Source organism: Sinohyriopsis cumingii, unplaced genomic scaffold (genome assembly GCF_028554795.1).
Source record: "Sinohyriopsis cumingii isolate HCF-2022 unplaced genomic scaffold, ASM2855479v2 utg002059l, whole genome shotgun sequence".
NCBI lineage: Eukaryota > Metazoa > Mollusca > Bivalvia > Unionida > Unionidae > Sinohyriopsis > Sinohyriopsis cumingii.
In genome coordinates, this window is record NW_028316118.1 from 42,237 (window position 1) to 114,325 (window position 72,089).

Here is a 72,089-nt window from a genome sequence, read left to right on the forward strand (position 1 = left end):
TGACAGAAGATGACAATCCTCACAATGTGGGATTTAACGACCGTCGTAAGAAAATTCTGCAAGGGCGAAGTTTAGAACTGATGGATCGTTTGCATTTGGACATGTGGTGACAAGAAAAGTATTTGCTCAACGGGGTGGATATCCGTCTGAGACTGAATCGTAGCAGTGCCGCTTTCCATTTGATGGCCCATGCCAATGAATACAAAACTATCATTCAAGAAGCCCGACTTTACGTGCGTCGTGTGGAAGTGTTACCTAAAGTGGGAAACGACGTCAGTCAGACGTTGAGCAGAACGACCGCCAAGTATCCGATACGACGCGTAGAAGTGAAAACGTTCACCATTCCCGCTGGACAGCGATCTATGATCGAAGATCATCTGTTCCAAGGACAGTTACCCAAGCGTTTGATTGTTGGTATCGTCAGGAATTCAGTCTTCAACGGAACACACGATCAAAATCCTTTTGAGTTTCAACATTACAATGTGTCCAAGATCGAAGTCAGTCGCGACGGCAAGACCTTGTGTACCCGACCCTTTGAGCCAAACTTGGGTGTCGCGAAGAATTATTTGAGATCGTACTTGTCCCTGTACGAAGCCACGGGACAGTTAGGAACCAACACCAGTCACGGTATTTCGTATGACGATTATGCAGGAGGCTATGCTTTGTGGGGTTTTGATTTCACTCCAGACCAAGGCAGCGACGAGGGACATTTCCACCCTATAAAATCGGGTCAGATTCGTGTGGAACTTCAGGTTACAAATTCACCTCCAGATCACACAGTGAACGTCCTCCTGTATGCAGAATTTGACAATACCATAGAAATCATCAGTTTGAAAGACGTCATTCTAGACTATTAGAAACCATGGAAGACTGTTATCCCTCTTTACAAAGTGGAGAAACTTTAGAGGTGGAATGTGAGGAGACCGTGGAAGAAGAAGTTATCATGATGAAGTCGAGATGTCCAGAACAAGAAGTCCATTTAGTCTCCTGTTTTGCCAGACACTTGGTCGAAAAAATGACGGAATTGATCAAGAAAGATTTCAATGGATGTCAAAACGATCATCCCAGTCAAATTCAACACGGTAAATGCCTGATGCTGAGTCAAGAAGAAAAATTGGACGAGTATCTGGACGAAGCTTCGAGTCTCATCTCGGACGAAGTCGTGTTACATCAGTGGTATAAAGACTTGCGTGAACATTCTTGTCCACCATTAACCACCCAAGAGATTCATCGTATCGAAGCTGTCCTGAATCAGAGTGGTGAGACGAAGCTAAACGCCTTTTACTTGTCAGACATTTTCAAGCAAAAAGTCAGGATCGAATTGATCACTTATTATTACCTGTGAAGAAGAAGAAGAAGCAAAAAACCCACACAAATCAATGGATACCTGGGAACGTTATTACCTTTTGAACCACAGCTCGTACACGGCTTCTTGGAATCCTGTCGTCTGTGCAAAAGATGAACTCCCTCATCGTAAACCTCAAGACCATCAAGCTTATGTGATCAACACGGACGACAGTCATCTCCCAGGAACCCACTGGGTAGCCGTCTACTTTCCTCAAGAAGGATGTGTGGAATATTTCGATTCGTATGGATTGCCTCCTTTGGAAGACGATATCATTGACTTTATGAGACGAAATGCTCAGACCACCCGATTCAATAATGTGAAATTACAAGGCACCGATTCCTTGGTGTGTGGACAATATTGTGTGTATTTTTCTGCATCATCGCAGTCTGGACTATTCTTTAGAACATTTAGTGACTCATTTTGATCCTCGTTCGTCTTCTAGAAACGATGTGAAAGTAATTCAATGGTTTTGTGACCATTATGCTTATCTTTTGTCTCAAGCTAGGAAACGTAGTGTCCATCAATGGTCTGATGACTTCCAAAGTGGAAATCACAATTTCATTCCCAACGTTGTCAGCCCTGTCCAAAATAATGTGTTAGTTGAGAAAAAATGTTTGTGATTTGAAAAAAAATTGTTTGATGTTATATTGTTGGATTATTGTTAAAAATGTTAGAGTTGTTGTTTAGTGTTAAGTGATTTTTGAATAAAAAATGTTGTGTTTTGAAAAAAATGCCTTTGTGGTTTGTTTAGCAATAAGAATGTTTGATTGATGCTCTTTCATTTCTTACTATCCCTCTCATGAACGTTGCGGCTCGAAAACCGTGTGGGGGATGTTTTCTTTCACGTCCGCGCTTTGACTTTAAGAACCGGGGTTGTTTCCAGTCTAACCATCCATTGTCGACTCATCCTCCTACGAAGATGTGCTCCAAACTAGCTAAACTCAACGAAGCCTACGTGAATTTGCATAGGGTCAGACACAGTCTGATACCGAAGCCAGAAGAAATAGAGAATGTGAGAATGCTAAAAGTCACTGAAGACCTGATAGAAGAGCTCTTCAGAGAAGAAGTGAACAGGGAGAAAGAAGAATGGACAGAGAAGTACAGACTTCAGAGACAGCAGCAACAGCAGCAACAACAACAGCAGCAGCAGCAGCAACCTGAACCTGACAGAGGCTTTGTCGATTGTCGTATCGACACCAAAGAGTTCTTCTTCTCTTTCCGAAGAAGCAGACCTATCGTCAGAAAGTCTATCGTCAGAGGACGTCGCATTCTTAAAAACTAAAAGATTGCCATAGCAAACAAAAAACAGCCCTTTTCAGGGCTACCCCAAATCTCTAGAAAAGAAATAAGAATCGATTTGCTAATGTGTGGATGTAGAGTAGTGTGAATATAAACACTCACTCTTTTCTGGTGTGATTGTATATGTTTATGTGTGTGGGTGATTGTAAGCGCTCAAGTACGTTTGTGTGAATAGTAGATTATGATCATGTTTTTTTTTTTGCTGTTTGACGTGCCTGGAGAGTAGATTTGGGGTTTGATTTGACTGCTTTGTGTATGTGGATAGTATATTATTGGTTAAATGATTTATTTAGAATAGTGATGGGTAGTATGAAAAAGTCAGTGAGTGTTTCTTTTAAGTCCGCGCGTTGTTTGGTCTTGATCTAGGTAATATAAATTTTATTTTAGGGGATGTTTTCCTTCACGTCCGCGCTTTTAGTATAAATTGAAAATCGCTCGTTAGTCTAGCTACCCTTGTTGATTGATCAAGAGAATGAACACCAGACTAGCAAAACTGCTTGAACTTCATGTACACCTGGAATATGCCAGGCGTATAGTGAATGAGCTGGCTGCAGAGGCCATAGTAGAAGAGGCAAGGATAAAGAAAGAAGAGGAGGAGAGAAGACAGAGGGAAGAGGAGGAAAAGAAAATAGGAGAGAGGATGACTTACAAGATACCAGAGACATAGGATTGGGGTGATGAAGCCAATCATCCCGCCTCTGCACTCCCAAGAAAAAAAGTAAAAGGAGACTGGGGAAGAAGATGTGTATGTGGTGCCAGGCCTGGAAGGTGCCATCATTAACCAGGTGTCACTGGAGTTCAAAAACAAACAGCCCTTTTCAGGGCTACCCAAACATTTAGAAAAGAAATAGTAATCGATTTGCCAATGTGTGTATGTAGAGTAGTGTGAATATAAACACTCACTCTTTTTCTGGTGTGATTGCATATGTTTATGTGTGTGGGTGATTGTAAGCGCTCAAGTACGTTTGTGTGAATAGTAGATTATGATCATGTTTTTTTTGCTGTTTGATGTGCCTGGAGAGTAGATTTGGGGTTTGATTTGACTGCTTTGCGTATGTGGATAGTATATTATTGGTTTAATGAAATTTATTTAGAATAGTGATGGGTAGTATGAAAAAGTCAGTGAGTGTTTCTTTTAAGTCCGCGCGTTGTTTGGTCTTGATCTAGGTAATACAAATTTTGTTTTAGGGGGATGTTTTCCTTCACGTCCGCACTTTAACTATAAGAACCCACAAAGTTCGTCGTTCGCACCATTCTAAGGAATAAAAAACGAAGATGGAAGTGTCCCAACTGTTTAATGATTTAAGGCATGTTTATTTTTGGATGGTGGATGGTGAATATGGAGTTGAAAGGATGGAAGGAGATTGGAGGTTAAGAACAAGTCTGCAGTACGTGAGCGAACTAAAATTAGCCAGGGAGATGATAGAGGGATTAATTGAAGAAGAAGTGAAGCGATTGAGAGGGCTGATAAGTCCCCCTTATGTCAGAGTGGGGACAATAAAAGAGGCCATGGAGAAGGTAAAAGAAGTAAGAAGGTTCTTGGAAGAGATAGAAAAAGGTCAGAGTGGCCCTTTGTCAAAAGGAGTGTTGAACAAATGAAAAAAGGGGAAGAAAAGATGAGAAAGGTGATAGATGAAGAAGTGGAGAAAATAAAGGACAGGTGGGCAAAAGATAGAAAAGAAGAAGAAAAAAGAAAGAAAAAGGAAGAACTAGAGAAACTAAACGCTAACTGGATGAAAATCCAACAGAAGTTCCGAGCCATGGGTCACCCGGACTGGATACCGAAAACAGAAAAGAAGAAGAAGAAAGGAATGATGGAAAAAATAAGGGGATGGATAAAGAAGTTAAGGAGTTAGAAGAAGAAGAAGAAACCCAAAGGCCCTTTTCAGGGCCACTCCAATCTCTCGAAAAGAGATAGACTTTCAATTGCCTACCCCTGTTCCATTTCCATAGACCCATCAGGTCGGGACCTTATTAAAATAGGGTCCCGACCCTGTTCCATTTGACGCTCAACAGTTCCCAAATTCCCATGTTAAATTTACATAGACCCTATATTGACCCAGGGTTTTTCTCCATGTTAAATTTACATAGATCCTATACAGACCCAGGGAAGTCTGTAATGCTAATTCCTCATAGACCCTATATTGACCCAGGGTTTTTCTCCATGTTAAATTTACATAGACCCTATATTGACCCAGGGGTGTTTTTAATGCTAATTCCCATAGACCTTATGTGCCCCACTTCACCACTTATAATGTCAAAGGGCCAAATCGTATACCAATCCCAAACTGATACACTGACGCATCATTTTTAACGGAATAGCGGATGGCTACAGCCGACTGGTTACATGTATTTATGTAGCTACAGACAACACGGCACAAACTGCATTTAATAATTTTGAGAAGGCAGTGAATATGTATGGTCTACCGTATCGCGTGAGAGGCGGCGGGGGAGAAAACATAGAAATTGCTAGATTTATGATAATGATACGTGGAGGCAACATAATAAGCTTTATTGCTGGTCGCATTGTTCACAATCAGGGTGTAGAAAGAATGTGGCGAGAACTTAACAAAGTCGTCTCTAGGTTTTACAGTGATCTGTTCAAATTCATAGAAGAGCAAGACGTGTAAGACTCAGATAACGAGAAACATATTTTTTGCGTTACAACTATGTCATTTTACCCCGAATTTGCACATCAGTTTGCGAGTTTATTGAATAGTGGAACCACTATGGATTAAGAACGGCAGGAAATTGTGGCACAATGGATATTTGCAAGACACCAACGATATTTATGACCTTGGTAACTACGGCCTAGACTTCGAGCACATACAAGAGACCTTATCAAATGGTTCTGATGAATTAGGACGAGGTCTGTTTTCTTAATGAACAGCAACTTCTGATAATTCAGACTCAGGTTGATCCCGTAGCGGACGACAATAATTTTGGCATCAACAGTTTTTGCAGGACACTGGACTATGTCATATCAAATTCTACTTACTAGAACTATCTTCTTTAGAATATTGCGAAAGCTTGTATGTGTATGTGTGAGTGTTTACATTTTTAACGCAGTTTTAACAAATTTAGTCATATCGTTACGATGTCTGCAGTGTGACAGTTTATATTGATGTCTAGCTCTGGAACATCATGCCGCATACATGTAACATCAATGTCCCACCCAATCATATTATCCTGACATAAGGCCGACCAGTCCCAACACTAGCCTCTTAATGCTGAGTGCCAAACGAGGCAGCTGCTTCAACCATTTTTATATGTCTTTGGATGTATGTATGTATGTATGTATGTATGTATGTCATTGATCATTGGGAGGAAGTGTATGTATGTGTGTATGTGTGTGCGTGCGTGTGTGATTGTGTGTGTGTGTGTGTGTGTGTGTGTGTGTGTGTCATTGGGAGGAAGGCTATAGTTATTCACTTTAAAACAAGCGAATCCAAGGAGTTCGCTGGTTTTCTTAGACTGTTTCGAAAATTTACATCTACGTTTGGTCTACTTAAATCATAATACAAGGTACATGTATGGTTACCATCAGAACATTAAAGTCCTAATATAACACCCTTTATCAAATGAAATTTAAGTTCATTTTTTTAAATAAGGTAATGTATGCAGTAAAACTGCATAAATTTTGAGTCAAACACCGAGGCTGTAACGTACTAAGTCAACTATGACGAACCATCCTTAAAATTAAACCAATCCTAGTCATGTTAATTTTTAAAATGTACACCAAAATGTCCTAAATTCAACAGTGTCTTTTATGGAGACAAATTGGGAACATTGATCAGAATCCATAATTTCGCCTAACACTGACAGAACGCTGAAAGTCGAACGCACTTTCTAGCTCACCAATATTCATCTGCACGCCAAACTTAGATAAAATCTAGTACGAATAAATAATTATTGCGTGGAAACATCAGACAACCATTAGTTTAATAATGCCTCAAAATGATGATGCAAATTGTTTAAATTTGATCTTATGTGCGACCTCATCCAAGTAAAAGTGCAGTAGAAAACTGGTGATAATAATAAATATCGTTATCATGCAGAAATGAAATTGATTTATTGGAATTATCACAGGATACATTCCCACCAAAAAATGCAAAATAAATCAACTTCTTCCAAATTCTTTAAATTCACAGCTGCGCACTGTTTTTGAAAATCCAGTTTTAATTAAGGAGAGTGTTTGTACAGAAGCGAAAGTGAGACAAACGCATGGACAGAATGATGGATGATCGCACGGAATATGGAAAAGGGAAGGAGGGAATAAAAGTCTCAATTTATTATATTCCGCCCCCCCCCCCCCCGCATGAAATAAAAAGGCATGACATTGCCATTTTCAATGGAGCCATCAAAGCAGCTTTTTAATTTTGTAAAGGAATATACCGCTGAATTGACTGTGTAGTCAAAGAAAATCATGTTAATATTATATATGTTACATTTCCTACATCAAGTACTTGCCTTACAAACTTTAGCATTAATTATAATTATTTTTCGTTGTTTTTGAACTTGGAATTAAAGTCTGCCATTGTTTAAAAAAAAAAAAACCCACAACAACAACAACACCTCCCTCATAAGAATACCCCCTGAAAGGCAAAACAATACAAGTAAACAACAGCATGAACCATTTCATTTGTATTAACAATAATACATATAAGGTAAAGTTCTTATATTTCAAAGTGATTGATTCAGTTCACCTTATGATCTCTCCAGTTCACCCTACGATTGCTCCAGCTCACCCTACGATTACTTCAGTTCACCCAACGAGCTCTCCATGCTCACCCTACGATTGCTCCATCTCACCCTACGATTGCTCCAGCTCACCCTACGATTACTTCAGTTCACACAACGATCTCTCCAAGCTCACCCTACGATTGCTCCAGCTCACCCTACGATTACTTCACTTCACCCAACGATCTCTCCATGCTCACCCTACGATTGCTCCAGATCACCCAACGATCTCTCCAAGTTCACCCTACCATTACTCCAGCTCATCCATTTTGAACGAATTGGCGTGCCATGTGTTTTGGCTTCATCTAAACGGAGGGGAGTGTAGTAAAATGTGCGTCAGGAGGCGGGCATGGTAACAGATGATGGGGTTATTCACACTTCTAAACGAGGAAAAGAAATGAGGATCGAGTATATTAAATTTTATTGTATGAAATACGAATGTACACTACAATAATTCAGAAGAAGCAGAAGCGAACGTTTCATTATGATATTGTAAATGAACCAGAAGAATAAAAATCGGTTTCTATCATTTAATGCACAATGTCATATTCTCCCTAAAGATAAAATTTGTTTGAGCGAGTAATAATTTTTCATGGGTAAAGAAAAGCACGAGTTCAGTTGGTAAAACACGTTTACCGGCACTACAGAAACTATAAACTAAAAATGTCGAAGTCGATAAAACATCAAAACTGTTGAAACATTTGAAAAATTTATATGAGGACATCAAAATCTAATAAAGTAATATATGTGTGTAGTCAATCATGCATACCAAATTTCATTTGTATATATCCCTTGGTGGTTTTGCTGAATTATAACAAGTTTTGTCCAAAAAGAAAGCTGTGCAAAATGTGCATAAAAATACAAAATAGTTGTTATGGCATGACAATGTTACAATCTCATCTAAAATAAATAGGAAGAGATATATCAACTGTATTTACCTAACTTAGGTGGGTATTGCTTGATTGTGTAAAAAGGTTTTTATCTAAAGGTTTTTAAACAAATTAGCTTGTGACCGTGATAAAGTGTGTGAAATTTAGTCTTTCAAATTGGCTAGTAACTTGCACTTGACTTTGCCTTTCAACGTTGCATATGGACTAGTCACACGTCAGCATCATATCGTGTAATCTTTCTACCATGAATATAGATTACACCATCTGATACTAACTTATGAATATCTTAAAGAAGTTATGTATTGAGAGTGTGGGGCCACTTAAAAATGTAAAATTTCATATACAAACACTAGAGCATTTCTAGAAGTCTTATATTAAAAGTAAAATAGTCTCGTAATTTCTTGATTGCGCATTGAACAGAGAACGAAAGACCAAACAACACGGTCGACCAGAAAGAAAATAAAAACATTCTGGAAATGTATGCTGTGTTCCAGGAGTCAGACTAAAATTAGTAAAGGATGTTTTAGAGTAGCAATGTTTACTTCCTTAATTATTGTCAGCATGTGTTTGTTTGGTAATTTCATGGTGTTCATTTTTGTAATCTTGTCGTTTTTATATGTTATCTAATATTGTAAATCTTTTAAAGTGTATGCACTGTGCTAAATCCACATTATTCTTATTCTTATTCTTATTCTTATTCTTATTATTATTATTATTAGCAGTAGTAGTAGCAGTAGTAACATGTTGCACTCTGGGAACGTACGGTAGGTTTGCATTGATGTGGCACTAAGGTGACGTATTTGAAATCATGTGATAAAATTATCCTTTGGTTTAAGATGGGGGTACATTGTAACATTGTTAGAAGTGGCTTACCTCAGATGGGGCTACCTGGTTACATTCGTAGAATTGACCTCAATATGAGTCATTTTGGGTATTACGGGAAGTCCCATGTTACCATTATTGATAAGTTTACTTGGAAATGACACTCTGAAGACGTACGAGAAATCCTATTTCAAAATGTAGTTTTATTCCGTTTCCATGCTGAAAAATTTCTGGGGACGTACGTAAAAATGTAACGTTAGCATTTTTTGATTACCATACAAACAAACACCCTACTATCCAGCACACGTTGTTTTTTATATAAATTACAAAATAGCACTCTATATATACTATCCAGCAACTGCTATTTGATTACAATCCAAAAAAAAACACCCTACTATCCAGCACACACGTTTTTTAAAATGACACTCAGTTTTGAAGAAAGCGAAAATACGTGTAAACTATCAAAAGAACATGTTTGTGATTTGATAAAACTTGTGCTCGAAAATATTTTTTTTTAATTTGGTAATACAAACTATCCCCAAAAGTTTGGAGCAGCAATGTGTAGTTCTGTGGCACCTTCTTTATAGGGAAATTAGAAAATGACTTTCTAAATAAATGCCTCTTAAAACCAGATGTTTGCTTAAGACTTTTAGACGATATCTTTATGGTTTGGAGTTATTCACTAGAAGACCTTTATTATTTTATAGACTGTTTAAACAAATACATCCAACAATAAAATTTACATTCTATGTGTCTAAAAATAAAGTATCATTTTTTGACGTAGAAGTTGTGAAAAATGAAAATAATGACATAGCTACCATGGTTCATGTTAAAAACACGAATATTCATCAATATGTTGAATATTCTTCATGAGTAGTGAATGGGGTCACTTTAGCGACAACGGGAATTAGCATTAAAAACCACCCTGGGTCACTTTGGCGACAATGGGAAATTTAACATTACGAAAACCCCTGGGTCACTTTAGCGACAATGGGAAATTAACATGGGAATATATTTTGGGTCTGTTGAGCGACAAAGTAAATTAACACGGGGAATAAATCGTGGGTCTGTTTAGCGAGAAGGGAAATTTAACATAGGCAAAAATAAAAAAATAAAAAAGGGTAGGCAATTGAAAGTCTATCTCTTTTCGAGAGATGTGGGTGGCCCTGAAAAGGGCCTTTGGGTTTCTTCTTATAACTCTTCCACTTCTTCAACCATCTTCTAACTTTTGCCACTATTCCTGTCTTCTTCATCTTTATTTCTGACTCAGGCATCCAGTCAGGATGACCTATCGCTCGCAATTTCTCCTGTATTCTTGTCCAGTTATTGTTGAGTTTCTCAAAGCTTTCTTTTCTCTTTCTATTTTCTTCTTCTTTTCTTTCCTTAAACCACTTTTCTTTCATGTTCTTTACCTCTTCCGTTAGCACTTTCCTCATTACTTCTTCCGTTTTTGTCAACTGGTCGAAACACCATTTTACGTATCGCCACTCCATCCAATACAATACTTTTTCTAGGAAGCACCTGACTTGGATGACATGGTCCAGTACTTCCTTCAAACTTCCCACTCTGACATAAGGTGGGTCAGTAAATCCTCTTGACTTGTTGACTTCTTCTTCTATCATCCCTGCGATGAGATCTCTGTCTACCTTTAGTCCTTTGACTTGAATAGTTAACAAGTCTTGCCTATTTCCATCACTCCATTCCTTTTCTATTCTTCCTACATTATATTCAGCATCCATTATCCAGAAATAGATATCTCTTAATAGATTGAATAATTTTGTCACCTCCATCTTCTTTGTTTATTCCGTGGAATGGTCTGAACGACGAATACTGTGGGTTCTTATAGTTAAAGCGCGGACGTGAAGGAAAACATCCCCCAAGACTCAAATCTTATATTACCTAGATCATCACTTAAAACGCGCGGATGTGAAGGAAAACATCCCCTACTTTTCTCATCTCTTATTATCTACTATTCACATACGTGAATCAGCAATAAACAAACCCAAAATCTACCATTCACACACGCAAAGCATTAAAATCAAACCCAAATCTACTATCTACACAAACCAACTTAAGCTCTTACAAAACCCAATAATCTACTATCCACACAAACGTACGTGAGCGCTTACAAACACAAACACATACACTCACACATGGAAAAAAAGAGTCAGTGTTTATATTCACACTACTCTACATACACACATTGGCAAATAGATTACTATATCTTTTCTAAAGGTTTGGGTAGCCCTGAAAAGGGCTGTTTTTTTTTAAGAACTCCAGGGCACCTGGTTAATGATGGCACCTTCCAGACCTCGCACCACACATACATCTCCGACTCCAATCTCCTTTCACTCTTCTTTTGACTGGGAGCGCAGAGGGAGGATGATTGGCGTCAGCACCCCAATCCTCTGTCTCTGGAATATTGTACGACATCCTCTCTCCTATTTTCTTTTCCTCCTCTTCCCTCTGTCTTCTCTCCTCCTCTTCCTTCTTTATTCTTCCCTCTTCTACTATGGCCTCCGCTGCCAGTTCATTTAACAGGCGCCTGGCGTATTCCAGATGCATATGGAGTTCAAGAAGTTTGCTTATTCTGGTATTCATTGTCTTGTTAATGAATGAACAGGGTAGATAGACTGCCAAGCGATTTTCAATTTATACTAAAAGCGCGGACGTGATGGAAAACATCCCCCTAAAACAAAAGTTATATTACCTAGATCATGACCAAACAACGCGCGGACCTAAAAGAAACACTCACTAATTTTTTTATACTATCCATCACTATTCCCAAAAAAAATTCATTTTAAAAAATAATATACTATCCACATACGCGGAGCAGCAATAAACAAACCCCAAAACTACTATTCCCACACGTCAAACATCAAAAAACATTATCATTATCTACTATCCACACAAACGTACGTGAGTGCTTACAAACACAAACACATACAATCACACCAGAAAAGAGTTAGTTTTTATATTCACACTACTCTACAGACATACATTGGCAAATCGATTGTCATTTTCTTTTCTAGAGATTGGGGTAGCCCTGAAAAGGCGATCTTTTATATTCAAAGAATGCGACGTCCTCTGACGATAGACTTTCTGACGATAGGTTTGCTTCTTCGGAAAGAGAAGAAGAACTCTTTGGTGTCGATACGACAATCGACAAAGCTTCTGTCAGGTTCAGGTTCCTGCTGCTGCTGTTGTTGTTGCTGTTGCTGCTCTCTCTGTTGTTTCTGAAGTCTGTACTTCTCTGTCCATTCTTCTTTCTCCCTGTTCATTTCTTCTCTGAAGAGCTCTTCTATCAGGTCTTCAGTGACTTTTAACATTCTCACATTCTCTATCTCTTCAGCCTTCGGTATCAGACTGTGTCTGACCCTATGCAAATTCACGTAGGCCTCGTTTAGCTTAACTAGTCTGGAGCACATCTTCGTAGGAGGATGAGTCGACAATGGATGGTTAGACTGGAGGCTACCGCGGCTTTAAAGTCAAAGCGAGGACGTGAAGGAAAACATCCCTCCACGGTTTTCGAGCCGCAACGTTCAATGAGTGTAATGAGAGGGATAGTAAGAAGTCAAAGAGCATGAATCAAGATTCCTATAGCCAAACAAACCACAAAGGCATTTTTTTTCAAAACACAACATTTTTTATTCAAAAATCACTTAACACTGACAAACAACTCTAACATTTTTTAACAAAAACCCAACAATATAACATCAAACATTTTTTTCAAATCACAAACATTTTTTCTCAACTAACACATTATTTTGCACAAGGCTGACAACGTTGTGAATGAAATTGTGATTTCCACTTTGGAAGTCATTAGGCCATTGATGGACACCACGTTTCCTAGCTTGAGACAAAAGATAAGCATAATGGTCACAAAACCATTTATCTACTTTCACATCGTTTCTAGAAGAATGAACGAGGATCAAAATGAGTCACTAAATGTTCTAAGGAATAGCCCAGGCTGCGATGATGCAGAAAATACACACAATACTGTCCACACACCAAGGAATCTGTGCCTTGTAATTTCACATTATTGAATCGGGTGGTCTGAGCATTTCGTCTCATAAAGTCAATGATATCGTCTTCCAAAGGAGGCAATCCATACGAATCGAAATATTCCACACATCCTTCTTGAGGAAAGTGGACGGCTTTCCAGTGGATTCCTGGGAGATGACTGTCGTCCGTGTTGATCACATAAGCTTGATGGTCTTGAGGTTTGCGATGAGGGAGTTCATCTTTAGCACAGACGACAGGATTCCAAGAAGCCGTATACGAACTGTGGTTCAAAAGGTAATAAAGTTCCCAGGTATCGATGTTTTTTCTTCTTCACAGGTAATAATAAGTGATCAATTCGATCCTGACTTTTTGCTTGAAAATGTCTGACAAATAACCGTTTCTTCGCTTCGTCTCCCCACTCTGATTCAGGACAGCTTCGATACGATGGATCTCTTGTGTGGTTAATGATGGACAAGAATGTTCACGCAAGTCTTTATACCACTGATGCAACACGACTTCATCCTAGATGAGACTCCAAGCTTCGTCCAGATACTTGTCCAATTTTTCTTCTTGACTCAGCATCAGGCATTTATCGTGTTGAATTTGACTGGGATGATCGTTTTGACATCCATAGGAATCTTTCTTGATCAATTCCGTAATTTTTTCGACCAAATGTTTGGCAAAACAGGAGACTAAATGCGCTTCTTGTTCTGGCCATCTCGACTTCATCATAACTTCGTCGCCTTTGTCTTGAGATTCTTCTCCCACGGTCTCCTCACATTCCATGTCCAAAGTTTCTTCACTAGGTAAAGAGGGATAACAGTCTTCCATGTCTTCTAATAATCTAGAATGACTTCTCTCAAACTGTTGATTTCTATGGTATTGTCGAATTCTGCATACAGGATGACGTTGACCGTTACATCAGGGTCTCGGTTTGTAAACTGAAGTTCCACACGAATCTGACCCGATTTTATAGGGTGGAAATGTCCCTCGTCGCTGCCTTGGTCTGGAGTGAAATCAAAACCCCACAAAGCATAGCCTCCTGCATAATCGTCGTATGTAATGCCATGACTGGTGTTGGTTCCTAACTGTCCCGTGGCTTCGTACAGGGACAAGTACGATCTCAAATAATTCTTCGCGGCACCAAAGTTAGGCTCAAAGGGTCGGGTACACAAGGCCTTGCCGTCGCGACTGACTTCGATCTTGGACACGCCAAAGTGTCGAAACTCAAAAGGATTTTCGTCGTGAAGTCCATTGATAGCTGAATTCCTGACGATACCAACGATCAAACGTTAGGGTAACTGTCCTTGGAACAGATGATCTTCGATCATGGATCGCTGTTCAGCGGGAATGGTGAACGTTTTCACTTCCACGCGTCGTATAGGATACTTGGCGGTCGTTCTGTTCAACGTGTGACTGACGTCATTTCCCACTTTGGGTAACACTTCCACACGTCGTACGTACAGCCTGGCTTCTTGGATGACAGTTTTGTACTCGTTAGCATGAGCCATTAAATGGAAAGCAGCAGTGCAATGATTCAGTCTCAGGCGGATATTCACGCCGTTTAGCAAATATTTTTCTTGCAGCCACATGTCCAAATGCAAACGATCCGTCAGTTCTAAACTTCGCCCTTGCAGAATTTTATTTCTACGTGTGTTAAACCCCACATTGTGAGCATTGTCACCTTCTGTCAGGGCTGTGTCGCTAAACGTGGCTACACCCGCTGTGTCAGGTTTCCATACCACGCAAGCATCCAGATGAATATTCTTGGCTTCTTTTCCGTACGTCAAGAGATTTTCCAGGTAGGCACGATATGGGTAAGTATCCATGCTGCTGCTGACCAGTTTGTTATTCAAGTACAAGTCCAATTCACTGAACAACAATGCATGAAATTGTTGACGGGAGCTACTCTATCATTGGCTCCAGGATTGGTGTTGTCCGCCGCTTTGATCACTTTGACTTTCAAGTACAGGTAACTGCTATTCAGATCAATGTAATCTTCGGGCTGACCTTTGATATCAAACTCGATGGGAGCTGAATCCGTCAAAGAGGAGACGGGATGAAATTCCACCCATTGGGATTCTTGCATCGTCATCATGGTGGGTGGCATGGCAAACAGATTCAGTTCCGACTTGGAACAAGCGCAAGACTCTCGGTGCATTATGTTTTTTTCTCTTTCTCAATAATCGAAAACGTCTAAGTCTCGAACGGTTCTTCTTTTCTTTGTCTTTCTAGCTTTAGACGTGTGAAATCTGGTGAAAGGGTGTTTTCTTCGTCGTCTCTTTCTGCCTTGTCCTTGCTGTGGCTACAAGGAAGTAGGAATGCCTGACTCGGTAGCGTGCAGGGCATTTATAGGTGTTTCTCGTCGGCCCAAAAGGTCTTTACCCGTTTGCAGCAAGACATTTTTGCCTGCCCTCAAGAAGGCTTCTCTGGGGTTTTGTTTGTCGATGATGATATTTTGGAGAAATTCTTTGCCTTGTGTCAGTGCGGCATCTTTCAAGGTGTGCAATCCTCGTGTCACCATCGGTTTCAACACCGGGGCCACCGAACGAAAGGCTGATTTTAACATATCTCCTAAACCGTGTCCTCGCTGTCGAGCAACCCCTCGGTACACTGGATACATGACTTACGACTCGCGAGAGAACCGTTTTCGAAAATGGAGTTTCACCGTGACTTTTCCTTTGGTGAATCGAATATTTTGTCCCAGATCTCCTTTTATAGCAATGTTGACCGTGTCCAAATACGACTTGCTGACAGGCAAATAGTGAGGATGTACAAATTCGAGGTGGACGTGATAAGTGTTTCCACCTTCCTCGTCAGCGTCCGTGGCAGAATCCACTTTGAAAGGAACGACACGTAGTAACGGTACGGAGGTGTGTCCCACCACGTTGTACTCCACCACATCGGTGTACACAAATATCAAATTCAGTCCTTGGTTCATTTCTACCGGGGAACGAAATAACTTGCTAAAAGACTCGTTGTCGTAAATGATTGGTAATTAATTTTTCTTGATCATGACCATTCTCATGTCCATGTCTCCGCCCAACATGTTAAACAATTCAGGACAAAATAAAATGGACATGATTTTACCCCCGTCAAATTTCATCAAGATGCGACGAGCTGCTTTGTGGTATCCCATGGTGACTCTTTTTTTGACACTTTCCAAAGCTTTGAGAAACACGACATTAAATCTGGGGGTAACGGTGCTGACCAAATGTTGACCACTAAAATAATAGCCTGGGGGAACGACAAGTGGTAGGACCACTTTTGAGTTTTGTCATCATAGCTTTTGTGTTCATATTTGACATGGGTATTCAAGTACTTTTGCAATGATTCGTCATGAACTTCCACCGTAAAAAAAATTTTGATTGGGAAGGACATTGAGGACTTGGGTCGGGTGAATGATTTCCACTAAAGCCACTTCCGAATGGGCTTCGTGATCTAATTGGATGGCCTGAAGTAATTTGGCCGTGTAACAGCACAACATGTTGTTGGGAAACACCTCCATGGACCTGTCACTGGGTAGGGTTAAGTAAAATTGGTTTGGAGACTCATAATTCCAGCGTTCTGTGGCTGTCCGAGGGGTTACTGGACGTCAGAGGCGTGTCTCCGCCTAAAATGGGGTTGTTGTTGTGGTTGTTATTGGAGTTGTTATTGACACTGGCACGGGACACAAGGTTCCCGTTGTTTCCGTTCGAGGAGGATTTCAGGGAGGGATTGGGAAGAAGGTAACCGATGCAACTGCTTAATAAAATGGTCCACAATTGTTTGTCTCCTTGTTGCAAACTCAAATTGGCAATGGCTGCCCCGATGACACAATACACCACGAAGATTTAACAGAAAAAGACGATTTGCGTTTTAGGCACACGTTCTCCACACCACACCCACAAAGGTTGTGTTTGTAAATCTTGCAAAGAAGAACTGGGTGAAGGAGTGGTAGCAGTAGTAGCTGCGTCTGTGTGAAAGGGCATGATGGTCACTTCTTTTTATAGTCGATGACTTGCGAAGCGTCGATCCAAGAATCAAAACTGGGTGGATATCCTTTCCAACGTACTTTGACTTCTTTGACACGTCGTTTTCCCACTTTACGGGTTCTGCGTTCGAGAATGCTTTCGATGTCGTACAATTCGTCTGCCTTTTTGGTGACACATTGTAACTCGGGCAAATAAAACGTTCCTTTGAGCACTTCTCCGTTCATGTCTTCCAATTTATAGACGGCAGGATGACGGCCATGCACTCGTCCAGTGACACGAAACAATTCGGTCGTCCAGTTAGGTAAGTAACCTTTGTCGAAAGTGCGTTTGGTTTTACCAATGTGTACCCAATCTCCTACGGCCAACACTCCACTTTTCTTGGGGACAGCCCTCGTCGGGGACGTACCAGACAGGCGCTCAAACACCAGCACTTCGTTCTCTGGAGTCACTTCTTGCGGGGCACGTCCGATGCTTCGATGGTAAGATTGGTTGTACGCTTGCACCAGGTGCGGTAAGATGTCGATGTACTTCAGAGTGTGATGATGAGTAAAATATTTCCACATGCGTTCTTTCAAAGTGCGTTGAAAACGCTCCACGATGCTCGCTTTGGTTTCGGGATTCTCGGTGGTAAAAAATGAATGTCACGTTTCTTTAATTCTTTTTGGAAAGCTTGGTTCAGAAATTCGGTACCTTTGTCCGTTTGCCATCGAAGAGGGTGACGACCGCTTTGTTTGAACACTCGTTGCAGGGCTCGCACCAATTCGCTGCTCGATTTGGAAGTCAAGGGTACGACCCAGGCAAATTTGGAAAAGACGTCGATGACACAAAACAAATATTTGTAGCCACGATTGTAGCTGGCCAAATGAGAGACATCGGTTAAATCGGCTTGCCATTGATGATCGATGCCTTCCACTCGGGTGCGACTTCTGGAAAAGTTGCGTCGAATGGGTTTGTGTAAAGTGTAGGTAGCTTGTTCTTGTAACCATCGTTGCACTTGAGGTTAACGGAGACTTTTCAGTCGAGTTTTGGCAGCACGATACAATTTTTGAACTCCTGCGTAACCTGCAGGATGGGACGGATCGTAGTCAATGCTGGCTAACACCTTCTCCATTGTTTTTGTTTCTTAATAAGGCACCCACTCTTCGAGGATGCTACTTTGGGTGGGACGAAAGGGTGGATTGGAAACGGATTTACGTGTCCGACGGGCTACGGGAGTAGAAGTCGAAGGTAGTAGTGGTGGAGGTTTCAATGGAATGGCTTTGGTCTTCTTTTATTTTTTCACTTCTGGTTTCCCTTCTTTCTTTTTCACTTCTGTCGAAGGAGGAGTGGACATCATCTTTGAAACCCAAGCTTTCATTTCTTCTCGTTGGGGTGTGGGGGACGGGGTCAACAAGGATGCTGAAATCTTACTAGACATGGGAGCTGCTGACGGTGTTTGAAACACTTGTCGCATCTCTTCTTCTTCAGGTCTTCGTGGGGTAGCATCTCTGGTGACCCCTGGGGATGGTAGTAGTGGTGGTGGTGGTAGTGATGATGGTGCTGGACTTTTCATCAATGTCTTAAAATCTTTCAGAGTGGGTAGAGCTGTTTCGTCTAAAGCTTTCTGGTGAAAGAGTTGCAGTCGTTACAAGAGTTGACCGTACTTTTGCAATTTTTCTGTTTCGGACAAGTCTTGGCAATCCATCAAGGACTGCAATTCGTGTTGTAACTGGGACGTCTCGCTCAAATTGGGATTGGATGTTAAATGCGGGGTGCGTTGTTCTTGCCAACGATGGTATTCCATCCATCGTTTGTAAGGTACTAAAGCTAGTTTTCGTCCTTCCATGGGATGTGAGGGGTTGATTCTGAGATCTTGGGACTCCAGAGTGCCTTTTTATCTTGCTCCCACCAGTCCTTCCAACATGGTTCCCAAGACTCCTTTCAGCAATGGGCCTAGCAAGAGGGGTAACATTCCTCCACGTTGGACCAACATCTTCTTGTTTTGACGAATGGGAATTTTCTTTTGAACCATTTGGCGAAGAACGTGACGATGTTTGCCTAAGCATTGTTTCTGGTGTTTGGACAAAGGGATCGTGCCTTTCAAGACGTTCAAACAACATTCGCACACGGTATCGATGACCTCTTTGGAAGCTGATTGAATGAGTTTTTTTATAGGGGTGGAGAAGCTTTGGACAGGACAGATAACATGTCCCCATGTTTGACTAAAGGAGGAGGCAGTCCTTTCCTTTTCTTTCCTTGGGGTTGTTTAGAAGAGGGATGTTTTATGGAGGGTGACATCTTTGAGTCTTCAGCACCAAAACCACTGATACCCCTACTCGGTCACAGGCCCTTTTTATACTGGAACGCGTCGCCACTGATTGTCTTTGCGTCGTATCAACTTGAGGACAGGCATGACACGTCGTGCAGGGGTACGTAACGGACTAAATCGAGCCAGTTCTTGCTTGGACAAATCCAGTAAACTTTGTAACATGCCCGATCTCTCTTGGACTTTGATTTTGGGAGAAGGTACTTTGTGAGCATCGGCCACTGCCGCTAAATTGAAGGGTCCTGCCACTGGGGAAGTTCTTGCGGCCATCAACGGAGAAGTTCTTGGTGTAATCAACGTCTCCAAGTACTTTTCAGTTCTTGGTGTCATCAACGGAAAAGTGAATGAACCTGAGGCTACCGGAGACGCGGTCACCGCCGATGCAGGTCGTGGTTTGCGAGTGTAAGGTTGCGTCCTGGCCGAAGTGCCTCTCTTGCGACTAGTTTTCTTCTGTGGACTTTTCTTTTTCTGGGGACTTTTTCTCTGTTTCTTTTTTTGGGGGCTTTTCTTTTTCCGGGGTGGTGACTGGTAAGAGGAGGGTCCCGCCACTGGAGAAGTTCTTGGAGACACGGGTCTCCTTGAGGACTTGGTCTTGACACAGTGGCTCTTTTTCTTCTTCTTGGAGCTTCGTTTGACTTTTTTCTGGGGGAGAACTTTGGGAGCATTAGGATCCCATCTTAAGAGAGAGGGAATGATGACCCCTCCTAGAGTACCGCTCCCTCCAGGTTTCAAAATGATTTGTTTTTTGGTTTGAGTGTCGATGCGGGGATCGGCCAGTTGGGTCAAAGCGACTTTGTTTCTATCAAAAAGGCGTTTGGTTTGATGAGGAATCTGAATGATCCCTTGTAGTAATTGACGTGCTGTCACCGTGAACCATCGTAAGACTTCTTTGAGACTAGCTTCTAAGACACGAGACGTATTTGTGGATTTTTTTTCTCGACTGATTCCATACAAGGCACGAATCAATTTGACGGGAAGATGCGACTGAAGGGACGTCATGTTCAAACTGTGTGAGACAGACGAAAAGTGTCTGAGATTTTTACAGATTCTTTTGTTGAGTGAAGTTAAGTCGAGGACGGAGACGTGTACAGGACAGGCCCTCCGTCTTGGCACCAGTGGTGAAACATGTGGGTACGGAATCGCAAATCATCGGGGGTCGTAGGTTGCAAATCGACGAATAAATAAGCGTGCGCCTGAGTCAGTCAAGGCGTTCCTAACTGTTTGGCTAAGACTTGCACTTGCGATTTATCTCGAGGGCTTTTAAACAAGACCACGTAATGCGCATTGAGACTGATGGTGCGATGGGCTTTACTTTGTTGAAACAAATTTTGGGTGATGTAAACGACACTGGCATTACGATGATGCCCTTTGCGCGTGAACCACAGTTTAATTTCTTCTTCGTCTTCTCCTAACATGTCGTCGAAAATTACCAAATGGGTTTGACGGGAGTCAGAGACGATGCCGTCGTCTTCTTTAGGAATGCCTTCCACAAACACGATGGAATCGCCTTGACTTTCTCGCAAGAGGCTGTGCGCCGATTGCCACTCTTTGTAACACCACACGATACGTTGAGGTGGTCGATCGATCAAATGATGTTTATGGTCGATCAAACGTTTGACGAATTCGGTTTTGCCTGAACCGCTAGGTCCAGCAATGAGCATGTTAAAGGGATGGCGAAGATACAAAGCCTCCAATCTGGCACGATCTAAGTGTTCGTCGATGACTTTGACAGTGGAGGAAGAGGGAGTAGAGACAGCAGAAGTAGTCATAGTGTTAGGAATGTCACTTGTGACACGAGAACAGACAAGACCAGAGTTTATATACTTTTTCAGGACACGTTTATTGAATGTTTTAAACATGAACACGAAAGACAAAAATACATAAAAGCCAAAGGCTTAAGTACAACGATAAAAGGCAGATGATAACCATCAACGTGGAATAAAAACAAGTGTCTGTACAACATGTTTTTGGTAATGTTCTGACCAGTTCTATATTGGGTAAGGTCACACAAGTGTCCATCCCGAAAGGGTCTTTCAGGCATGTCCACGACAGTCCTGTCCTGGGTGACGGGTTCTTCTTCTGGCACTGTCACTAACACAGGTTGAAAAGTAACATTTTCCCTTGAACAACTCTCATGCATACTGGGCCACTTCTTGTGTCCAAGCCTCAAAACCCCCATTTTTCCAGTCACGGACATCTGTCCAGTGGGGGTGTAAGTCACAAGCTACACACACACCGTCATACACGTCTTCGGTAACTAAAAGTTGACGAATCTTTTTTTCCCGTAGAGGTCGAGAAGTATCCAGATGAAAACGCAAGGCTTTGAGCAAAAGGAGTTTTTCGTGATCATTTAAGGACATTTGGGTGGTAAGTACTGTTCGTAAAGAGTCCACAAGGAATCGGCAGGTAAACGAAATCCCAGAAAACAAGTCACTAAGACACACACTATGCGTCGTCCCAAATTGAATGGATACAGTTCTTGTAATAATTGATGGTAATGATCCACGGTTTGAATATGGTCATTGAGTTCCTTCCACGGAATATGTTCAATTACATGTGATAAAAGTCGTGGCATGGATTCCTGTTTTTATACTCTCTTTGTTTCGGAAGCAATACACGTACTTTCTAGCCAGAGATCTTCGTTCTCCAGTGGGGAATCTAAATCTTGCATACTGTAACCTAAACTTCAGAGTTTGTTTAGAAGTTTCCTCCTCCGCTAAGTAGATTCCACGTAAAATATGTTGGTAATCCTTTAACTCGTCTTCCTCAATGCGTTGCACTAGGTGAATCTCGAAGTAACCAAAATGATGAACATTTCGTTCATTCACTAACTCAAAGTGTTGAACAAGGTCTGACCACTGAAACAATTTCTGACGAATCAGTTCTTTTATACCATTCAGGTACCAGTGGTTAAAGATCTGGTGACGTAACGGATGCAACTGTTCTTTACGTTTGACTTGTATTTTGACCAGCTCTAGGTAAATGCGTTCTCTCAACTCCACAGGCAAAGCACGAATGTTCTCTTGTAAAGTATCCATGAATAGGTCATACTAAATCCTCTTTCTGACACAAGAAATGTACCGTTTGCACAGACATGGTTTTACTTCAGTGTCGAATTTAAATCGTTTAATCACTAATTTACACATTACAATTCGTTCAGAAGTTTCCTCTTTCACTAAGTTGACATTGTGTAAAAGATGTTGGTAATTCGTTAACTCTTCCTCTGGAATTCGATGCAGTAAGTTTACAATGTAGTAGATAGAATCATCAATAGCAAACCAATCCTTTTTAAAACCAGGGGATTGTTGATCAATGTCTGTCCAATGGAACGCTTTCAACTGAATCAGTCCTTGTATAGCATTCAGGTACCAGTGGTTCAAACACCGGTGACGTAACGGATGCAATTGTTCTTTAAGTTTCACTTGTATTTTGACCAGTTCTCTGTAAATGCGTTCTCTCAACTCCACAGGCAAAGCAAGAATGTTCTCTCGCAAAGCATCCATGAATAGGTCAGTCCGTACAATTCACAATCTTCTCCTAGAGCAAAAGTAATCCATATAGTGAGTAATTTCTGACCACTGTCAGGGTAACGTTCAAGAATTTCATTGAACTCTTTTGATGTAAACGGTTTAGAGTAATATAGTAGGATGAATGCACCCCTGACCCAGAGAAATCTAACACACTGGTTGACTTTTTTCACTTTCCTCTTGTGAATTTCTCGGCATAAAAGGTCTACAGTCACCCATTGAGATTTCACTTTGGCAAGCCCCTGCCAAACTTCTTTGTAAATCTTCTCTTGCAGTTCTTTAGGTAATGATTCAATATCGCTTTTGAAATGAAGTTTAAATACTGGTCTCGGTGATGTCCAACATTTGACTCCTAACCAATCTGGTTTCTTCTTCTTCAACGACATGGTAAGTTACTTCAATGTCTCGTTCCCACTAAGGGTAAGTAATGACAATTCGGTGACCAACGAAAATGTTCTAGGTAGGCCGAATCTTGTGGTTCCCAGTGGTGAAGTGACACACCGCAACTGAAGCACTTGACTTTATCCCCTTCGCCCAAGTAGAAAAATCCTGCTCTGGCTAATTCTTCGGGGGTCGGTCCTCCCAGATACTTAGGCCATTTTCCTTTGAACGATTGAAGACGATTTTCAAAGTCGCAATATTCCGACAAACGCACAGGAAACGAATATTCGTCTTTCACAGGTTCGTTTCGATGAGGGTTGGGTGATATGGACAGGAGTTTGCTCAGGGCTGGATGACATCCGTAGGGAGGTAGACGTGAAGGTGGACATCCACATTTAAAACGAAACCCATTAAAGTGTCCAAGAGGACGAGAGGCATCGCTTTCGCATCCCTCAGGTTTGACACGCACATCATCACTTTCCATGATAGGGGTAGTGAGAGCAAAGTTCCCATGATGCTTTACGGCATCGCTAAGGTCACAACGTACAGCATCGTTCCCATCGCAAGGCTCACAATCGCATTCCACTTTAGAAGCCCCAAACTTGAATGGTGTCTGTCTGAACTTGTTTTGTGTTTCTCTGAAAGTATTCATCTTGTTCGCTTGGTCTTGGTAGTCACAATGAACTATCGATCTTGACCATAGCCCCTTTTTATACTAGTCGCAATGCAGTCTCAAGCTTGTACATCGTTCCTTTTTTATGTCTAGTGTTGGAAGGTACCGTCTCTAAGGTACCGTCATAATTGTACCGTAGTGTAATGGCTGGAAAGGCCATAGAAAGGTAAGGGCAGTGCGGAGACCATCGAGTATGTTCCAAAATAGCTGAATCTTTATAGATACATAGATCCATTCGTAACTTCATTTCGCAAGCTAAACACTGTACTTCATATCCCAATGCAGACTCAGGTCCCAAGTAGACAAATCCTGTTCTAGCTAAAACATTCGAAGAAGGTAATCCTTCCCTATTCGTAGGCCTTGCTTGAAACGTTTCCAATCGACGGGCACAATCACAATAGTCAGGTAAGAAGACCGGAAAATGGTAGGGTTTGAACTTGGAGTTCTCACTGGATTTCTCACTCGATTCTTGCTGTGGCGAAGTCATACTTCTGGTGGATGGCTATCCTCTTACAGCCAATATTTTATACCGACATGTCCATACGGCAAAGTAAAGTGACTGGGAAGCCGCACTCGCTTCTGGTACACAATTTGATAGACTTTTTCCAAGGGTCGACTGACGATGTGGTGAGTGGGTAAAAGTACAATCTTGTTGGGTTGATAAGTGATCACTTTAAAGTGTTCATCTTCTCTAGACTGCAAGGCTTCTTTCAATACCCCAAAGTTGACCACACGACTGGTACGATAATTCAGAGTCAATCCTTTCACTTTACACTTCGTGTGCACTTCTCCTTGTTTGTCCCGGTATTCGTAGCCGTAATTTTTTGGACCGCCACTGACCAAACTTAGAATCTTGTCGTCGGGATGCTCGTCTGTCCAGGCTCCTAAACGGTCTCCTTCGATGTCAGGGTGATGTTGACTCGGGAGATGGATGTAAATGCAACTGTCCGAGTCAAAGTACAGAACACGTTCCCCTAACAGTTCTAAAGCTTCGTACAATTTTAAGCGAGCATGAGCTGTCACGTAAGCCGCAATGATGACATTTCCAAAGGGGTCGTCTTGTACAAAGTCCAGATATTCTTCGTAATTGACCAAGATCAAATTCTCACGAACGACGTCCACGTGTTTCATGAATTTGGTTTTGTCGTGAATCATCTGGATATAGCGGGAAGGTTCGGTCAAATATTCCGTCTTGGGTAAACACGGTCGTTGTGCCATTTTACCCCACAAGCAATTTAACATCACTTTGGCAAACGATCGCCTGCCTTCGTTTTTCTCGATGTGGTCTAAAGTGATGCCTTCTTGTTCCCGGTATTTCTCTTTGAATTTTATTTGGTCTTCGGGAGTGTGACACCAGGATGGATAGCCACTGGCTTCTTGCTTCAGTTTCAAAAAGGCATCCACGTAGTCTGCGAAAATGCCTTTCTGCGTGGGGTCACCCTTGTGGTATTGTTGTGTCTTGGGAAAGTGGCAAATTTCGTACACTTCTAACACTTGGTATCCCATGTCCAGAGCTTTGAACAATTCTACGCTGACCCACGTCCCCGTCAAGGCCCGTTCTTCCTGGGTGTGATGACAAGGTTGATCTTGGTTGCACGTTTCGGCACAAGTACGGCACAAAGGAAACATCAGTTTGCCTTGACAATGGTGAGGTAAGACGGGATGGTACAAGTCCGTGGGAGGCAAAACTTTGCACTGATCAAGCCTTCGTATTGTCGAATGTTTTTCAGGTCGATGTCTTCCGTGAACAATTGTGGGTTCCCTGCAGGAAAGTGACAATATTTGCACACGTAGGGATACAGCGAACACACGTCCAAATATTTGATTTCTTCTCCTTTCTCTTCGTCGGCTTGGTACAGCAAACAGATGGCATTGGTCCTTCCTCCGTACAAACTATCCCTCGGGTTCAGGGGGTCCATAAACTGGTAACTTTCCACGAGGCGTTTAAACTCGGGATCGGTTTTCAAACGGTGATTGTATTTGTGTTCCCACATTTCCACCACTTGGTATCCTTGCTGTTCTAACTTCAGGCGTCGCTGACAAGTGTCCTGGTACAAGTCTTCCATGGTTCGTTGTCAAAACTGATTTTTAGTGCCACGGTCAGGGTAACAGACGGGACATCCGTAAAATAAGCAACCGTTAAACTCGTACACGATCTTGGGGTTTTCTAAGTCCCACCCATCGACCGAATGCGTTCCGATGGTCTTTTCGCCTCCTCCGTTGCGGGCATGCTGAATCTATTTGTCTTCCTTGTCGCACAAGTAATGTAACCAGCGTAGGGCTTTGACCGAGTATTGACGATTGACATAGTTGGTCGTTTGAGGACTGATGACAGCCACGATGTTTTCAGGCATGAATCGTTGTCTGTACACTAAGGAATACGCTTTGGCAATGGTGCAAGCTTCTTTCAAAGGATCGACCCCTCCGTGTTCCATGAACAGTTCTCGAAATTTTCCACAGCAACTCCGTGAAATGTCCACGTCGGAACCACAATACTTTAGCATTTCTTCCTGAATGTCGAAAGGGACGGAGGCGTGAGCCTGGTACCAAGCGTAGAAAGCTTCTCGTTGTTCGGTACGCATGTTGTCAGGGTCGTAATAGTGAGCCTCAGGCAAATGGGGTAGAACGGCATGTTGATTGGCTTCCGTATTGAAAAAGTGTGGAAAGTACCCTTTAGCCATTTCTGTCATTCCAAACGTTTTAGGCATTCGACTCAAAGGCATGGCCAAGTAACTCATCGAATCTTTAAACTGCACTTGTCCCACTTGCATGAAAATGATTTTGGCGCCGTTCAAAGTCACTTTAGGACGTTCGGTGCCATGTTCCGTATAGTATCTCAAAGGAAACTGTCCATCGTATCCGGAGAAATTATGAGCCATCACCGTGGCATGGCGATGACAATCTCCGTAACGTTCGATGTCCTCTTGACTCCACGTCTTGGTCGATGGGGTCTAAGACCCATTGTGCGAAATCGGCTAGCGTGTTCGGCCCTCGAAAGATTTTTTTCACGCCCTCCAGGAATTTTGCTGCAGTGAGGGTAATGACTCACGATAGGTTCTTGAATGGTATAGAAATGGTCATCGTGATGATAAAGGTGAATGTATTTTCCATCCTTAAAATCTTGGCCTCGAAACAACAGAGGCCCACGCACTTCTTGAGGGTGCACTTTCAAGGTGTAGCGTGGAGCTAGGGCATCTTGCAATTTTTGCATTTCAGGAATGCCACAGGGTGTGTCTTTGGACAGGCCGGCTTGTTGTAACAGGAGCTCTGCTTCACTTCATTGTTTGGCTCGGTCCGATGTTTGAATAGTTTTCCAGGCTCTTTTCCATTCTGCCGTGTCGTTCTTGTTGGCATAGGTTCGTCCCACCACGATAGCCCTGGCTAAACACATCTGGTCTTGAGGGTTGTTAATTCGGACGAGACTCTTTTTGGTGCTGTGAAGGTCGTTCACCAATAAGACCTTTTTGCGGCCAGTCCCTTGAGGAGGAGAGACGTGGGTCATGTCCAGTGTGGCTTTTCCATCGGTGATGTCAAACTGGTCATTGGATTGTTGCACGTTTTAAATCTTGTCCATGACTTTGGAAGCGGTCAATTCTGCAGGGCTGCTAAACTCGATCCAAACAGGGGATTTCAAGCCGTCGTGTTGTATGGAAAGTTTCAAGCGATCGTCTTCTTTGGGTTGACATTGTCGCTTGAGTGTGGTGAGCAAAGAATCCCACATCTCGGTGATGAACCCTTCTGCTTTCTCTAACGGTACTTCGGACTTGAAATCTTTAAACTTCACCGTGTATTTGTAAGCCGTGGTTCTAAATTTTCTAGATGGACGCTTTTCCGTCTCTTGAATGGAATAGTACTTTTCAGGGTTGACTAAGGGTGGTGAACTTTTTTTAGAGGGTTCGGATTCTGGTTCACTCATGTCCTCCTCAAAATCACTGGCATGAATCTGTGCCAAGACTTCAGCCCTGGTACGAGGCGATAGATCACGTTTCTGCCTCTTACTTTCTTCTTCTTTCTTCTCAAATGAATTGGATCGTTTCATCTTGATAAGAAAACGTCAAATGACTAAAGTTTAAACACCATGGACTAATTTATAGTCATGGCAGACCAGCGTATATAAAAGGGTGTGTGTCTTGTCCTTTCACTATTCATTTCACTCTCAAACTGAGCACAACGATGGAAGAGACTACACAAATCGAACGTTTCATCAGAGCTTTGCGAGGGGTCATTAGAAAATTCTCTTCAGACCAGCCGACAGACTACTCTCCTTCCTTGCGAGATAAAAGTGAAGATACTTGCTATATCTGTCAGAAGAAAGGGCATTGGTCTTCAGAGTGTCCAGACCGTCAAAAAAGAAAAAAAGGGGTTAGAAAAGACAAAAGTCAAGATACCTGTTATTATTGTTAAGAAAAAGGACATTGGTCTCCAGATTGCCCAAAAAAGAAACAAGAGGAGTCAGAAGAAGAGAGGGATTCTTCAGAGGAAGAAGAGGAAGAAGAAAAGGAGGAAGAAAGCAGACAGGTGAAGAAAAAGAAACAGGAGAAGAAAAGAAGAAGGGAAGAAAGTGAGGAGGAAGAGGAGGAAAAGACTGTGACGGTGAAGAAATTCAAAAAAGAGAGACTAAACAATGAGACAAAAGAAGTCTGTGAACTTTTTAAAGTGCTCTGTTGTGAATTGTGAATTGGATTGTAAATATTTATAAAAGAATAAATTAGGTATAAAAAGGTAAGTGTCTTTGGGTTTTGATTTTAAAATAAGAACGTACACTCACACATTCATACACACGTAATATAGGGGTAAAATGGGTTTTGTTTTTTAGTTTGAATGGACGTTGGCAATTGAAAGTCTGTCTCTTTTCGAGAGACGTGGGTGGCCCTGAAAAGGGCCTTTTTTGGTGTAGGGGTGAGTTTAAGCAATCAACTTTAACTGTCTTAAGCCTTTGCCACGGCCAAGGCCTACTTCTGGACTGCGTACTGTTGATGATGATGATGATGATGATGATGATGATGTGGTTGAAATCATTAAGCTTGGCACGGTAGGCTTAGTCACAGGGTTGGAGTGTTTAGCTCGGGAAGGTCGTATTCTCTTCCGTCGTAATAAAGAAGTCTGATACATTTGTTTCAGACTTCTTAACTCCGCTAAAATGTCTAACAGTACCGTGACCGTTTGATTTTTCACACCTTTGTTTCTTTGCTGCTGCTTCTTGTTGCTGTTGTTGTTTTTTTTCTTACCTCTTCTTCTTGCTGTTGTTGCTGTAGAGGAAAAGCTTGTTCCGCTTCCTTTTGCTGTTGTATAAATTTCTCCAATTCTTCTTTCTGTCTCTGTCTAAAATTCTACACGTGTGGTAATGAAGGAGCAGGTGGCGAAGATACCGGAACAAATTCTTGCGAGGTAAGAAAATCCACAAAATCCCAATTCACCTCTTCTGAAAGTAAGTCCGGGTTCCCTTGGGTGGTCTCCACTGCTGGTGCACCCCAATTTATCGTTTTCTGAGTTTCCGTCATGTTGAATAACTGTCCCATGAATTGACTGCGCACAGGCGCTAGCGAATCTATATAGACCACGTGACGTCACAGACTGCTCTATTCGGATTGGATGCGGGCTGACTGAATTTTGTAACGCGTGTTTGGTTTGGTCAACAAGCTCAATCCGTTTCAATCCTTTCTCTGCCTATAAATCAGTGCAGTTCACTGCATTCCTTCACTTGTTCTCGGCGCCTCAACATGAGGACCGATGTGCAATCTTCTACGCTTGTGTCAACGATGATGTTCGGGACGGACATACCAATGTATGTCCGATCTGAGTGGACAGTTGTCCATAGGACCGCCACAAGCCTATGGATACGTAGGATTTACGTGGAGAGGCAAGGATGCCTCAAAAGAGTTTTAGTCTATGGACCTACCATTAGACGAAGCCTAAGACGAAGAAGATGTTGCAGATGCCCTTTATGTTAAGGGCATATTAACATAAACCCAAAGACCCTTTTCAGGGCCACTCCAATCTCTCGAAAAGAGATAGACTTTCAATTGCCTACCCTTTTTTTATTTTTTTATTTTTGCCTATGTTAAATTTCCCTTCTCGCTAAACAGACCCACGATTTATTCCCCATGTTAATTTCCCTTGTCGCACAACAGACCCAAAATATATTCCAATGTTAATTTCCCATTGTCACTAAAGTGACCCAGGGGTTTTCGTAATGTTAAATTTCCCATTGTCGCCAAAGTGACCCAGGGTGGTTTTTAATGCTAATTCCCATTGTCGCTAAAGTGACCCCATTCACTACTTTCATGACATCCTAAATCATGCAAAAATGGGATACCATATAGTCAAGCAAAACGATATAGAAGAATTTTTTCGGATGACACTGTTTTTAAATCATCATTGACAGAGTTAGGTCGGCATTTTTTAAATAGGGATTACCCTATTGACATCATTAATACCGCTTTCTAAAAGTATCTTCTCTTACACAACTTGAATCTTTACAATACAAAATCAAAAAACCAAATGAAGACATAATTCCTTTTGTTACTGAATATAATCCAAGTTTGCCTAATATAGGTAAGATTATCAATAAATATTGGGATTTATTAGAATTATCATGTAAAGCAAGTGTTAAATCGCTACACGAAAGCAAACCCACACTTGCTTATAAAAGGACTAAAAATCTTAAAGATTTTCTAATTAATTATAAACTAGAAAAGCATCATATAAAAAGGGATCATCAACTAAATGTAATAGACCTAGATGTTCGCACTGCTCTTGTATCAATGAAAATACTTCTTTTAAGTAGTAATAATACAAAAGAAACATCTAAAATGCATTGTGATACTAATTGTGCAACATCAAATGTTATTTATTTGATCACGTGCAAAAAAATATAGCATCCGATATATTGGACAAACCAGATAACGAATATCTAAACGTATGAACCAACATAGATCAGACATTAAAAAAATTACATTGATCAATCATTTTCATCGCATGTTGCCGCACATTTTAACGAAAGTTCCCATAATTTGCAAGATTTCTTCTTTCAACCTATTGTTCTAGCTGATTCTGAGATGTTACGCCTGTTAAAGGAAACCTATTGGATTCCGCGTCTTAATACGGTATGTTCAAAAGGTATAAATTTCAATACTCTATTCGATATTCATTAATCATTTTTTTTCTATTTTCTTTTTTTTTTCTTTCTTTTTTTCTTTTTTGTAAATATAATGTGTTATGTAATTTGAACTAAGTCAAGATTGGTATTTGAATTATGTCCCCTTTTTACAATTATTTAAGAATACTTTTGTATTATTCTAATTTACAGAATAATTTAAATAGTGAAAGAATAAACTAATGTCATAAAAATAAGTGTACTAATTCATTAGAAAAGAAGAGGCATTATAATATAAAATTTCAATAAATTATGATTAATTATTTATAAAATACTTATTCATTAATTTATTTATTTATTTATATGACAATAAGTATTATGCACATTATAATTTTTATTATACAATTTGAGTTCTGACGAAGTATTGAACATTCGTCAATAATATATTAAGGTATAATATATTATTCCAAAAATGTGCATCATACATTAAAAACATTAATAAAACTGTTTATCTCTATTTATTCATACATTTTTAAATCAGTCACTATACATATACTTTCCAGCAACTGCTGTTGGACTACAATCCAAGCACACATCCTACAATCTAGCAACCGCTTTCTGTATACTATACTTAGCAAGCAATCCTACTAACCAACGAAAAAGGTTGGAAAGTTTATACGTACACCCTGTACTCATACTCAAGGGTTGGAAGTATTTATAGACACACTACTATACCCTCTCACACATACTATCTCAACTCTTCTTATGGAACTCAATCTGGTTGACCCAGCTGGCAAACTTTGTCCTATATCTTCATCCAGTTTTGTCTCTCCTGGCTCTTGAGCCTCTTTTCCTCCGCCCACGCCCTCTTAATGTCCTCCGTCTCTTTATGCATCACCTCTTTGAAGAACTGTTTAGCAATTCTCAGAGAGGCGATTCCCCTCTTTAGGTGCCTCTTGCGGGAGTGGGTTGGTAGCACTGTATCTCCATCTCCTCACCTGACCCAGGAGGTGCTGTACTAGTTCCATAAAAGATACCGCTTTCATCAGCTTTCCCACTTTAATTTACTGCTTTATCATTTATCAACCAATCAACCCTGAATGGAAAGACTGTTTGAATTTAAGTCCCGTGCTGCCATTTGGCCATGTGCGACTGGATAATGAACGCACCGCGTTCTACTTAATTTCTCGTTGATGGGTAACTTTCCTGGACCCATCGACACTTTAACGTATGCACTGCATACTTTATAATTTTGCATGTCCGGGAGCAAGAAAAAATGGGAATGGGTGGAACAGGCCTAGTCCTGATGTCACTGGATAGCTCCAGTTGTTCCAGGGTTATACTTTTCCGAAAAGAATGTTGTATTGCACCTGAATTTTGAATATACAGACTATGTGGGGTTTTGTTTGACGGTTGGATAAGGGTGATATTGTTAAAAGAGGAAAGAGTTACACTGTATATTGGATCATGACCAGGATTAAAAAATCTTTTCTACATTTTGTAATCATTTGCACCTTTATGTTGAATTGTAGCGTAGGTTTTAAATTATGCTGTATTTTATTGTCTAGTCTAGCTTAGTTGTTGGTGCAGTTGCTTACCTTTATTTACCTTTATGTTTATGTGGTTTGATAATAAACCGGTACCGCATTGTGAAGTTGGCCCTGGTGATCTGGGAATTTGATAAACCTTATATAATTTTGGGATCAGATTAGCGGTTCCTACGGTTATTCCCCTGTTCGTAAACCAAACATTGCCACCTTACGCGGCGGGCCCGACAGTCTGTGCTTAAATTTTTTGGGTCAGATAAGACGGTCCTATGTTTGGTTTGCAGCGAATGAACCAAAATTTACCACTTCATGCAGCGGGACATGATGGTCTGGGCTTAGGACCACCTTATATGGTTTAATTGTTCTTTAAGGTGCGAGTTTCCTTGGATTGTTTTCCTGGCATTTCTCTCAATACCAATATCCTGCTAAGGAAGAAAGGAGGTGCTTTATTTTCTTTCTAAAGAGAAGTGCATGCAAGATTTTTCAGTTGGAGTATAGCGTGAGTTAGATGAAGAGGCCGGTGAGGAGACTTCATTTCCTGAATAATACGAAATTTGTTTTTTTACCAGTGATTTTTCAGGGAACGAGTGAGGGGGTCCTTCTACTCCGAGTTTTGAGAGTGGCAAGCCCTTACTGGCAACCAAATCCCATAGTGAGAAAGTTTACTAATACAGTCCCTGTCGTGGAGTTTTCTCCTCCCCAGTCTGGACATGACGAATTTCCCATTTTCTAATAGCTATGTACGGTTTGTTTTCTTTATTAGAGATTGTTGGTTCTATTTTGCGGGTGGTATGTTGTGTCCTAGCTTTGGATTAATTTTGTCCTCTTTTCACTATCTCCGAAAGGTAACACAGGAAATTGTTACATATCATGTCGATATTTCAGCTCCAAGTTAAGGAATTCTGGGTAGATTATTGTGGCTTTGAGATTTATCTGTTTGTCCATGAATGTTTTTCTCTCTTCGGTGTATCTGGGGGATTCCTTGATAGCATGGTGTAGTGGTTCTGTAATGGGGAAAGTGCGGGCAGTTAGTGTCTGTTAAGCTGATACTAGGTACGAATCTACAGATCTGCCGGCTAGAAGGGTTTTCCGACTTTTATTCTTGTTTTGTCTTTGATGTCATGTTGGTTCACAAGTTTTGGGGCTCAAACATTTCTGCGTAGGCTGGAGCCACACACGGGACTACACTTCGGCTAAATACCAGCACACACTACAAGGATTTGGTTAATACGATTAGTTGGAGTTGAAGCCACGCATTCGATTCTGTCTGGATAGCATGCAACTCGATATGCATGCCTGGACGCAGAAAAGGAGGACAAGGCTGGCAGGAGTCCCCAAGCGTCACAGCTACCATACGAAACGCCAAGAATATACTACAAGCCCAATTCTGTCAAGTTATCTAATTCGGGCAGTTTGCTATTGCCAATTGTGTGTGATCCACATATTATAATTAGAGTTCCGCTTATCAGTTGACACATTTTCCTATCCATATCATTTTAGAATTTTGTGTACAGAGTTTACATAGTTTACCAACAAAAAAAAATAAAAATATAAGGTCTAAGTGACCTATACTAATTAGGGGTCAAGGTCGATAAATATGACAATCTGTTTCGAAGCGGTGATCAGAAGGTTCATATTTATATGAAGAAGATTGATATCAAAATGGGGTTTCAAGCCAAAAGGAAAACCTTAGTATAGGAGGCAATAATGGTTACTAGTCCTTACAAGGGCTGAGGTTATACCTATGGAAACAATACCAGGAACGGTCTTAGATGTTCAGGTGGTATGAATTTCTGCCCCATCCGCCCTTGACTTGAGTTTGGGTTGATTAGATCTGTTATCACCATGTCGTCCAGTTATGGCCGTACATGATGGGTTGGGTCGGGATACTAAAGACTCTTATCATCTCATTTACTATTATCATCAATACAGGCAAGACTGGTGAACGCGCGGCTTAATACATACTTTAAGCACTGACGTGACGAAAAACGTCCTTCACACATAATACAAATGGAATATAAAATTCGTGGACCTAGTAGAAACCATTCTTCCGCCTTTTTATATAGGTTTACACAAGGTAAGGAAGTATTTATAGACACAATTTATACCTCTATAAACAAACACTATAATCAAGGAACACGTTTTATAAGGTAAGAGGATTTAAGTTTAAGTTTTTGAGTGGGAAAGACATTGCATACACTACAAACATAAAAAACACGTTTTTTGGGGGGCAAGATTAGGTTTCAACGCAGCACAGGATCGCACCTTCTAAATGAGAACACAATTCCTCCTTCTCTATTATGCACTTCATCTCTTCTCGTCCCTCCTTTTGTTGCTGCTGCTGTCGTTGTCTTTGCTATCCCATCTATCTCCTCTCCTAGTCTTTTTTCCTGTGCCATTTTTAAGAAGATGGTGTTTTTCCTCTCATTACTCTTCTGGATCAGGTCCTGCTTGACCTGGTGTTAGTAACTCATAGCTGCAATCAATTTAGTGATCTTACACGTTTAGTACTTGAGGAGGAAACAATGGATGGAAGATTGAATGAATGAATTTGAAGTTGAATTTATAGACGTATGTCAGCCATTTGACCCTGAACGTCTGTACCCTGAATTCAGAGTTTAACTGTGCGCACTGCGCATTGCTTAATTACTCGAAGAATGGGTATCAAGCACCCATTCGACGCATTGCTGTATGCACCGCATGCTACTTGATTGACATGTCTGGGCGCGGAAAAGGAGAAGTCAATCTGTAGTCCCCAAACGCAAGCAGAACCTCTCTGAAACGCCACAGAGGTACTAACGTTCAAATTCTGTCCAGTTTTAACTACATCGGGCGATCCCTAACAACCAATAAATAGTGTACATCATTTCTACAAAACATATACACAATCCATGAATACAAGTTACTCCTTTTAATTAAGCATAATGCTCTAAATTTTGATATATGTATGGTTGTATTTTTAACGGTGGCTCAAAAATGGTCAAAATGGTGATTTAAAAACGCATTATTAAAATGGGTTTTCAATACGCCATTGGAAAGCCCCACACAGTCAGGGAAATTCAACCAGTCCGCCATTGGAAAAGTACCTCTCAGTAACTTGTCCAGATAAGTCCTCGAACAGGCTGATCCGATTCCAGTCGTTCTATGTGGTTTAATCCCAGAAACCTCAATTCACCTTTACATCGGCCTTCTTTCTTGGCTTGCTGCACGCCATTGGTCTGTTATTCTCAGGTCCAGGAAAATGCTTCTTACCTTTCCAATCGGTATTCTTTCCTGGCCTGCTATACTCATAGTCGGGGTGAGGGTTACAACTTTATCTTGATCTTCATACAGGTGTATAAAATTCGGTTCTTGCCCTTACAGCTCACATGACATCTCACCTCTGTCCACGTGTGTTCGAATTTTGGCGCGGAAGTGTGGGTATGTGCGAAAGCTTACCATGGTCGTGGGTCGGTGGTTCGTCCTAGGGGTTTCCTGGGTTCTTCCTCCACCAAATATACTTGCTGCAATCTATTGCCTATCATGTTCTGAAAAATGGTGTTAAACCCACAAAACAAAACAAAACACAGCGCGAAACACAATGCCGATGATGCTCCGATTGGGTTGGACATGCGAAATTTAACCCATAATTTACCACGAGTCAATGTTAAATCACTACAGAAGTAGTTAATGAGCCTACTACTCAGTTATCCACAACACTGACCATTAGATGTTTTCATATTGCACATTGTCCGATAAGGTTAGGTAGCTAGGTTCGACTTATACCAGTACTCCAGCATGATTTAAAACAACAATTCAACATAAGATCTGATGAACTTAATACCAACATTACATAAAACAAATGAGTCATCAAAACAAGCATTGATTTGCAAGACCTATATATATAGATACAATTGGACACAACACAGGTCATAACCGGAAATATAAGCAAGCAAAGCATTTTAAAAGGTAGTGATTCAACGTGAGTTTAGTGTATGGATAAATTAAAACCAAAATTTACGATAAGTTCAACCCCATACAAATATTGGTACAATTGAAATTTAAATTTAATGCAGACGCACCAAATTAGGACTAAAATGCATGCTGGGATGCAGATTATGCCTTACTCAGAAGAAAGGAACTAAGAGTAGGACACGTAATAAAGCATGACACAAAGACAGATAAACAAGAAGCACAAGCATTAGCTATCGTCATTAAGGAGGGGGGTATTATTTGCAGATATTACATTTACAGCCTTTACCATTCCCTCAGAGAATTAAAGAAGTAAACGAATTAAATTTTGATTGCTATCTAAAGTGATTTGGTACCTCATTCCATAAAATGGCAGCTGCGTATATAAAAGATTTTTGGCCAAATGTTGACGTTTTTCTTCTTGGGACATTTAAAATATTTTAATATCTAAAACTGCATTTATTGTGTATAAGATACACTAAATCATCCAAACATTTGGGAGCACGCTTATCCGTAATTTTAAAAGTCTCTAGAGATATAACCAAAAGTCTACGCAGCACCTTTAGGGTTGGCATTCTTGCCTAAGTAAGAGTTTATGATAGCTGCTTGTGTAGGCATCATACACAAATCTGAGAGCAAGTTCTTGTATTTTTTCCCATAATTTAGTAGTGTTCATGTCACTGCAGAAATGTCATGCTAAGGGACAGAACTTGAAGTTGGAGAGGGCAAGTGTATGTAAGCTGGTCAGTTTGTTGAGTCCAGTTAGCTTCTGATCAATACGTTTCAAGAAAGGCAGTGCACTGAAGTTTTCCTTCAGAAATTTTTTTTATGCATGTATATCGAATTGCACCTGATAACCAATGTGAATTCCTAGCAGTTTAACAATGTCTTCACAGAGTATGACAACACTGCTTATGTTTAGTACAGGCATCATACTGAATGTCGTTTTACCCACAGCTAGTGCTTGAAACCTCTCATGGTTGGCTTGCATTTCATTAGCAGTGAACCAGTCAATCAGAATGCTGGAATTTGCTTCAGGTGTGGTAATCAGAGTATCAACATCCGAAGAATATCTCTCAGATTTCACAGTCATTGCTTATATTAGTCAAATCTATTTTGCATATTCTTGAAAAGAGAATTGAAAAGTTAAGACTTGTTTGGAGAAACCATTGCTTCAGAAAAGAACTATTTTTATTTGCGTTAATAAAGTTATATTATATTTATTGTATACTACCCTGCACATACCCAATCTGAGAGAATTAATATTCTCACATGAGAGAAATTGTTGATGCCAAGTGATGTAGAATCACCCATTTCCCATACTGGTATTGCTAGCACACTCCATGCCTCTTCAGGGTACAGAGGTAAGATAATTAGGTGGTTTATTTTTACATGTATCTGCTATAGATGGATATACAAAAGAAAAGCTGGTTTGAGTCTAATATGAGAAAATGCACTTGTCTAAATGAGACAGTATTAGCAGGAATTAACAGACATATGGATCTTCTTGGAACAGTCAAAGCTACTTCTGCTGAAGGTAGAGTATATATGCCGGTCTCAGTCTAAATGGAGACAACATATTCGCAGTTGTTATGATATGTTAATATAGGAAGGTGTCACATGCTCAGTTTCTTGAGGCAGACAAATCTATTTTCAATCGGGGTGGAATAAAACCACGGCTTAATTATATTGATGAGAGAATTTTACCCTTCAAAATTTGCAAAAACTATTTTATCACATGAAAGACATATTGCTGCCAATGGATAAGGACCAAACGTAGAATTTTCCAGTAACACATTCCTTGCACACTCGAAGCTACTACTGCTATAGAAGAAACGAAACTGTATTTTACACACACACACACACACACACACACACACACACACACACACACGCACACACAGAGATATATACATACATAAGACTTTTACCTCATTAATTCAATATCAACGGAAGGATAGGGTAATATTGTATATTGCACGATGACACTGTTCAGACGGTTCAGAAAGATACAATTTCCAGGTAAATACAACATCAAAGCTTAATGGATCAGACATACCTGCCCTTTTTATATGGGATTTCGCTGAGAGTTTAAAACCAACAGACAATTGTATGTACATAAGATGGAGTCGTGTTTGATATTAAATTGTCATAAAAGACGGAAAACACAGTCAGTGTGAGATAGATCCCTTTTGTGATATTTTATTACTTTTATATATTATTCCTTAGATGGTATATAGACTTTATTGAAAAATGTAAATATTCTGAATAAATGTAATAATTTCGTCCTTTAGATGTCAAACACTCACAGAAGAACCTGCGTGCATGATTTGCCATGATTTTTTTTATGAATAAGTCGCTCTGTTGAAAAAATAATTTAATTTTTCAAGAAAATAAAAGAACTAAAGTATACAAACATATAAATTGATAGACATTCAGAGAGATCAATAAATATAGGTAGATGACAGATGGAAATATATGCAAAAGGAAAGAGGGGAAAATATAGCGAGAAGTGTAGGAAAAGGAAAGAAATATAAAGAAGAAAAATGTAACGGGAAAATAAGAGAAATAAGTCATTAGGACCAAATGATTGTTTGGTGTTATTTTGGTAAGTAGCGTGTTTACTTTGTTTATTTCTCTATTCCTTGCAAGAACTTGTACTCTACAATAAATTCAAGATAAATTATACTTTTTATATTAAAAAAATACGTAACACGTATATCCTGAATAAATTGTTGCTTGCGTTATGTGCATTTATCAAAGCTTTTCATACAGGAAAAAAAGTAAGAGACACCGGTCGACATTTACTGCAACCTGGGTGAAAACAAACATTTATTAAGGTGACTCCATTTTAAGGCTCAAGGCTGAAGGAAAGGGTAAACACCGCTCATCTTTTAATGGTAAAATAAATATAATTTTACAACCTTACAAACGACCTTACCTACATAACTAAACTTGATATTTTGATGTTGTATTAAGTACTATCCGTGAATCATTACTTTTCGTATTATGACACATACTGGTATCATGTTTCTTTCTAAGAACAAAACTGTGGTTAATAGAAATTGAAATAGACTTATGAACACTGTCATCATTACGTGAATATCGATTATTGATACACTGATTCGTCTATTACAAATAACGAAGTCAAAGGTCAATACTGCCAATTTGGTGCGATTTCATTTTCATATTAGCAAAAATGAAATTAATGTTAACACGTGTCTTCTTGTTCAAGTCAGTAATTTTCTGCTTTATAATCATTCGTTAGCTTTTTAAATTTTGACACTTTTGTTCGATTTCATTATTTCATTTGTTGTAAATATTCTGAATTTTTCTATCGTGCACCCCGCATCTCAGGGCGTCTGTAATTGATAAATCTTAAATCCCCTTCATGTGTCTAATCATTGCTGCCGTTCACAATCATTTTGTGTTTGACGCTCTCTATCGTTTTGGTTAACTCTGCTCAATTATTCTGCTTTTATAACTCTGACTGGTAATTAATTTTAGAAATCGTTTTCTTGTTCCGAAAAGAATGTTGTATTGCACCTGAATTTTGAATATACAGACTATGTGGGGTTTTGTTTGACGGTTGGATAAGGGTGATATTGTTAAAAGAGGAAAGAGTTACACTGTATATTGGATCATGACCAGGATTAAAAAATCTTTTCTACATTTTGTGATCATTTGCACCTTTATGTTGAATTGTAGCGTAGGTTTTAAATTATGCTGTATTTTATTGTCTAGTCTAGCTTAGTTGTTGGTGCAGTTGCTTACCTTTATTTACCTTTATGTTTATGTGGTTTGATAATAAACCGGTACCGCATTGTGAAGTTGGCCCTGGTGATCTGGGAATTTGATAAACCTTATATAATTTTGGGATCAGATTAGCGGTTCCTACGGTTATTCCCCTGTTCGTAAACCAAACATTGCCACCTTACGCGGCGGGCCCGACAGTCTGTGCTTAAATTTTTTGGGTCAGATAAGACGGTCCTATGTTTGGTTTGCAGCGAATGAACCAAAATTTACCACTTCATGCAGCGGGACATGATGGTCTGGGCTTAGGACCACCTTATATGGTTCAATTCTTCTTTAAGGGGCGAGTTTCCTTGGATTGTTTTCCTGGCATTTCTCTCAATACCAATATCCTGCTAAGGAAGAAAGGAGGTGCTTTATTTTCTTTCTAAAGAGAAGTGCATGCAAGATTTTTCAGTTGGAGTATAGCGTGAGTTAGATGAAGAGGCTGGTGAGGAGACTTCATATCCTGAATAATACGAAATTTGTTTTTTTACCAGTGATTTTTCAGGGAACGAGTGAGGGGGTCCTTCTACTCCGAGTTTTGAGAGTGGCAAGCCCTTACTGGCAACCAAATCCCATAGTGAGAAAGTTTACTAATACAGTCCCTGTCGTGGAGTTTTCTCCTCCCCAGTCTGGACATGACGAATTTCCCATTTTCTAATAGCTATGTACGGTTTGTTTTCTTTATTAGAGATTGTTGGTTCTATTTTGCGGGTGGTATGTTGTGTCCTAGCTTTGGATTAATTTTGTCCTCTTTTCACTATCTCCGAAAGGTAACACAGGAAATTGTTACATATCATGTCGATATTTCAGCTCCAAGTTAAGGAATTCTGGGTAGATTATTGTGGCTTTGAGATTTATCTGTTTGTCCATGAATGTTTTTCTCTCTTCGGTGTATCTGGGGGATTCCTTGATAGCATGGTGTAGTGGTTCTGTAATGGGGAAAGTGCGGGCAGTTAGTGTCTGTTAAGCTGATACTAGGTACGAATCTACAGATCTGCCGGCTAGAAGGGTTTTCCGACTTTTATTCTTGTTTTGTCTTTGATGTCATGTTGGTTCACAAGTTTTGGGGCTCAAACATTTCTGCGTAGGCTGGAGCCACACACGGGACTACACTTCGGCTAAATACCAGCACACACTACAAGGATTTGGTTAATACGATTAGTTGGAGTTGAAGCCACGCATTCGATTCTGTCTGGATAGCATGCAACTCGATATGCATGCCTGGACGCAGAAAAGGAGGACAAGGCTGGCAGGAGTCCCCAAGCGTCACAGCTACCATACGAAACGCCAAGAATATACTACAAGCCCAATTCTGTCAAGTTATCTAATTCGGGCAGTTTGCTATTGCCAATTGTGTGTGATCCACATATTATAATTAGAGTTCCGCTTATCAGTTGACACATTTTCCTATCCATATCATTTTAGAATTTTGTGTACAGAGTTTACATAGTTTACCAACAAAAAAAAAAATAAAAATATAAGGTCTAAGTGACCTATACTAATTAGGGGTCAAGGTCGATAAATATGACAATCTGTTTCGAAGCGGTGATCAGAAGGTTCATATTTATATGAAGAAGATTGATATCAAAATGGGGTTTCAAGCCAAAAGGAAAACCTTAGTATAGGAGGCAATAATGGTTACTAGTCCTTACAAGGGCTGAGGTTATACCTATGGAAACAATACCAGGAACGGTCTTAGATGTTCAGGTGGTATGAATTTCTGCCCCATCCGCCCTTGACTTGAGTTTGGGTTGATTAGATCTGTTATCACCATGTCGTCCAGTTATGGCCGTACATGATGGGTTGGGTCGGGATACTAAAGACTCTTATCATCTCATTTACTACTATCATCAATACAGGCAAGACTGGTGAACGCGCGGCTTAATACATACTTTAAGCACTGACGTGACGAAAAACGTCCTTCACACATAATACAAATGGAATATAAAATTCGTGGACCTAGTAGAAACCATTCTTCCGCCTTTTTATATAGGTTTACGCAAGGTAAGGAAGTATTTATAGACACAATTTATACCTCTATAAACAAACACTATAATCAAGGAACACGTTTTATAAGATAAGAGGATTTAAGTTTAAGTTTTTGAGTGGGAAAGACATTGCATACACAACAAACATAAAAAACACGTTTTTTGGGGGGCAAGATTAGGTTTCAACGCAGCACAGGATCGCACCTTCTAAATGAGAACTAAAATTCCTCCTTCTCTATTATGTACTTCATCTCTTCTCGTCCCTCCTTTTGTTGCTGCTGCTGTCGTTGTCTTTGCTATCCCATCTATCTCCTCTCCTAGTCTTTTTTCCTGTGCCATTTTTAAGAAGATGGTGTTTTTCCTCTCATTACTCTTCTGGATCAGGTCCTGCTTGACCTGGTGTTAGTAACTCATAGCTGCAATCAATTTAGTGATCTTACACGTTTAGTACTTGAGGAGGAAACAATGGATGGAAGATTGAATGAATGAATTTGAAGTTGAATTTATAGACGTATGTCAGCCATTTGACCCTGAACGTCTGTACCCTGAATTCAGAGTTTAACTGTGCGCACTGCGCATTGCTTAATTACTCGAAGAATGGGTATCAAGCACCCATTCGACGCATTGCTGTATGCACCGCATGCTACTTGATTGACATGTCTGGGCGCGGAAAAGGAGAAGTCAATCTGTAGTCCCCAAACGCAAGCAGAACCTCTCTGAAACGCCACAGAGGTACTAACGTTCAAATTCTGTCCAGTTTTAACTACATCGGGCGATCCCTAACAACCAATAAATAGTGTACATCATTTCTACAAAACATATACACAATCCATGAATACAAGTTACTCCTTTTAATTAAGCATAACGCTCTAAATTTTGATATATGTATGGTTGTATTTTTAACGGTGGCTCAAAAATGGTCAAAATGGTGATTTAAAAACGCATTATTAAAATGGGTTTTCAATACGCCATTGGAAAGCCCCATACAGTCAGGGAAATTCAACCAGTCCGCCATTGGAAAAGTACCTCTCAGTAACTTGTCCAGATAAGTCCTCGAACAGGCTGATCCGATTCCAGTCGTTCTATGTGGTTTAATCCCAGAAACCTCAATTCACCTTTACATCGGCCTTCTTTCTTGGCTTGCTGCACGCCATTGGTCTGTTATTCTCAGGTCCAGGAAAATGCTTCTTACCTTTCCAATCGGTATTCTTTCCTGGCCTGCTATACTCATAGTCGGGGTGAGGGTTACAACTTTATCTTGATCTTCATACAGGTGTATAAAATTCGGTTCTTGCCCTTACAGCTCACATGACATCTCACCTCTGTCCACGTGTGTTCGAATTTTGGCGCGGAAGTGTGGGTATGTGCGAAAGCTTACCATGGTCGTGGGTCGGTGGTTCGTCCTAGGGGTTTCCTGGGTTCTTCCTCCACCAAATATACTTGCTGCAATCTATTGCCTATCATGTTCTGAAAAATGGTGTTAAACCCACAAAACAAAACAAAACACAGCGCGAAACACAATGCCGATGATGCTCCGATTGGGTTGGACATGCGAAATTTAACCCATAATTTACCACGAGTCAATGTTAAATCACTACAGAAGTAGTTAATGAGCCTACTACTCAGTTATCCACAACACTGACCATTAGATGTTTTCATATTGCACATTGTCCGATAAGGTTAGGTAGCTAGGTTCGACTTATACCAGTACTCCAGCATGATTTAAAACAACAATTCAACATAAGATCTGATGAACTTAATACCAACATTACATAAAACAAATGAGTCATCAAAACAAGCATTGATTTGCAAGACCTATATATATATAGATACAATTGGACACAACACAGGTCATAACCGGAAATATAAGCAAGCAAAGCATTTTAAAAGGTAGTGATTCAACGTGAATTTAGTGTATGGATAAATTAAAACCAAAATTTACGATAAGTTCAACCCCATACAAATATTGGTACAATTGAAATTTAAATTTAATGCAGACGCACCAAATTAGGACTAAAATGCATGCTGGGATGCAGATTATGCCTTACTCAGAAGAAAGGAACTAAGAGTAGGACACGTAATAAAGCATGACACAAAGACAGATAAACAAGAAGCACAAGCATTAGCTATCGTCATTAAGGAGGGGGGTATTATTTGCAGATATTACATTTACAGCCTTTACCATTCCCTCAGAGAATTAAAGAAGTAAACGAACTAAATTTTGATTGCTATCTAAAGTGATTTGGTACCTCATTCCATAAAATGGCAGCTGCGTATATAAAAGATGTTTGGCCAAATGTTGACGTTTTTCTTCTTGGGACATTTAAAATATTTCAATATCTAAAACTGCATTTATTGTGTATAAGATACACTAAATCATCCAAACATTTGGGAGCACGCTTATCCGTAATTTTAAAAGTCTCTAGAGATATAACCAAAAGTCTACGCAGCACCTTTAGGGTTGGCATTCTTGCCTAAGTAAGAGTTTATGATAGCTGCTTGTGTAGGCATCATACACAAATCTGAGAGCAAGTTCTTGTATTTTTTCCCATAATTTAGTAGTGTTCATGTCACTGCAGAAATGTCATGCTAAGGGACAGAACTTGAAGTTGGAGAGGGCAAGTGTATGTAAGCTGGTCAGTTTGTTGAGTCCAGTTAGCTTCTGATCAATACGTTTCAAGAAAGGCAGTGCACTGAAGTTTTCCTTCAGAAATTTTTTTTATGCATGTATATCGAATTGCACCTGATAACCAATGTGAATTCCTAGCAGTTTAACAATGTCTTCACAGAGTATGACAACACTGCTTATGTTTAGTACAGGCATCATACTGAATGTCGTTTTACCCACAGCTAGTGCTTGAAACCTCTCATGGTTGGCTTGCATTTCATTAGCAGTGAACCAGTCAATCAGAATGCTGGAATTTGCTTCAGGTGTGGTAATCAGAGTATCAACATCCGAAGAATATCTCTCAGATTTCACAGTCATTGCTTATATTAGTCAAATCTATTTTGCATATTCTTGAAAAGAGAATTGAAAAGTTAAGACTTGTTTGGAGAAACCATTGCTTCAGAAAAGAACTATTTTTATTTGCGTTAATAAAGTTATATTATATTTATTGTATACTACCCTGCACATACCCAATCTGAGAGAATTAATATTCTCACATGAGAGAAATTGTTGATGCCAAGTGATGTAGAATCACCCATTTCCCATACTGGTATTGCTAGCACACTCCATGCCTCTTCAGGGTACAGAGGTAAGATAATTAGGTGGTTTATTTTTACATGTATCTGCTATAGATGGATATACAAAAGAAAAGCTGGTTTGAGTCTAATATGAGAAAATGCACTTGTCTAAATGAGACAGTATTAGCAGGAATTAACAGACATATGGATCTTCTTGGAACAGTCAAAGCTACTTCTGCTGAAGGTAGAGTATATATGCCGGTCTCAGTCTAAATGGAGACAACATATTCGCAGTTGTTATGATATGTTAATATAGGAAGGTGTCACATGCTCAGTTTCTTGAGGCAGACAAATCTATTTTCAATCGGGGTGGAATAAAACCACGGCTTAATTATATTGATGAGAGAATTTTACCCTTCAAAATTTGCAAAAACTATTTTATCACATGAAAGACATATTGCTGCCAATGGATAAGGACCAAACGTAGAATTTTCCAGTAACACATTCCTTGCACACTCGAAGCTACTACTGCTATAGAAGAAACGAAACTGTATTTTACACACACACACACACACACACACACACACACACACACACACACACGCACACACAGAGATATATACATACATAAGACTTTTACCTCATTAATTCAATATCAACGGAAGGATAGGGTAATATTGTATATTGCACGATGACACTGTTCAGACGGTTCAGAAAGATACAATTTCCAGGTAAATACAACATCAAAGCTTAATGGATCAGACATACCTGCCCTTTTTATATGGGATTTCGCTGAGAGTTTAAAACCAACAGACAATTGTATGTACATAAGATGGAGTCGTGTTTGATATTAAATTGTCATAAAAGACGGAAAACACAGTCAGTGTGAGATAGATCCCTTTTGTGATATTTTATTACTTTTATATATTATTCCTTAGATGGTATATAGACTTTATTGAAAAATGTAAATATTCTGAATAAATGTAATAATTTCGTCCTTTAGATGTCAAACACTCACAGAAGAACCTGCGTGCATGATTTGCCATGATTTTTTTTATGAATAAGTCGCTCTGTTGAAAAAATAATTTAATTTTTCAAGAAAATAAAAGAACTAAAGTATACAAACATATAAATTGATAGACATTCAGAGAGATCAATAAATATAGGTAGATGACAGATGGAAATATATGCAAAAGGAAAGAGGGGAAAATATAGCGAGAAGTGTAGGAAAAGGAAAGAAATATAAAGAAGAAAAATGTAACGGGAAAATAAGAGAAATAAGTCATTAGGACCAAATGATTGTTTGGTGTTATTTTGGTAAGTAGCGTGTTTACTTTGTTTATTTCTCTATTCCTTGCAAGAACTTGTACTCTACAATAAATTCAAGATAAATTATACTTTTTATATTAAAAAAATACGTAACACGTATATCCTGAATAAATTGTTGCTTGCGTTATGTGCATTTATCAAAGCTTTTCATACAGGAAAAAAAGTAAGAGACACCGGTCGACATTTACTGCAACCTGGGTGAAAACAAACATTTATTAAGGTGACTCCATTTTAAGGCTCAAGGCTGAAGGAAAGGGTAAACACCGCTCATCTTTTAATGGTAAAATAAATATAATTTTACAACCTTACAAACGACCTTACCTACATAACTAAACTTGATATTTTGATGTTGTATTAAGTACTATCCGTGAATCATTACTTTTCGTATTATGACACATACTGGTATCATGTTTCTTTCTAAGAACAAAACTGTGGTTAATAGAAATTGAAATAGACTTATGAACACTGTCATCATTACGTGAATATCGATTATTGATACACTGATTCGTCTATTACAAATAACGAAGTCAAAGGTCAATACTGCCAATTTGGTGCGATTTCATTTTCATATTAGCAAAAATGAAATTAATGTTAACACGTGTCTTCTTGTTCAAGTCAGTAATTTTCTGCTTTATAATCATTCGTTAGCTTTTTAAATTTTGACACTTTTGTTCGATTTCATTATTTCATTTGTTGTAAATATTCTGAATTTTTCTATCGTGCACCCCGCATCTCAGGGCGTCTGTAATTGATAAATCTTAAATCCCCTTCATGTGTCTAATCATTGCTGCCGTTCACAATCATTTTGTGTTTGACGCTCTCTATCGTTTTGGTTAACTCTGCTCAATTATTCTGCTTTTATAACTCTGACTGGTAATTAATTTTAGAAATCGTTTTCTTGTTCCGAAAAGAATGTTGTATTGCACCTGAATTTTGAATATACAGACTATGTGGGGTTTTGTTTGACGGTTGGATAAGGGTGATATTGTTAAAAGAGGAAAGAGTTACACTGTATATTGGATCATGACCAGGATTAAAAAATCTTTTCTACATTTTGTGATCATTTGCACCTTTATGTTGAATTGTAGCGTAGGTTTTAAATTATGCTGTATTTTATTGTCTAGTCTAGCTTAGTTGTTGGTGCAGTTGCTTACCTTTATTTACCTTTATGTTTATGTGGTTTGATAATAAACCGGTACCGCATTGTGAAGTTGGCCCTGGTGATCTGGGAATTTGATAAACCTTATATAATTTTGGGATCAGATTAGCGGTTCCTACGGTTATTCCCCTGTTCGTAAACCAAACATTGCCACCTTACGCGGCGGGCCCGACAGTCTGTGCTTAAATTTTTTGGGTCAGATAAGACGGTCCTATGTTTGGTTTGCAGCGAATGAACCAAAATTTACCACTTCATGCAGCGGGACATGATGGTCTGGGCTTAGGACCACCTTATATGGTTCAATTCTTCTTTAAGGGGCGAGTTTCCTTGGATTGTTTTCCTGGCATTTCTCTCAATACCAATATCCTGCTAAGGAAGAAAGGAGGTGCTTTATTTTCTTTCTAAAGAGAAGTGCATGCAAGATTTTTCAGTTGGAGTATAGCGTGAGTTAGATGAAGAGGCTGGTGAGGAGACTTCATATCCTGAATAATACGAAATTTGTTTTTTTACCAGTGATTTTTCAGGGAACGAGTGAGGGGGTCCTTCTACTCCGAGTTTTGAGAGTGGCAAGCCCTTACTGGAAACCAAATCCCATAGTGAGAAAGTTTACTAATACAGTCCCTGTCGTGGAGTTTTCTCCTCCCCAGTCTGGACATGACGAATTTCCCATTTTCTAATAGCTATGTACGGTTTGTTTTCTTTATTAGAGATTGTTGGTTCTATTTTGCGGGTGGTATGTTGTGTCCTAGCTTTGGATTAATTTTGTCCTCTTTTCACTATCTCCGAAAGGTAACACAGGAAATTGTTACATATCATGTCGATATTTCAGCTCCAAGTTAAGGAATTCTGGGTAGATTATTGTGGCTTTGAGATTTATCTGTTTGTCCATGAATGTTTTTCTCTCTTCGGTGTATCTGGGGGATTCCTTGATAGCATGGTGTAGTGGTTCTGTAATGGGGAAAGTGCGGGCAGTTAGTGTCTGTTAAGCTGATACTAGGTACGAATCTACAGATCTGCCGGCTAGAAGGGTTTTCCGACTTTTATTCTTGTTTTGTCTTTGATGTCATGTTGGTTCACAAGTTTTGGGGCTCAAACATTTCTGCGTAGGCTGGAGCCACACACGGGACTACACTTCGGCTAAATACCAGCACACACTACAAGGATTTGGTTAATACGATTAGTTGGAGTTGAAGCCACGCATTCGATTCTGTCTGGATAGCATGCAACTCGATATGCATGCCTGGACGCAGAAAAGGAGGACAAGGCTGGCAGGAGTCCCCAAGCGTCACAGCTACCATACGAAACGCCAAGAATATACTACAAGCCCAATTCTGTCAAGTTATCTAATTCGGGCAGTTTGCTATTGCCAATTGTGTGTGATCCACATATTATAATTAGAGTTCCGCTTATCAGTTGACACATTTTCCTATCCATATCATTTTAGAATTTTGTGTACAGAGTTTACATAGTTTACCAACAAAAAAAAAATAAAAATATAAGGTCTAAGTGACCTATACTAATTAGGGGTCAAGGTCGATAAATATGACAATCTGTTTCGAAGCGGTGATCAGAAGGTTCATATTTATATGAAGAAGATTGATATCAAAATGGGGTTTCAAGCCAAAAGGAAAACCTTAGTATAGGAGGCAATAATGGTTACTAGTCCTTACAAGGGCTGAGGTTATACCTATGGAAACAATACCAGGAACGGTCTTAGATGTTCAGGTGGTATGAATTTCTGCCCCATCCGCCCTTGACTTGAGTTTGGGTTGATTAGATCTGTTATCACCATGTCGTCCAGTTATGGCCGTACATGATGGGTTGGGTCGGGATACTAAAGACTCTTATCATCTCATTTACTACTATCATCAATACAGGCAAGACTGGTGAACGCGCGGCTTAATACATACTTTAAGCACTGACGTGACGAAAAACGTCCTTCACACATAATACAAATGGAATATAAAATTCGTGGACCTAGTAGAAACCATTCTTCCGCCTTTTTATATAGGTTTACGCAAGGTAAGGAAGTATTTATAGACACAATTTATACCTCTATAAACAAACACTATAATCAAGGAACACGTTTTATAAGATAAGAGGATTTAAGTTTAAGTTTTTGAGTGGGAAAGACATTGCATACACAACAAACATAAAAAACACGTTTTTTGGGGGGCAAGATTAGGTTTCAACGCAGCACAGGATCGCACCTTCTAAATGAGAACTAAAATTCCTCCTTCTCTATTATGTACTTCATCTCTTCTCGTCCCTCCTTTTGTTGCTGCTGCTGTCGTTGTCTTTGCTATCCCATCTATCTCCTCTCCTAGTCTTTTTTCCTGTGCCATTTTTAAGAAGATGGTGTTTTTCCTCTCATTACTCTTCTGGATCAGGTCCTGCTTGACCTGGTGTTAGTAACTCATAGCTGCAATCAATTTAGTGATCTTACACGTTTAGTACTTGAGGAGGAAACAATGGATGGAAGATTGAATGAATGAATTTGAAGTTGAATTTATAGACGTATGTCAGCCATTTGACCCTGAACGTCTGTACCCTGAATTCAGAGTTTAACTGTGCGCACTGCGCATTGCTTAATTACTCGAAGAATGGGTATCAAGCACCCATTCGACGCATTGCTGTATGCACCGCATGCTACTTGATTGACATGTCTGGGCGCGGAAAAGGAGAAGTCAATCTGTAGTCCCCAAACGCAAGCAGAACCTCTCTGAAACGCCACAGAGGTACTAACGTTCAAATTCTGTCCAGTTTTAACTACATCGGGCGATCCCTAACAACCAATAAATAGTGTACATCATTTCTACAAAACATATACACAATCCATGAATACAAGTTACTCCTTTTAATTAAGCATAACGCTCTAAATTTTGATATATGTATGGTTGTATTTTTAACGGTGGCTCAAAAATGGTCAAAATGGTGATTTAAAAACGCATTATTAAAATGGGTTTTCAATACGCCATTGGAAAGCCCCATACAGTCAGGGAAATTCAACCAGTCCGCCATTGGAAAAGTACCTCTCAGTAACTTGTCCAGATAAGTCCTCGAACAGGCTGATCCGATTCCAGTCGTTCTATGTGGTTTAATCCCAGAAACCTCAATTCACCTTTACATCGGCCTTCTTTCTTGGCTTGCTGCACGCCATTGGTCTGTTATTCTCAGGTCCAGGAAAATGCTTCTTACCTTTCCAATCGGTATTCTTTCCTGGCCTGCTATACTCATAGTCGGGGTGAGGGTTACAACTTTATCTTGATCTTCATACAGGTGTATAAAATTCGGTTCTTGCCCTTACAGCTCACATGACATCTCACCTCTGTCCACGTGTGTTCGAATTTTGGCGCGGAAGTGTGGGTATGTGCGAAAGCTTACCATGGTCGTGGGTCGGTGGTTCGTCCTAGGGGTTTCCTGGGTTCTTCCTCCACCAAATATACTTGCTGCAATCTATTGCCTATCATGTTCTGAAAAATGGTGTTAAACCCACAAAACAAAACAAAACACAGCGCGAAACACAATGCCGATGATGCTCCGATTGGGTTGGACATGCGAAATTTAACCCATAATTTACCACGAGTCAATGTTAAATCACTACAGAAGTAGTTAATGAGCCTACTACTCAGTTATCCACAACACTGACCATTAGATGTTTTCATATTGCACATTGTCCGATAAGGTTAGGTAGCTAGGTTCGACTTATACCAGTACTCCAGCATGATTTAAAACAACAATTCAACATAAGATCTGATGAACTTAATACCAACATTACATAAAACAAATGAGTCATCAAAACAAGCATTGATTTGCAAGACCTATATATATATAGATACAATTGGACACAACACAGGTCATAACCGGAAATATAAGCAAGCAAAGCATTTTAAAAGGTAGTGATTCAACGTGAATTTAGTGTATGGATAAATTAAAACCAAAATTTACGATAAGTTCAACCCCATACAAATATTGGTACAATTGAAATTTAAATTTAATGCAGACGCACCAAATTAGGACTAAAATGCATGCTGGGATGCAGATTATGCCTTACTCAGAAGAAAGGAACTAAGAGTAGGACACGTAATAAAGCATGACACAAAGACAGATAAACAAGAAGCACAAGCATTAGCTATCGTCATTAAGGAGGGGGGTATTATTTGCAGATATTACATTTACAGCCTTTACCATTCCCTCAGAGAATTAAAGAAGTAAACGAACTAAATTTTGATTGCTATCTAAAGTGATTTGGTACCTCATTCCATAAAATGGCAGCTGCGTATATAAAAGATGTTTGGCCAAATGTTGACGTTTTTCTTCTTGGGACATTTAAAATATTTCAATATCTAAAACTGCATTTATTGTGTATAAGATACACTAAATCATCCAAACATTTGGGAGCACGCTTATCCGTAATTTTAAAAGTCTCTAGAGATATAACCAAAAGTCTACGCAGCACCTTTAGGGTTGGCATTCTTGCCTAAGTAAGAGTTTATGATAGCTGCTTGTGTAGGCATCATACACAAATCTGAGAGCAAGTTCTTGTATTTTTTCCCATAATTTAGTAGTGTTCATGTCACTGCAGAAATGTCATGCTAAGGGACAGAACTTGAAGTTGGAGAGGGCAAGTGTATGTAAGCTGGTCAGTTTGTTGAGTCCAGTTAGCTTCTGATCAATACGTTTCAAGAAAGGCAGTGCACTGAAGTTTTCCTTCAGAAATTTTTTTTATGCATGTATATCGAATTGCACCTGATAACCAATGTGAATTCCTAGCAGTTTAACAATGTCTTCACAGAGTATGACAACACTGCTTATGTTTAGTACAGGCATCATACTGAATGTCGTTTTACCCACAGCTAGTGCTTGAAACCTCTCATGGTTGGCTTGCATTTCATTAGCAGTGAACCAGTCAATCAGAATGCTGGAATTTGCTTCAGGTGTGGTAATCAGAGTATCAACATCCGAAGAATATCTCTCAGATTTCACAGTCATTGCTTATATTAGTCAAATCTATTTTGCATATTCTTGAAAAGAGAATTGAAAAGTTAAGACTTGTTTGGAGAAACCATTGCTTCAGAAAAGAACTATTTTTATTTGCGTTAATAAAGTTATATTATATTTATTGTATACTACCCTGCACATACCCAATCTGAGAGAATTAATATTCTCACATGAGAGAAATTGTTGATGCCAAGTGATGTAGAATCACCCATTTCCCATACTGGTATTGCTAGCACACTCCATGCCTCTTCAGGGTACAGAGGTAAGATAATTAGGTGGTTTATTTTTACATGTATCTGCTATAGATGGATATACAAAAGAAAAGCTGGTTTGAGTCTAATATGAGAAAATGCACTTGTCTAAATGAGACAGTATTAGCAGGAATTAACAGACATATGGATCTTCTTGGAACAGTCAAAGCTACTTCTGCTGAAGGTAGAGTATATATGCCGGTCTCAGTCTAAATGGAGACAACATATTCGCAGTTGTTATGATATGTTAATATAGGAAGGTGTCACATGCTCAGTTTCTTGAGGCAGACAAATCTATTTTCAATCGGGGTGGAATAAAACCACGGCTTAATTATATTGATGAGAGAATTTTACCCTTCAAAATTTGCAAAAACTATTTTATCACATGAAAGACATATTGCTGCCAATGGATAAGGACCAAACGTAGAATTTTCCAGTAACACATTCCTTGCACACTCGAAGCTACTACTGCTATAGAAGAAACGAAACTGTATTTTACACACACACACACACACACACACACACACACACACACACACACACGCACACACAGAGATATATACATACATAAGACTTTTACCTCATTAATTCAATATCAACGGAAGGATAGGGTAATATTGTATATTGCACGATGACACTGTTCAGACGGTTCAGAAAGATACAATTTCCAGGTAAATACAACATCAAAGCTTAATGGATCAGACATACCTGCCCTTTTTATATGGGATTTCGCTGAGAGTTTAAAACCAACAGACAATTGTATGTACATAAGATGGAGTCGTGTTTGATATTAAATTGTCATAAAAGACGGAAAACACAGTCAGTGTGAGATAGATCCCTTTTGTGATATTTTATTACTTTTATATATTATTCCTTAGATGGTATATAGACTTTATTGAAAAATGTAAATATTCTGAATAAATGTAATAATTTCGTCCTTTAGATGTCAAACACTCACAGAAGAACCTGCGTGCATGATTTGCCATGATTTTTTTTATGAATAAGTCGCTCTGTTGAAAAAATAATTTAATTTTTCAAGAAAATAAAAGAACTAAAGTATACAAACATATAAATTGATAGACATTCAGAGAGATCAATAAATATAGGTAGATGACAGATGGAAATATATGCAAAAGGAAAGAGGGGAAAATATAGCGAGAAGTGTAGGAAAAGGAAAGAAATATAAAGAAGAAAAATGTAACGGGAAAATAAGAGAAATAAGTCATTAGGACCAAATGATTGTTTGGTGTTATTTTGGTAAGTAGCGTGTTTACTTTGTTTATTTCTCTATTCCTTGCAAGAACTTGTACTCTACAATAAATTCAAGATAAATTATACTTTTTATATTAAAAAAATACGTAACACGTATATCCTGAATAAATTGTTGCTTGCGTTATGTGCATTTATCAAAGCTTTTCATACAGGAAAAAAAGTAAGAGACACCGGTCGACATTTACTGCAACCTGGGTGAAAACAAACATTTATTAAGGTGACTCCATTTTAAGGCTCAAGGCTGAAGGAAAGGGTAAACACCGCTCATCTTTTAATGGTAAAATAAATATAATTTTACAACCTTACAAACGACCTTACCTACATAACTAAACTTGATATTTTGATGTTGTATTAAGTACTATCCGTGAATCATTACTTTTCGTATTATGACACATACTGGTATCATGTTTCTTTCTAAGAACAAAACTGTGGTTAATAGAAATTGAAATAGACTTATGAACACTGTCATCATTACGTGAATATCGATTATTGATACACTGATTCGTCTATTACAAATAACGAAGTCAAAGGTCAATACTGCCAATTTGGTGCGATTTCATTTTCATATTAGCAAAAATGAAATTAATGTTAACACGTGTCTTCTTGTTCAAGTCAGTAATTTTCTGCTTTATAATCATTCGTTAGCTTTTTAAATTTTGACACTTTTGTTCGATTTCATTATTTCATTCGTTGTAAATATTCTGAATTTTTCTATCGTGCACCCCGCATCTCAGGGCGTCTGTAATTGATAAATCTTAAATCCCCTTCATGTGTCTAATCATTGCTGCCGTTCACAATCATTTTGTGTTTGACGCTCTCTATCGTTTTGGTTAACTCTGCTCAATTATTCTGCTTTTATAACTCTGACTGGTAATTAATTTTAGAAATCGTTTTCTTGTTCCGAAAAGAATGTTGTATTGCACCTGAATTTTGAATATACAGACTATGTGGGGTTTTGTTTGACGGTTGGATAAGGGTGATATTGTTAAAAGAGGAAAGAGTTACACTGTATATTGGATCATGACCAGGATTAAAAAATCTTTTCTACATTTTGTAATCATTTGCACCTTTATGTTGAATTGTAGCGTAGGTTTTAAATTATGCTGTATTTTATTGTCTAGTCTAGCTTAGTTGTTGGTGCAGTTGCTTACCTTTATTTACCTTTATGTTTATGTGGTTTGATAATAAACCGGTGCCGCATTGTGAAGTTGGCCCTGGTGATCTGGGAATTTGATAAACCTTATATAATTTTGGGATCAGATTAGCGGTTCCTACGGTTATTCCCCTGTTCGTAAACCAAACATTGCCACCTTACGCGGCGGGCCCGACAGTCTGTGCTTAAATTTTTTGGGTCAGATAAGACGGTCCTATGTTTGGTTTGCAGCGAATGAACCAAAATTTACCACTTCATGCAGCGGGACATGATGGTCTGGGCTTAGGACCACCTTATATGGTTCAATTCTTCTTTAAGGGGCGAGTTTCCTTGGATTGTTTTCCTGGCATTTCTCTCAATACCAATATCCTGCTAAGGAAGAAAGGAGGTGCTTTATTTTCTTTCTAAAGAGAAGTGCATGCAAGATTTTTCAGTTGGAGTATAGCGTGAGTTAGATGAAGAGGCCGGTGAGGAGACTTCATTTCCTGAATAATACGAAATTTGTTTTTTTACCAGTGATTTTTCAGGGAACGAGTGAGGGGGTCCTTCTACTCCGAGTTTTGAGAGTGGCAAGCCCTTACTGGCAACCAAATCCCATAGTGAGAAAGTTTACTAATACAGTCCCTGTCGTGGAGTTTTCTCCTCCCCAGTCTGGACATGACGAATTTCCCATTTTCTAATAGCTATGTACGGTTTGTTTTCTTTATTAGAGATTGTTGGTTCTATTTTGCGGGTGGTATGTTGTGTCCTAGCTTTGGATTAATTTTGTCCTCTTTTCACTATCTCCGAAAGGTAACACAGGAAATTGTTACATATCATGTCGATATTTCAGCTCCAAGTTAAGGAATTCTGGGTAGATTATTGTGGCTTTGAGATTTATCTGTTTGTCCATGAATGTTTTTCTCTCTTCGGTGTATCTGGGGGATTCCTTGATAGCATGGTGTAGTGGTTCTGTAATGGGGAAAGTGCGGACAGTTAGTGTCTGTTAAGCTGATACTAGGTACGAATCTACAGATCTGCCGGCTAGAAGGGTTTTCCGACTTTTATTCTTGTTTTGTCTTTGATGTCATGTTGGTTCACAAGTTTTGGGGCTCAAACATTTCTGCGTAGGCTGGAGCCACACACGGGACTACACTTCGGCTAAATACCAGCACACACTACAAGGATTTGGTTAATACGATTAGTTGGAGTTGAAGCCACGCATTCGATTCTGTCTGGATAGCATGCAACTCGATATGCATGCCTGGACGCAGAAAAGGAGGACAAGGCTGGCAGGAGTCCCCAAGCGTCACAGCTACCATACGAAACGCCAAGAATATACTACAAGCCCAATTCTGTCAAGTTATCTAATTCGGGCAGTTTGCTATTGCCAATTGTGTGTGATCCACATATTATAATTAGAGTTCCGCTTATCAGTTGACACATTTTCCTATCCATATCATTTTAGAATTTTGTGTACAGAGTTTACATAGTTTACCAACAAAAAAAAATAAAAATATAAGGTCTAAGTGACCTATACTAATTAGGGGTCAAGGTCGATAAATATGACAATCTGTTTCGAAGCGGTGATCAGAAGGTTCATATTTATATGAAGAAGATTGATATCAAAATGGGGTTTCAAGCCAAAAGGAAAACCTTAGTATAGGAGGCAATAATGGTTACTAGTCCTTACAAGGGCTGAGGTTATACCTATGGAAACAATACCAGGAACGGTCTTAGATGTTCAGTTGGTATGAATTTCTGCCCCATCCGCCCTTGACTTGAGTTTGGGTTGATTAGATCTGTTATCACCATGTCGTCCAGTTATGGCCGTACATGATGGGTTGGGTCGGGATACTAAAGACTCTTATCATCTCATTTACTATTATCATCAATACAGGCAAGACTGGTGAACGCGCGGCTTAATACATACTTTAAGCACTGACGTGACGAAAAACGTCCTTCACACATAATACAAATGGAATATAAAATTCGTGGACCTAGTAGAAACCATTCTTCCGCCTTTTTATATAGGTTTACACAAGGTAAGGAAGTATTTATAGACACAATTTATACCTCTATAAACAAACACTATAATCAAGGAACACGTTTTATAAGATAAGAGGATTTAAGTTTAAGTTTTTGAGTGGGAAAGACATTGCATACACAACAAACATAAAAAACACGTTTTTTGGGGGGCAAGATTAGGTTTCAACGCAGCACAGGATCGCACCTTCTAAATGAGAACTAAAATTCCTCCTTCTCTATTATGTACTTCATCTCTTCTCGTCCCTCCTTTTGTTGCTGCTGCTGTCGTTGTCTTTGCTATCCCATCTATCTCCTCTCCTAGTCTTTTTTCCTGTGCCATTTTTAAGAAGATGGTGTTTTTCCTCTCATTACTCTTCTGGATCAGGTCCTGCTTGACCTGGTGTTAGTAACTCATAGCTGCAATCAATTTAGTGATCTTACACGTTTAGTACTTGAGGAGGAAACAATGGATGGAAGATTGAATGAATGAATTTGAAGTTGAATTTATAGACGTATGTCAGCCATTTGACCCTGAACGTCTGTACCCTGAATTCAGAGTTTAACTGTGCGCACTGCGCATTGCTTAATTACTCGAAGAATGGGTATCAAGCACCCATTCGACGCATTGCTGTATGCACCGCATGCTACTTGATTGACATGTCTGGGCGCGGAAAAGGAGAAGTCAATCTGTAGTCCCCAAACGCAAGCAGAACCTCTCTGAAACGCCACAGAGGTACTAACGTTCAAATTCTGTCCAGTTTTAACTACATCGGGCGATCCCTAACAACCAATAAATAGTGTACATCATTTCTACAAAACATATACACAATCCATGAATACAAGTTACTCCTTTTAATTAAGCATAATGCTCTAAATTTTGATATATGTATGGTTGTATTTTTAACGGTGGCTCAAAAATGGTCAAAATGGTGATTTAAAAACGCATTATTAAAATGGGTTTTCAATACGCCATTGGAAAGCCCCATACAGTCAGGGAAATTCAACCAGTCCGCCATTGGAAAAGTACCTCTCAGTAACTTGTCCAGATAAGTCCTCGAACAGGCTGATCCGATTCCAGTCGTTCTATGTGGTTTAATCCCAGAAACCTCAATTCACCTTTACATCGGCCTTCTTTCTTGGCTTGCTGCACGCCATTGGTCTGTTATTCTCAGGTCCAGGAAAATGCTTCTTACCTTTCCAATCGGTATTCTTTCCTGGCCTGCTATACTCATAGTCGGGGTGAGGGTTACAACTTTATCTTGATCTTCATACAGGTGTATAAAATTCGGTTCTTGCCCTTACAGCTCACATGACATCTCACCTCTGTCCACGTGTGTTCGAATTTTGGCGCGGAAGTGTGGGTATGTGCGAAAGCTTACCATGGTCGTGGGTCGGTGGTTCGTCCTAGGGGTTTCCTGGGTTCTTCCTCCACCAAATATACTTGCTGCAATCTATTGCCTATCATGTTCTGAAAAATGGTGTTAAACCCACAAAACAAAACAAAACACAGCGCGAAACACAATGCCGATGATGCTCCGATTGGGTTGGACATGCGAAATTTAACCCATAATTTACCACGAGTCAATGTTAAATCACTACAGAAGTAGTTAATGAGCCTACTACTCAGTTATCCACAACACTGACCATTAGATGTTTTCATATTGCACATTGTCCGATAAGGTTAGGTAGCTAGGTTCGACTTATACCAGTACTCCAGCATGATTTAAAACAACAATTCAACATAAGATCTGATGAACTTAATACCAACATTACATAAAACAAATGAGTCATCAAAACAAGCATTGATTTGCAAGACCTATATATATATAGATACAATTGGACACAACACAGGTCATAACCGGAAATATAAGCAAGCAAAGCATTTTAAAAGGTAGTGATTCAACGTGAATTTAGTGTATGGATAAATTAAAACCAAAATTTACGATAAGTTCAACCCCATACAAATATTGGTACAATTGAAATTTAAATTTAATGCAGACGCACCAAATTAGGACTAAAATGCATGCTGGGATGCAGATTATGCCTTACTCAGAAGAAAGGAACTAAGAGTAGGACACGTAATAAAGCATGACACAAAGACAGATAAACAAGAAGCACAAGCATTAGCTATCGTCATTAAGGAGGGGGGTATTATTTGCAGATATTACATTTACAGCCTTTACCATTCCCTCAGAGAATTAAAGAAGTAAACGAACTAAATTTTGATTGCTATCTAAAGTGATTTGGTACCTCATTCCATAAAATGGCAGCTGCGTATATAAAAGATGTTTGGCCAAATGTTGACGTTTTTCTTCTTGGGACATTTAAAATATTTCAATATCTAAAACTGCATTTATTGTGTATAAGATACACTAAATCATCCAAACATTTGGGAGCACGCTTATCCGTAATTTTAAAAGTCTCTAGAGATATAACCAAAAGTCTACGCAGCACCTTTAGGGTTGGCATTCTTGCCTAAGTAAGAGTTTATGATAGCTGCTTGTGTAGGCATCATACACAAATCTGAGAGCAAGTTCTTGTATTTTTTCCCATAATTTAGTAGTGTTCATGTCACTGCAGAAATGTCATGCTAAGGGACAGAACTTGAAGTTGGAGAGGGCAAGTGTATGTAAGCTGGTCAGTTTGTTGAGTCCAGTTAGCTTCTGATCAATACGTTTCAAGAAAGGCAGTGCACTGAAGTTTTCCTTCAGAAATTTTTTTTATGCATGTATATCGAATTGCACCTGATAACCAATGTGAATTCCTAGCAGTTTAACAATGTCTTCACAGAGTATGACAACACTGCTTATGTTTAGTACAGGCATCATACTGAATGTCGTTTTACCCACAGCTAGTGCTTGAAACCTCTCATGGTTGGCTTGCATTTCATTAGCAGTGAACCAGTCAATCAGAATGCTGGAATTTGCTTCAGGTGTGGTAATCAGAGTATCAACATCCGAAGAATATCTCTCAGATTTCACAGTCATTGCTTATATTAGTCAAATCTATTTTGCATATTCTTGAAAAGAGAATTGAAAAGTTAAGACTTGTTTGGAGAAACCATTGCTTCAGAAAAGAACTATTTTTATTTGCGTTAATAAAGTTATATTATATTTATTGTATACTACCCTGCACATACCCAATCTGAGAGAATTAATATTCTCACATGAGAGAAATTGTTGATGCCAAGTGATGTAGAATCACCCATTTCCCATACTGGTATTGCTAGCACACTCCATGCCTCTTCAGGGTACAGAGGTAAGATAATTAGGTGGTTTATTTTTACATGTATCTGCTATAGATGGATATACAAAAGAAAAGCTGGTTTGAGTCTAATATGAGAAAATGCACTTGTCTAAATGAGACAGTATTAGCAGGAATTAACAGACATATGGATCTTCTTGGAACAGTCAAAGCTACTTCTGCTGAAGGTAGAGTATATATGCCGGTCTCAGTCTAAATGGAGACAACATATTCGCAGTTGTTATGATATGTTAATATAGGAAGGTGTCACATGCTCAGTTTCTTGAGGCAGACAAATCTATTTTCAATCGGGGTGGAATAAAACCACGGCTTAATTATATTGATGAGAGAATTTTACCCTTCAAAATTTGCAAAAACTATTTTATCACATGAAAGACATATTGCTGCCAATGGATAAGGACCAAACGTAGAATTTTCCAGTAACACATTCCTTGCACACTCGAAGCTACTACTGCTATAGAAGAAACGAAACTGTATTTTACACACACACACACACACACACACACACACACACACACACACACGCACACACAGAGATATATACATACATAAGACTTTTACCTCATTAATTCAATATCAACGGAAGGATAGGGTAATATTGTATATTGCACGATGACACTGTTCAGACGGTTCAGAAAGATACAATTTCCAGGTAAATACAACATCAAAGCTTAATGGATCAGACATACCTGCCCTTTTTATATGGGATTTCGCTGAGAGTTTAAAACCAACAGACAATTGTATGTACATAAGATGGAGTCGTGTTTGATATTAAATTGTCATAAAAGACGGAAAACACAGTCAGTGTGAGATAGATCCCTTTTGTGATATTTTATTACTTTTATATATTATTCCTTAGATGGTATATAGACTTTATTGAAAAATGTAAATATTCTGAATAAATGTAATAATTTCGTCCTTTAGATGTCAAACACTCACAGAAGAACCTGCGTGCATGATTTGCCATGATTTTTTTTATGAATAAGTCGCTCTGTTGAAAAAATAATTTAATTTTTCAAGAAAATAAAAGAACTAAAGTATACAAACATATAAATTGATAGACATTCAGAGAGATCAATAAATATAGGTAGATGACAGATGGAAATATATGCAAAAGGAAAGAGGGGAAAATATAGCGAGAAGTGTAGGAAAAGGAAAGAAATATAAAGAAGAAAAATGTAACGGGAAAATAAGAGAAATAAGTCATTAGGACCAAATGATTGTTTGGTGTTATTTTGGTAAGTAGCGTGTTTACTTTGTTTATTTCTCTATTCCTTGCAAGAACTTGTACTCTACAATAAATTCAAGATAAATTATACTTTTTATATTAAAAAAATACGTAACACGTATATCCTGAATAAATTGTTGCTTGCGTTATGTGCATTTATCAAAGCTTTTCATACAGGAAAAAAAGTAAGAGACACCGGTCGACATTTACTGCAACCTGGGTGAAAACAAACATTTATTAAGGTGACTCCATTTTAAGGCTCAAGGCTGAAGGAAAGGGTAAACACCGCTCATCTTTTAATGGTAAAATAAATATAATTTTACAACCTTACAAACGACCTTACCTACATAACTAAACTTGATATTTTGATGTTGTATTAAGTACTATCCGTGAATCATTACTTTTCGTATTATGACACATACTGGTATCATGTTTCTTTCTAAGAACAAAACTGTGGTTAATAGAAATTGAAATAGACTTATGAACACTGTCATCATTACGTGAATATCGATTATTGATACACTGATTCGTCTATTACAAATAACGAAGTCAAAGGTCAATACTGCCAATTTGGTGCGATTTCATTTTCATATTAGCAAAAATGAAATTAATGTTAACACGTGTCTTCTTGTTCAAGTCAGTAATTTTCTGCTTTATAATCATTCGTTAGCTTTTTAAATTTTGACACTTTTGTTCGATTTCATTATTTCATTCGTTGTAAATATTCTGAATTTTTCTATCGTGCACCCCGCATCTCAGGGCGTCTGTAATTGATAAATCTTAAATCCCCTTCATGTGTCTAATCATTGCTGCCGTTCACAATCATTTTGTGTTTGACGCTCTCTATCGTTTTGGTTAACTCTGCTCAATTATTCTGCTTTTATAACTCTGACTGGTAATTAATTTTAGAAATCGTTTTCTTGTTCCGAAAAGAATGTTGTATTGCACCTGAATTTTGAATATACAGACTATGTGGGGTTTTGTTTGACGGTTGGATAAGGGTGATATTGTTAAAAGAGGAAAGAGTTACACTGTATATTGGATCATGACCAGGATTAAAAAATCTTTTCTACATTTTGTAATCATTTGCACCTTTATGTTGAATTGTAGCGTAGGTTTTAAATTATGCTGTATTTTATTGTCTAGTCTAGCTTAGTTGTTGGTGCAGTTGCTTACCTTTATTTACCTTTATGTTTATGTGGTTTGATAATAAACCGGTGCCGCATTGTGAAGTTGGCCCTGGTGATCTGGGAATTTGATAAACCTTATATAATTTTGGGATCAGATTAGCGGTTCCTACGGTTATTCCCCTGTTCGTAAACCAAACATTGCCACCTTACGCGGCGGGCCCGACAGTCTGTGCTTAAATTTTTTGGGTCAGATAAGACGGTCCTATGTTTGGTTTGCAGCGAATGAACCAAAATTTACCACTTCATGCAGCGGGACATGATGGTCTGGGCTTAGGACCACCTTATATGGTTCAATTCTTCTTTAAGGGGCGAGTTTCCTTGGATTGTTTTCCTGGCATTTCTCTCAATACCAATATCCTGCTAAGGAAGAAAGGAGGTGCTTTATTTTCTTTCTAAAGAGAAGTGCATGCAAGATTTTTCAGTTGGAGTATAGCGTGAGTTAGATGAAGAGGCCGGTGAGGAGACTTCATTTCCTGAATAATACGAAATTTGTTTTTTTACCAGTGATTTTTCAGGGAACGAGTGAGGGGGTCCTTCTACTCCGAGTTTTGAGAGTGGCAAGCCCTTACTGGCAACCAAATCCCATAGTGAGAAAGTTTACTAATACAGTCCCTGTCGTGGAGTTTTCTCCTCCCCAGTCTGGACATGACGAATTTCCCATTTTCTAATAGCTATGTACGGTTTGTTTTCTTTATTAGAGATTGTTGGTTCTATTTTGCGGGTGGTATGTTGTGTCCTAGCTTTGGATTAATTTTGTCCTCTTTTCACTATCTCCGAAAGGTAACACAGGAAATTGTTACATATCATGTCGATATTTCAGCTCCAAGTTAAGGAATTCTGGGTAGATTATTGTGGCTTTGAGATTTATCTGTTTGTCCATGAATGTTTTTCTCTCTTCGGTGTATCTGGGGGATTCCTTGATAGCATGGTGTAGTGGTTCTGTAATGGGGAAAGTGCGGACAGTTAGTGTCTGTTAAGCTGATACTAGGTACGAATCTACAGATCTGCCGGCTAGAAGGGTTTTCCGACTTTTATTCTTGTTTTGTCTTTGATGTCATGTTGGTTCACAAGTTTTGGGGCTCAAACATTTCTGCGTAGGCTGGAGCCACACACGGGACTACACTTCGGCTAAATACCAGCACACACTACAAGGATTTGGTTAATACGATTAGTTGGAGTTGAAGCCACGCATTCGATTCTGTCTGGATAGCATGCAACTCGATATGCATGCCTGGACGCAGAAAAGGAGGACAAGGCTGGCAGGAGTCCCCAAGCGTCACAGCTACCATACGAAACGCCAAGAATATACTACAAGCCCAATTCTGTCAAGTTATCTAATTCGGGCAGTTTGCTATTGCCAATTGTGTGTGATCCACATATTATAATTAGAGTTCCGCTTATCAGTTGACACATTTTCCTATCCATATCATTTTAGAATTTTGTGTACAGAGTTTACATAGTTTACCAACAAAAAAAAATAAAAATATAAGGTCTAAGTGACCTATACTAATTAGGGGTCAAGGTCGATAAATATGACAATCTGTTTCGAAGCGGTGATCAGAAGGTTCATATTTATATGAAGAAGATTGATATCAAAATGGGGTTTCAAGCCAAAAGGAAAACCTTAGTATAGGAGGCAATAATGGTTACTAGTCCTTACAAGGGCTGAGGTTATACCTATGGAAACAATACCAGGAACGGTCTTAGATGTTCAGTTGGTATGAATTTCTGCCCCATCCGCCCTTGACTTGAGTTTGGGTTGATTAGATCTGTTATCACCATGTCGTCCAGTTATGGCCGTACATGATGGGTTGGGTCGGGATACTAAAGACTCTTATCATCTCATTTACTATTATCATCAATACAGGCAAGACTGGTGAACGCGCGGCTTAATACATACTTTAAGCACTGACGTGACGAAAAACGTCCTTCACACATAATACAAATGGAATATAAAATTCGTGGACCTAGTAGAAACCATTCTTCCGCCTTTTTATATAGGTTTACACAAGGTAAGGAAGTATTTATAGACACAATTTATACCTCTATAAACAAACACTATAATCAAGGAACACGTTTTATAAGATAAGAGGATTTAAGTTTAAGTTTTTGAGTGGGAAAGACATTGCATACACAACAAACATAAAAAACACGTTTTTTGGGGGGCAAGATTAGGTTTCAACGCAGCACAGGATCGCACCTTCTAAATGAGAACTAAAATTCCTCCTTCTCTATTATGTACTTCATCTCTTCTCGTCCCTCCTTTTGTTGCTGCTGCTGTCGTTGTCTTTGCTATCCCATCTATCTCCTCTCCTAGTCTTTTTTCCTGTGCCATTTTTAAGAAGATGGTGTTTTTCCTCTCATTACTCTTCTGGATCAGGTCCTGCTTGACCTGGTGTTAGTAACTCATAGCTGCAATCAATTTAGTGATCTTACACGTTTAGTACTTGAGGAGGAAACAATGGATGGAAGATTGAATGAATGAATTTGAAGTTGAATTTATAGACGTATGTCAGCCATTTGACCCTGAACGTCTGTACCCTGAATTCAGAGTTTAACTGTGCGCACTGCGCATTGCTTAATTACTCGAAGAATGGGTATCAAGCACCCATTCGACGCATTGCTGTATGCACCGCATGCTACTTGATTGACATGTCTGGGCGCGGAAAAGGAGAAGTCAATCTGTAGTCCCCAAACGCAAGCAGAACCTCTCTGAAACGCCACAGAGGTACTAACGTTCAAATTCTGTCCAGTTTTAACTACATCGGGCGATCCCTAACAACCAATAAATAGTGTACATCATTTCTACAAAACATATACACAATCCATGAATACAAGTTACTCCTTTTAATTAAGCATAATGCTCTAAATTTTGATATATGTATGGTTGTATTTTTAACGGTGGCTCAAAAATGGTCAAAATGGTGATTTAAAAACGCATTATTAAAATGGGTTTTCAATACGCCATTGGAAAGCCCCATACAGTCAGGGAAATTCAACCAGTCCGCCATTGGAAAAGTACCTCTCAGTAACTTGTCCAGATAAGTCCTCGAACAGGCTGATCCGATTCCAGTCGTTCTATGTGGTTTAATCCCAGAAACCTCAATTCACCTTTACATCGGCCTTCTTTCTTGGCTTGCTGCACGCCATTGGTCTGTTATTCTCAGGTCCAGGAAAATGCTTCTTACCTTTCCAATCGGTATTCTTTCCTGGCCTGCTATACTCATAGTCGGGGTGAGGGTTACAACTTTATCTTGATCTTCATACAGGTGTATAAAATTCGGTTCTTGCCCTTACAGCTCACATGACATCTCACCTCTGTCCACGTGTGTTCGAATTTTGGCGCGGAAGTGTGGGTATGTGCGAAAGCTTACCATGGTCGTGGGTCGGTGGTTCGTCCTAGGGGTTTCCTGGGTTCTTCCTCCACCAAATATACTTGCTGCAATCTATTGCCTATCATGTTCTGAAAAATGGTGTTAAACCCACAAAACAAAACAAAACACAGCGCGAAACACAATGCCGATGATGCTCCGATTGGGTTGGACATGCGAAATTTAACCCATAATTTACCACGAGTCAATGTTAAATCACTACAGAAGTAGTTAATGAGCCTACTACTCAGTTATCCACAACACTGACCATTAGATGTTTTCATATTGCACATTGTCCGATAAGGTTAGGTAGCTAGGTTCGACTTATACCAGTACTCCAGCATGATTTAAAACAACAATTCAACATAAGATCTGATGAACTTAATACCAACATTACATAAAACAAATGAGTCATCAAAACAAGCATTGATTTGCAAGACCTATATATATAGATACAATTGGACACAACACAGGTCATAACCGGAAATATAAGCAAGGAAAGCATTTTAAAAGGTAGTGATTCAACGTGAGTTTAGTGTATGGATAAATTAAAACCAAAATTTACGATAAGTTCAACCCCATACAAATATTGGTACAATTGAAATTTAAATTTAATGCAGACGCACCAAATTAGGACTAAAATGCATGCTGGGATGCAGATTATGCCTTACTCAGAAGAAAGGAACTAAGAGTAGGACACGTAATAAAGCATGACACAAAGACAGATAAACAAGAAGCACAAGCATTAGCTATCGTCATTAAGGAGGGGGGTATTATTTGCAGATATTACATTTACAGCCTTTACCATTCCCTCAGAGAATTAAAGAAGTAAACGAATTAAATTTTGATTGCTATCTAAAGTGATTTGGTACCTCATTCCATAAAATGGCAGCTGCGTATATAAAAGATTTTTGGCCAAATGTTGACGTTTTTCTTCTTGGGACATTTAAAATATTTCAATATCTAAAACTGCATTTATTGTGTATAAGATACACTAAATCATCCAAACATTTGGGAGCACGCTTATCCGTAATTTTAAAAGTCTCTAGAGATATAACCAAAAGTCTACGCAGCACCTTTAGGGTTGGCATTCTTGCCTAAGTAAGAGTTTATGATAGCTGCTTGTGTAGGCATCATACACAAATCTGAGAGCAAGTTCTTGTATTTTTTCCCATAATTTAGTAGTGTTCATGTCACTGCAGAAATGTCATGCTAAGGGACAGAACTTGAAGTTGGAGAGGGCAAGTGTATGTAAGCTGGTCAGTTTGTTGAGTCCAGTTAGCTTCTGATCAATACGTTTCAAGAAAGGCAGTGCACTGAAGTTTTCCTTCAGAAATATTTTTTATGCATGTATATCGAATTGCACCTGATAACCAATGTGAATTCCTAGCAGTTTAACAATGTCTTCACAGAGTATGACAACACTGCTTATGTTTAGTACAGGCATCATACTGAATGTCGTTTTACCCACAGCTAGTGCTTGAAACCTCTCATGGTTGGCTTGCATTTCATTAGCAGTGAACAAGTCAATCAGAATGCTGGAATTTGCTTCAGGTGTGGTAATCAGAGTATCAACATCCGAAGAATATCTCTCAGATTTCACAGTCATTGCTTATATTAGTCAAATCTATTTTGCATATTCTTGAAAAGAGAATTGAAAAGTTAAGACTTGTTTGGAGAAACCATTGCTTCAGAAAAGAACTATTTTTATTTGCGTTAATAAAGTTATATTATATTTATTGTATACTACCCTGCACATACCCAATCTGAGAGAATTAATATTCTCACATGAGAGAAATTGTTGATGCCAAGTGATGTAGAATCACCCATTTCCCATACTGGTATTGCTAGCACACTCCATGCCTCTTCAGGGTACAGAGGTAAGATAACACTGGACAACAAATTTTTACAAAAGCCATGTTACTGAAATAAAATTAGTCAATTCTTATCAATTTTTATGTGCTGAACACGAATATGACAGTCAAATTGCAAAATTGGCTCTAGTTTTTTTGTAATCTGCAAGAAATTAATGTTTACATAACGAAATGCATTCCAATAGTAAAAGGTCAACTGTAATAGCCTACCTATAAAAAATCAAGTCATTGACTACATCTTAGATTTCTTCGCCTGTCTCTTGTACAGCTGTTCGGGAGCATCTCTGAGGAGTGTCCAGCAGTAGTCAGCCAGCATTGTAGTGGACCATTTTCCCTGGTATCTTTGTTCCATTGTTGCGATATCTTGATGAAAACGTTCGCCGTGTTCATCACTAACAATACCACAGTTGCTAGGAAAGAAATCCAAATGGGAATGAAGGAAGTGAATCTTTAGAGACATATTGCAGCCAAGTTTCTTATACTTCATCAACATGTCTTCTACTAGTTCCTTATAGTTTTCTGCCCTAACATTTCCGAGGAAGTTTGTAGAAACTAGGCGAAAAGCATTCCATGCTTGTTTCGCGTCACCTTCCAGCAAGTTGTTGAACCGATCATCTTTGAAAAGCTCTCGAATCTGAGGACCCACAAAAACTCCCTCTTTAATCTTTGCTTCGCTGAGTCGAGGGAATTTTTCATGCAGGTATCGGAATGCTGGCAAAGTCCAGTCAATGGCTTTCACGAAGTTCTTCATCAAACCTAGTTTGATGTGAAGGGGTGGTAGCAAGATTTTCTGAGCCTCAACCAGAGCTGGGTGTTGGATATTCTTCTCTCCAATGGCTACATTCTGCCTGTGAGTCCATTCCTTCCTCATGTAGTGCATTTCCCTTGCTCGGCTATCCCACTCGCATAAGAAACACATGTATTTTGTATATCCTTGCTGCAGTCCCATTAAAAGGGCAACTACCTTCAAATCACCACAGAGGTGCCAGCTGTACTTGTTATACTCAATGCAATTCAGTAGCTGCCTTAAGTTATCGTATGTCTCTTTCATGTGGACAGCATACGCTACTGGAATAGATGGAAGAATGTTTCCATTGTGCAAAAGCACAGCCTTGAGACTCAGTTTCGAAGAGTCCACAAATAGTCTCCATTCTTGTGGGTCATGAGTGATTTTTAAAGCATTCATGAGGCCCTCAATATCGGAACAGAATATCTGATTACTTTCCTTTCTGAAGAAAGGCTCCAATTGCTGGTGGCGCTTTCGATATGCAGTAATTGTGACATCTTCTTCTAGAAGATTCCATTGTTGGAGTCTTGATCCTAGCAATTCTGCCTTGTTCTTTGATAAGTCCAAATCACGAATCAGGTCATTTAGTTCTTCCTGTGTTATTCTGTGTGGGGTTGATGATGCACCACAGCGAAAATCTGGATCACTGCATGCTGATGGACCAGGAGAAGAACAGGTCGACTCACCTTTGTCTTCGTCAGATGAATCAAGAGAATATTCTGCTGGAGGTTCTGGAATAGGAAGTCCCTCACCATGTGGAACTGGTCTCAATGCAGACGGAATGTTTGGGTAGACTATTCTCGACTTCTTTCGCTTCGTTATTACGCCGGAAAGAGGAGGAACCAAGCAGAAGTAACAGTCATTTAGGTGGTTGCTTGGCTCTCTCCACACCATTGGGACTGCAAACGGCATTGATGACCTTTTGCAATTCAACCACTGTGAAAGCTGTGTTGTACATGTAGCACAGCATATATGCGGAGCCCAAGGCTTGTCTTGGTCACCAACCTTGCATCCGAAGTAAAGATGATATGCCTTCTTCACTTGAGAATTGATACTTTTCTTCTGGTTGGCAAATGTCACTTCCCCACAAATATAGCAAAAATTGTCCGCGGTATTAACACACTTTCGAGGCATTACTGTTCTTTATTGTACGTAAATGGATAAAATAATAAGTTTTATGTAACAGTAGCTTGAACTGTCTCGCACAACGTCTAAAATATTTTAAATGCTGAACCTATCTGATTGGGCTTTATATAGTACACTGCTTACGTCAGCTTCAGCAGCCACCTGGCATTAGTATAATAGGCCTACACATGTATAGTACACTGCTGACGTCAACTTACTTCAGCAGCCGCATGGCATTAGTATTGCATTGCATCAGAAAATGATGCAATCAACTGTGGATGATGTGAGCATGATGGTATTATGCAATGTTACATCATTATTCCGGATGTTGCTGCAGTCCTACTGGAGAAATTTACACAGTGAAACATAGAAAATGAGGTATATGAATATCTTCAAAACGAGAGCCAATACAAATTTTTCACGGTTATATTCGTGTTCAGCACACCAAAATACTACAGATTAGGGCCTTTTCAAGTCAGTAATGATTTCACTGTTGACCAGGGTAATTAGGTGGTTTATTTTTACATGTATCTGCTACAGATGGATATACAAAAGAAAAGCTGGTTTGAGTCTAATATGAGAAAATGCACTTGTCTAAATGAGACAGTATTAGCAGGAATTAACAGACATATGGATCTTCTTGGAACAGTCAAAGCTACTTCTGCTGAAGGTAGAGTATATATGCCGGTCTCAGTCTAAATGGAGACAACATATTCGCAGTTGTTATGATATGTTAATATAGGAAGGTGTCACATGCTCAGTTTCTTGAGGCAGACAAATCTATTTTCAATCGGGGTGGAATAAAACCACGGCTTAATTATATTGATGAGAGAATTTTACCCTTCAAAATTTGCAAAAACTATTTTATCACATGAAAGACATATTGCTGCCAATGGATAAGGACCAAACGTAGAATTTTCCAGTAACACATTCCTTGCACACTCGAAGCTACTACTGCTATAGAAGAAACGAAACTGTATTTTACACACACACACACACACACACACACACACACACACACACACACACACACACACACACGCACACACAGAGATATATACATACATAAGACTTTTACCTCATTAATTCAATATCAACGGAAGGATAGGGTAATATTGTATATTGCACGATGACACTGTTCAGACGGTTCAGAAAGATACAATTTCCAGGTAAATACAACATCAAAGCTTAATGGATCAGACATACCTGCCCTTTTTATATGGGATTTCGCTGAGAGTTTAAAACCAACAGACAATTGTATGTACATAAGATGGAGTCGTGTTTGATATTAAATTGTCATAAAAGACGGAAAACACAGTCAGTGTGAGATAGATCCCTTTTGTGATATTTTATTACTTTTATATATTATTCCTTAGATGGTATATAGACTTTATTGAAAAATGTAAATATTCTGAATAAATGTAATAATTTCGTCCTTTAGATGTCAAACACTCACAGAAGAACCTGCGTGCATGATTTGCCATGATTTTTTTTATGAATAAGTCGCTCTGTTGAAAAAATAATTTAATTTTTCAAGAAAATAAAAGA